The sequence below is a fragment of the Anolis sagrei genome, chromosome 4 (genome assembly GCF_037176765.1).
Source record: "Anolis sagrei isolate rAnoSag1 chromosome 4, rAnoSag1.mat, whole genome shotgun sequence".
Lineage (NCBI taxonomy): Eukaryota > Metazoa > Chordata > Lepidosauria > Squamata > Dactyloidae > Anolis > Anolis sagrei.
Window position 1 is genome coordinate 72,427,093 of NC_090024.1, and position 71,624 is coordinate 72,498,716.

A 71,624-nucleotide genomic window follows, 5' to 3' on the forward strand; every position below is an offset into this window, starting at 1 on the left:
GGGTCTACCTTCAATGGATGTGTGGGGAAAGGAATGTGGGCAAGGCTCGGGACCAATGGGTATTAATGATTTTAATCCTGCTAGCCCAGGTTTGACAATGAGCCCAGGCTGGAGAAATAATGGATGTAGGCATGATGAGTGGATGAGTTCTCAGGGAAAGACAAAGGCAGGGCATTGGGTGACCCCCTGACATTTCTGGATGCCCAGGGATTGGTTCATTGTTGGTGTGAGGCAGTGGTTCTCAACCTGTGGGTCCCCAGATGTTTTGGCCTTCAACTCCCAGAAATCCTAACAGTTACTAAACTGGCTGGGATTTCTGGGAGTTGTAGGCCAAAACACCTGGGAACCCACAGGTTAAGAACCACTGGTGTAAGGGCTTATTGTTGGATGGTAATGGGATTAGACCTGGGCTTCACACCATACCCCCAGTGTGTGTTTGTGCAACTAGATCTAGGACAATGGTCACCTTTGGATGTCAGCCAAATTGAGCTTCTAGGGAAAGTTGTCCTCTGGCATTAACTCTGACATTAACCTTTGAAACTCTTCATGGCATCTCCCTTGGTTTTGTGATCTCTTGTGGTCTCAGGATCTCAACAAAAATGAGGAAAAATAGACAAGGAGAGGCTGTATAAGTTTGGCTTTGCCTAGGACTACCAGGAAAGGTACAATTCCCCAAACTCCTATCCACCTGTGAAGCTGTCCCAGACCCTGAGAAGCAGAAGCTGGTGAAGTCTTCGTTACTGCCCTGAAGCTGCAAAATATATCTCATGATGATTTGCACATTGTAGTTGTGGGTTCAAGGATGAGTCCCACTTCACTTGAAATAGTACATGGACGAATATGTGTGAATGGAAGAGGTAGGCCACAATTTTTATTAGTTGGAGCTGCTGTAATCAATCATTTTATTTATAGGCCACCTATAAATAAAGCATGCCAAGATATGAATGCAGATAAAGTCTTTTCTTTTTCCAGTGCCACTCTGAAGATACAGATATGCCAGGACCCCAGCACACTTGGCATTCTGTTCCTTTAAATCCCCAGGATTTTAGAGATATTATTTTTTGTTTGTTTGTTTAGAGATGTCATCAGTTATACATGAAGTTCATCTTATTCTACTGATTCAAATTGAATGACTAAAATAATGGCCCTTATTTAGATTGAGGTTCTTAATTCCAAATTTTCTCGTATTCTGCATCCTACTCATGATTTATGGATTTCTTACCCTAAAGCTATCCTATATAAGATCCCATTGCTGAATGATTAACAATATGGCAATATATGGCTGAGATGTGTACAGAAAAGCTTCTGACAATTTTCATCTCTTTCCTTATAAATGTTTTGAAAGATGTGCCACATATTTGCCTTATATCATGTCACATTTATTCAATAATAGGTAACACCACTGAGTGAGATAAAAGCGGAGCTGTCAAATATGCAGCATGCATTCACACAAATCTTTTGAACAAACACAAAGTTTTCCTTCCTTCAGAAACTCCCTCCCCCCCCCCCCCCCCCAAGATCACAGGTGCTATTTCGGCACCAATGTGATATATATGGGAAAGATCATCAACAGGTAAAATGCCTAATATTGTCAAACAAGCAATTCACCAAGTAGGATACTAAGATCCTGAAAAATTTATGCCAGGGCAGACAGATCTGACAGACAGATCTGACAGGCAAATCATGCCCGTTCTGCATTGCTTTCTCTTAGGGTGCATCTACACTGTAGAATTAATGCGGTTTGACATTAGCTTCATTGCCATGGATCAATGCTATTGGATCCTGGGAGTTGTAGTTTGGTGAGGCACATCCGGCACTCTTTTTCAAAGATGGCTAGAATTACAACTTCCATGATTTCATAGCATCACAGCACGGCAGTTAAAATACTGTCAAATTCTTAGTATCTCTTAGTATCCTTGGTATACATTTCATATTCCTTTGTAGAATATTTGTTTTAATTCTTCTGAGTTATAAAATACATTTATTGACTTTTACGATTAGCTGAATGTGAATTTGAGATATCATTCGTTTTATTGATTTGTTCCTTCGTGCTTAAAACCATTCCACATTTTTGTTTGGTCCAACTTTTACATTTGTTATAAGTTTATCAGATAAAGTGGGACAGCATATAAATGTTCACAAATAAATGGGCTCCTGTGGTAGGCTATACTGCATGCTAATAAAATGTTTGGATCTCCAAATCTCAAAGGATATTTCTCTCTTAGCCTCAATTTCCTCACTGGACTAGCAAAATAATGCCCTGTGTCTTGTTCACCCTCTGCTGTAAAATAAATTATATAGAGGTGAAATAAAGTTTAAAATCTTTGCATTTTTTCACAAAGTGATAGAAAATAAAATTACAAATGTCAAAAATATAATTTGGGTGCAATCCACTTGCTGAGCAAGTGAGATTTACTGCTAGATAATAATTGTGTGGACCATATCCTCCAACCCAGGAGCCCTCCAAGATATATTAGGCTGGGATAATTGATGTTGCAATTAGACTCTTCTGAAGTGTTCTCAGGTTGAGAAAGAGGGACATAGCCCATAGCAAACATGTATTTGTCTTCACCCACATTTATCAATCCAGCTTACTCTTCTACAGCAATGTTAATAGGCTTTTCATGGGACTTCAGAAATGGCAATGGGCTTTAAATAAGATAGTAGAAACTGGGGAAGCCACATTTACCATAGTCTTATGTCTATTAGTGCAAAACAAAAAATTAAATGGATCTCTTATTGAATGAACTATAACAAAATAAAATTAAATGTTTCTTTTATTGAAAGAACCATAACAAAATAAAATTAACAGACCGATAGCATTCCTTAACAAAACATGAAATAAACACTGTACATACATTTCTTTTTTCGAGCCTCCAAGTTAAGATGTCATTCCAGTCTTACAATTTTAAACACATGTAGACATCACAAGAAGAAGCTTCTGAAGAAAAATAAAAGTTCATAGATGATTGAAATCCCACTGGGCTCATATATTGTTAGAAGGCAATGAATACATAGAGCCAGTTGGACAGAATTATGCTGATCACTATAAAACTCACATCAGTCTTTTTATGGAAATACATACAAAACCCTTTCCACTTTACTCTTTATCAGGCTGTTTATTGCCCACCTGGGGACACATTTTCATTATCTGTCAACCATGGTCAGAAACTCACTAACTGGCCATAAATCACTAGTCAGTATTTGTAAGAACTATAGATCTAATTCATATCTCAGCTGGTGGTTTCCAGTTATTTTTAACCCTAGAACAACAAATGGAATTAGCTCAATCCAGAGTCCATAAACCATGTCATCTGAAGAAAAAATGCATTTTTAATCATGTGCATCCAACAGAGAAGCATGAATGAGAAATATATGCTCATAACAGGGCTTCTCAGCATGCCAATGAGAAATGGGCTACATCAGAGAAGATAAATGAAGGTTAAATTGAGGCTTTTACAAAAATCATTTGCAATGTGTATAATATAATTGGCAAAGACAAGGAAGTTGGTTCAACCAGAATAGGTCTAATTGGTTTGGGTCCCACAAATCCCAGTTGGGTCCTAGAGCCAGTGTGGTACAATGGTTGAGGATAGCACTGGGATGGGATATTCGCTTCCAGGTCTCTGATGAGCCACAAAACTCTTTGGACAACTAATTCCAATGACCTGCCAGTATGGTGCTGTTTCCTTTCTCTCTTCCCTACAATCCTCCATGCCTCCCAAAATCGAGTTTTAGAAAGATTTGTCAGCCCACTGTTTGTTTTGAAAGCATTGAAAGGATTGCAGAGGAAAGGAGACTATCAACATCATAGGAATTAACACTGATGGAAATAACATTTTTGACAGCATTGCAAGTATCATAAAGAAAAAGAGATCATCAATACCATAAGAGTTAACGTCAATGGAAAAAAACACCACCAGCAGAATAACTTCATTGTATGCCAATTATTGATATGTGAAGAGCTGCAACTTCTACCTTATCCCAATCTGTATATTTGAACTGATGGCATGTTTTGGTAACAGTGAGGGAATAATGAGCTAAATCTAACATCATGTAAGTTTAGACAGTCCGTTGCATTCACTAGGGTTAGGTTACAGGATCCCCATAAAAATGAAAAACAGTGAATAAAGAAATTTCTTTTTTAATCTGAGAGAACACAAAGAAATTTCTAGGTCTTCCACCATGATTCTACGCTCACCTTAAGCTGGAAGCTGGCCATAAAATCACTATTTCTAGTCAGACCTAGAGATTTCTAGAGAGGCGTTCTTGCTAGAAATATTTAGATCCCCCAGCATAACAGAGTTGCACTGGACAACCTAGAGTTACTAAGAGAGAACATTAAATCAAACCTATGAAGAATCAAATCCATCCACTAATGTGGACGGATGACTTTAGAATTGTGTTTGTACCTCTGACTTCCCGTGCTTAATTGCTTTCGTTGTCACACATTTTCAACAAAACTGCTCTGGTGAAAGTCTCAGCTTGCTAGAGACCACTTCACATGTCCTAAAATTGGTGGTGGTGACACTATTTTGCGCTTTTGCCACGGAGCCCAATGGCTCCCATCACACACTGGAAAAGTACTTCTGGCATGGCTCCATGGCAAAAGTGCCAAAAGGCCAGCTTACTGAGGTTTTCCCCATGTGATGAGGGAAGCCAGGACAGTGTGGAGTGTGGGGCAGCAGGTCCCCAAGCCCTTTGGACGGATACCATTGATATCTCTGCAAACCACAGTAATACTTTACTATTCCAGCAATGCATGTGAAGAGGTCTTAGGACAAAGTTGCAGGAATTTGATCCAGAGGACATTGGTGGATAAAACCAGTACCAACTTTCTACTGCTACTATGTCCCTTCCCAATGTCTGACTCCAAATTAGCATGAAAGCGCTCAGTGTGCAATAGAGCTTTGAAGAGCAGGAATTCCAAAAGAAAAGTGATTTAATCCTACTCTTGAATTCTTCACCTTGGCCATTTTCCAAAAGCAGTATGTCAAGCTAGCACTATGTAAGAGTGGGAAGTAATCTGAATAAAGATGAATGGATGGATGTCAGCAAGAAGCTAGGCAAATTCATTTATGGCTTCATAAGTGAGAATAATTTAATTTTTTTCAGGAGAATTACATGTGATGGTTGGAATATAAAATTCAATTTCTTCTCCTCAGCTGCAGAGCAACAACTCATATTTTAAACCACATGCATTTTGGGCAAATCATTATATAATTCAACGAAAGTATCTATATGCTTTATTGTTCTGACTAGGCATTTAATTTCATTTTATATATGAATGTCTTTGATAGTTGGAAAGTCTCTGCTCCAGTTAAAAAGGCCATTACCTACACTGTAAAATAAGAACAAAAGCCCATTTATTCCACCAGAATAAACAGATTCCTTTACTAACCTTGAGAAATTTCTCAGTAGAAATAGTCTTGCTAACTTGAAAATAAATGTCTTTACACAGTTGTGATCCCTCCTCACTTGTTTAAGTACTTAGGTTCTTAATTGTGTTTTGATCATCCTTTTAATTAATATGTTATCCAGCCTTAATCCAATACTGACTGTGAAAACTAGGGTATACATATTCTTCTTTACTTTATAGGTACAATACAGGGTGTTGAAAAAAGATGGAGCTGATTTAAAAACTCTATATCTCTGCAGCTACAAACTGCCCATGAATGAAACTCTTACCAGTTGAAAGGGTGAGGCATAGAGTTTCAGATGATTCAGATGCCTTTCTCAATGCACAACTAGCCCCTAGTCTCAGTCATTCACAAGATGGCCTCCGGTGCTCTTACAGCAACACCAGAGGCACTCCAAGTGGCCAGCTATTGGTCAAAGGACATTTAGTATAATATCAAGTGTTTAAACTCTTGTTTTTTAAAAATACATTGCAACTGTACCCTCAGTTTGCTTCTGATATGATAAATAAATACAAGACGTTGACCCCACAACATAAAACATTTGTGTTCTGCCATTCTGCAAGACTGAATCCATAATAGGACTACATTTCAATAGTGTTTTGGCATTTCTTCACCAATGCAAAAAAAAAAAATTAATTGTTGATACTGACAATTTGAGGAAACAAGCTGTTTATGTATGGGTATCACCCCTTCATTTTAAAATAACCTGTATTGTCATTTTATAATATTACTTGAAAATATTAACACTCACAAACCTGACTCGTTTTGAATTTTTGGTTTGGAGTAAAGTTTGCAATTATTTTGGAAAATGACCATTGCATTAATAGTGGTTTTTAACTCTAGGGCGATTTGTCACTAATGCGTTTTTTACAAAGGAAAAGCTATACAAAGTGCAAAATGGTTTTTAAAAAACCAATCAAAATCACCTTTGCAGAAAATAACATCTCATAAATGAGAAGTTAGGCAATTGATCTGTCCCAACATATGATACATTCATGTTAATGCTGTAAATATGATAGAAACCCATGTTGTTGCCTGTTGTTATTCCCAAAAGTAATGCTTTACAGATAATATTATGACCTGTAAGGCTCATCGTACACTTGACACCTGAATCCCATTATTAGTACGTTTACCTTGAGTGAAAGCTGGAAATATCTCCTGCACCTTTAGTTTTGTGCAAAGGAGAGAATTCCAACAGGCACTGCTTGTTACCTGGCCTTTCAGACTTTCTCCAGACCTCTGTTCTAATGACTGGGCAGATCTCTCCCCGTTCTAGGCAGAAAGTGCACCCATTTAGATCATTATGCTGGCCTCCTGTCTTCTCCCGGATCTGATACAAGCCAATTTGTCCTTCCTTATGAAGCCCACCATTAGCTTGTAGACTCTGCCCACCACAGACACATACACAATCTTCTTCTTTCCATTTCCATATATCTCTGTCCACAACAAATGGAAAAAAGATGGCTGTTTATTTCTAAATGATGCAGAAGTTAAGTGGAGTTCGTCATTCAATGATGCTCACTAGTCACAATTGTTTTCCTGCGCAATTTTTAATATAGTGGTAAGCCCATTCTCTTTAGCCCCAGCAACTAGAAGAAAAATTGAAAGCGATCACAGGCTTTCTGAAGTGCTCTGCATTACACTCAAAGCTCACCATTAGGATGCTTCTTTAATCCATTCCCTATCTTATCATCTGACAAAGCAAAAGCCAGGTTGGAAAATATATAACTTTCCTAATCCTAATTTAACTGAGTAACACTTTTTTAATTATAGGATTAGTATTCTGATCACAGAACTATGAGAAATCACAGATCCAGAAAGCAGCATCTCCGTGTCATGGTTAAAACTGCTAATGGTATTCCTAAAATGCAGGATATTCCAGGAACTTTAATGGAATTGCTTGGTTGCTTATACACGTATTTGTTTGATCGGTATATTAGTCACATTGTTTTAAGATCTGTGGTCACAAAAAGGAAGCTGGAAAAAATCAATGCCTTCTATTAAAATAAGCTAAAGGTACATTTCCTCAAAGAGCAATCATATCAAATTTCACTCAATTAATACGCCCCCAAAACTGAATTTAACATATTGCCAGCCCCTCGGTTAACTACCTCTCTAATGAAAGTATCCATAAAAAATGGCCTAAGTGCTCAGGAATAATGAGAGATGAGAATGGCCAGCATAGATGTGCAATATTTCCTATCCTGGCAAATCTCTGTTGAATAATTCAGCATGATTCATGCGCGCACACTCTCTCTCTTCCTTTCCCATAATTTACTGCATGGAGCCTGCATATATTTTGACCTTTCACTGCTTATACATATGCATGCCTTTTTAAGTTCTTTCAGGAATGAGATTAGAATGAACCAGTAAAACGACTTTTTTTTTTTGCACCTGTACAATTATCTGTGGCGTATATTTAATTGATCAGTAAACATGTTTTACAAGCTTCCCTTCCTCAGTATCACTTTAACCACCTTGCTGCTACAGTAGAAATCACAAATTTCCCAGAGAGGAAAGAAATCATTTTGTTGCCTTTCTTGCCCTCCACCCTGAAATCCTGTTTTTATGCTTGTTCTCATTTCTTGATATGTTGTAGGGTATAGAATAATAAAAATTATATCAGGGCATTTCTAGATGTGGTTCTATTTCCACAAACTCTTATATAATGTTCAGATTCTAGCCTAGAACCAATGAGATTCTTTGTGCAGCAGTCCCAAAGAACTGAGGAAATGGCTCTTCTGACATAGAACCTTCTAACCTAGATCCTTCTGGTCTTGAACACTCTAACCTAGAGTATCATGACTTAGAACATCCTAACTTATATCATTATAACCTAGAGCAAAAAAAGATTCTTTGTGTAACAGTCCAAAAGGAAGAGGTGGAGAAAGGATTCTTCTAGATTGGAACCTTCTAATCTAAAGTCTTCTGGTCTAGAACACACTAACTTAGAGCACCCCAACCTAAAACCACTTAACACTAAATTTTGTTCAAATTGTTTTATATAATAATTGCCTATTGATGTGTCAGTTGTGTTGTGTAAATTTTGTGATTGTTTTAATTTTGATATGTTACTTAGAATCATAAAGTTGGAAGAGACCTCGTGGCCCAACCAGTCTAACCCCCACCAAGAAGCAGGAAAATCACATTCAAAGAACCCCCAACAGATGGCCATCCAGCCTCTGTTTAAAAGCCCCCAAATAAGAACCCTCCACTACGCTCCAGGGCAGAGAGTTCCACTGCTGAGCAGCTCTCACAGTCAGGAAGTTCTTCCTAATGTTCAGGTGGGATCTCCTTTTCTGTAGTTTGAAGCCATTGTTCCGTGTCCTACTCTCCAGGGAAGCAGAAAACAAGCCTGCTTCCTCTTCTCTATGACTTCCCCTCTTGTATTTATACATGGCCATCATGTCTCCTCTCAGCCTTTGCTTCTGTAGGCTAAACATTCCCAGCTCTTTAAGCTGTTCTTCATAGGGCTTGTTCTCCAGACTCTTGATCATTCTAGTTGCCCTCCTCTGGATACATTCCAGCTTGTCAACATCTCCCTTCAATTGTGGTGCCCAGAACTGGACACAGTATTCCAGGTGTGGTCTGACCTTGGAAGAATAGAGGGGTAGCATGACTTCCCTGGATCTAGATACTATACTCCTATTGATGCAGCCCAAAATCCAATTGGCATTTTTGCTGCCACATAACATTTTTGGCTCGTGTTCAACTTGTCCACGAGGACCCCAAGATCTTTTTTACACATACTGCTGTCGAGCCAGGCATCCCGCTTTCTGTATCTTTGCATTTCATTTTTTCTGGCTAAGTGGACTATCTTGAATTTGTCCATGCTGAACTTCATTTTGTTAGTTTTGATTTATCTCTCTAATCTGTTAAGATCATTTTGAATTCTGCTTCAGTCTTTTGGGGGATTAGCTATGCCTCCCAATTTGTTTTATGTTATCTATTTAGTTTTTATCACTGTAAGCCACTCCGAGTCCCTTGTTGGGAGATGGGGCAGGGTATAAATTATTATTATTATTATTATTATTATTATTACTATTACTATTATTACTATTATTATTTTACACAAAAATGGGTATGGTTTGATGAGCTGGTATTCTCCCCATATAAACCCAAACGTTGCCATTATCATTATTCAGAGCATGACTGAAGGCCTTGCCATTTTTCAAGCACCTTTCCTTTGGCAAGGTATCATTAGAACAGCTGAGTTTGCCACTGATGGCAGGAAGTGCGAGGTGTTTAATCACACACACCGTACTTTCTTCTCAGCTCCTGCTGCGGTGATCACAGAGGGCTTGCTGAGAATCTAAAAAGGAGGTCAAGAGATAGGTGATATTTCTTCCTCCTGCCACCTCAGAGCTCTCACCTCTTCTCTGCAAGCAAAAACCTCGCTGTTGGCTCTTCATCAGCCTGCTCTGAAGTCCTGCTGGAGCAATTGTAAACGTAGAATCGCCCAACTGTGCCTGGGCCAGTTTTGCTCACAGCATTTAATTCTCTGGACAAATGATGACTTTGCCATGACACTGCAGCAGCTCAGTTTCAACGAAAGGCTTTAAAACCCTGTGCGAGCATTACGTGTGGTGAGATATTGCACTTGCTCTGACGGCAGCTGGACAGAACAAATTGTGCCAACAGCCAGCAGTGCTGCAGGATTGGAAAACTGAGGGCAGAGTTTGATCCTGGACAACAAAATACATCTTTTGTTTGCAATGGAGTCACTTTCTTTAGAGGTTTCAACCAGCCTCAGATCTTATGGCTCATGTAGCTGAGCTCGATATTACAGAGGGTTCGGAACATTCAGCTCATAGTGTGCTGCTTCCCCCCCCCCCCTTCTTTTTCTTTCCTTTCTTTTTTTCCCCTGGAGCACAGCACTAACACAATTTTTGCCTATGTTCTGTTGATAAGATGACTTGCTAATTTTAAGTGGTGATGTTAACCTTTAATGCTTTTATAATTAGTCCATTTGAAGGGCAGTCTGGATGTGTATGAGCCTTCCTACTCTTTTAAGACTGGCCTGTGACATTTCACTTACAAGCTGACCATCCTAAACAGGTTTGGCCAAACCCAAGCCCAGGGGTCAGATGCAGCCCCTTGGGCTCTTTTCTCAGACCCTCCTCTCTCTCACCATCCCATTCTTCCTACCTTCTCTCTTTCTTTCCTCCTTCCCTCCCTCCATCCTTCCCTTCTACACTTTTGTCCTTCCTTCCTTCTCTCTTTCCTTCCTCCCTCTGCTTCCTTCCTCCATTCCCTTCCTTCCATGCTTCTCTTCTTTCCCTTCCCCTTCCTTCCTTCCTTCCCTCCGCCCTCCCTCCCTTTCCTTTTTCCTTCCTCCTTTCCTCCTAGGTGATGTTTAGCTGGGAGAAGAGAAGTACAGAAGGAACATGAGAGCCATGTTTCAGGATTTAAAAGGGTGTCCCATTGAGAAGGAGAAGGAGAAGGAGGAAAGAGAAAATTTACTTTTTGCTGCTCTAGAGACAAGAGAGCAATGGTTTCAAATGACAGGGAAAGAGGTTTGACTGAAAAGATTAGGAAGAACTTCCTGAGAATAAGAGCTGTTGGAGAGTAGCATAGGCTGTCTCAATGTGGTGGAGTCCCCTTCTCTGGAGCCTTTTCTGCAAAGGCTGTCTATCTGGAGTGCTTGGATTGTGCTTTCTGGCATGGCAGGAGGTTGGACTGGATGGCCCTTGGGGGTCTCTTCCAGCTCTAGGATTCTCTAATTCTGTATCAAGAGTAAAGTCCACAGCAGAGGCTAGAAATGGAAATGGAGATAGTTTGGGATGATACAAATCAGACATTTGTTATTGTTATTGTTATCATGTCACTGTTACTATAATTTCAGAAAGCCAGTATATGGAATAAGTTTTAATGTTTATATTGAAAGGTGCTTTTTGTACTTTTAAAGGTTCTATATTATTTGATGTCATGCCCTATGGCTGGTATAATAAACCATTCATTCATTCATATCAGGAATAGGCAATACGGGGTCTAATGGATAAACTTTTCTCTCCCGTCCACCATCTCATCTTGACCAAGGCCAACTCTTTTGGGACCCCCTGTTTTTTCTTCACTTTCTGCCTTCAAAAGAGAAGAAGAAGGGGAGGAAATAGCAGGGAGGGGACTTGGGGAGAGCCCCTTTCCTCCTGGCCTGCCCACTCTGCTCCAGCTCACCTTGCAGTCCCCAAGTTAGAAAGTTTGCCCATGCTTGACCTAAAACAACAAAACCGCTGACCACAAAAAGCAGAACCTTTTCAGTACTGGTCCTATTTCCCTCCCATGAGATATATGCAGCTCTTTCCCACCCAGACTAACCCAACCCAATGCATAATTTAAAAAAATACTTCTAAAAGGCACCTTTTCAGTCAGATTGCTTTTAGGAGCCCATTTTCATCTCAAAATGTGGTTCACTTCCCTTCAAAACAACCAGTAGCTTCTTGCTATCGAAGATGTCATTGCTGTAGCTCATGCAGGGTCTAAGGGTCCTGAAAACGATCCCCAACTATCAAAAGTGCCCAACTCATTCCAGAGCCAGCTTTTTCTTAAGTAAGTTTATGTCAACCTCTGGAAATTTTGTCCCAACAGAATCCTTAATTTATTTATTCCCAGTGACTGTTTCAGTGGGTCTATTGTAGCCAATTGGAAAGGATTTGTGTTTTTGCCTTGTAGTTTTAATATTCATAGGCTTTGAATGACATGTTTCAATTTTCTGTGCATGTCTTTCCTAGGAGGCTTTTTGTCTGGAAAGGCAGCCTAGAAACACTGGCAATAAATAACAGCAGGCATTTCTACAAAGGCAGAAACCTCTGACAGAATGGATCACCAAATTCATTCAGAAACGTGTCCTCCACGATTGAAATGGATAACACAGGGGTGGCTTTAAGGAGGGAAAAGGTACACACAAATATAATGAGGCACTCTGCAAAGTCAGAGTCAATCCTTTGAACTTCAGGGAATCATAATCTATCAATCTGGCTTCCAAAAGATGGATCATCATTTGTTTGGCAAGCATTCAACAGTCAGTTACACGAGTGCTTTGGGAATTGTAGTTCAAATGTCCTTTCAAGTTACTCATAACAATATCTCAAAGTGACTTTCCCTACTTCCAAACACACTGTACTTTTCATTCGAAACTACTGTATTAAAACAAGCTAGGCAAGGGCCATAGAAAATATTTAGAAACTTAACTAAGCCATCATATTTTACAGATTTATTTTGAATGTGTAAATCAAGGAATTTAAATGTGTGGATACTATTCTAACGAATGCAAGAGTCATGTAATTATACCAAGATATACATATTCATATATAAGGGGGCCGCAGTAGCACAGTGGGTTAAACAGCTAAGCTACAGAACTTGCTGATTGGAAGGTTGGTGGTTCAAATACACGAGGTGGGGTGAGCTCCCATTGTTAGCCCCAGCTTCTGCCAACCTAGCAGTTCGAAAACATGCAAATGTGAGTAGATCAGTAGGTACCGCTTCAATGGTAACGGTGCTCCATGCAGTCATTCTAGCCACATGAACTAGGAGGTGTCTATGAACAACGCCAACTCTTTGGCTTAGAAATGGAGATGAGCTCCATTTCCTCCAGAGTCGGTCATGACTAGACAATTTGAACTTTACTAATGTACATATTCCAAGCAGATTTGTTGATCCAGTAAGGAAAAAAAACAATCTACTTTAAAAAAAACCCAACATTTTCAGTTATATCTATCTAAGTTTGGGTCAGTGTTCATCAGGACACATTAAATAAAAATATGTTTTTTAAATCTTTTATTTTTACTTTGACTTTCTGTTTTAGAGACATGATTGTGAGGATACTGCTGTTCACACTATGATCAGGAATTTATGGTTCAGTGAGCGCTATAGAAGAGCATACAAAAGTGCCATCATAATCCATTCTTACTGACTTTCTAGACATTAGAGGAGTGTTTATGATGCTATGTATAAAGTCAGAGAATAGTAAGAGATTCTGACATACAGGGGTGCAGCTGTGGAAAAGGGATAAATGATGATGTTGTCCACCCCATAAACATTCTTCTCCCCCAATAAAATGTTCCTTCACTCTCCACTTTCTATCATTTAGCAACTTAAAACGGTAGGTGAGTGTTCAGAAAAATAGCTTAAGTATTCTAGGAAAAGGTGCAGGGAAAGATTCCAAGGGAATATGAGCGCAGGAAGTATAAGATTTTTAGATATGAATGATTTTCAATGTCCTACTCTGACCACTGAAGGAAAATGTAATTTGGGAAGCAGAATTCTTATACTGAGCTGTAACCTGCTCATACCACTCTCCTGCCATTGCCACATTTCTGTTCTCAAACTCCATATTTTAATTTCTTCCCTTTGAAGAGAAAGCAAAAACTGCACAATACCATGAGGCCTGAAGGAATAGTCAAGAACTGTGTAGACACCTGCATCTGGCTGCTCAAAATCACTATGTGCCCTAAGGGGGAGACAAAAGAGTCAGAAAAGAATAGAAATTTATGCCATCAACTAAGGTCCCAAATGTCTTGGAACAAGCTATTGAATGGCTTAGTCTTGTGACATTTTTGTAGCATTTTTGTTTGTATATCACATTGAAAGCCTTCACAGAAAAAAGAGAAGCATTGCATGCAAACAATAACTTGTCATTCAGATGCTCTCATGGAAAACAATGGCTGTTTGCACAATGGAAATAGCAAAATATCAAATCAGTTTATGTTGCAGTCCTTCTATCCATCTCTGGGGCATTTTCCACTTTTGCCAAATGGCAAGCGCTTTCATTGCTGCCGAATATACTAATGTATAAGTCAACCTCATTGTGCTGTCGCACGCTGGGCCTGTGCATATGACTGTAGACAGGACATAAATTCTGTGTGCCCAACGGGACGCCGGGGCTGCCTCAGATTAAAGGCCCTTGGACCTCCCCAAAACAAAGTTCTGTAGAGGCTTAAAGTAAGTCCAACAAAGTTCTTTATTGATGAAAAACAAACAGGTACTTTAAAGCTTTCTTAACAGTCTATAGGCTCTTGCAATCTTGTTCACTGGGAACAGGCACTATCTTCATAACTATATAATAACTAATGGGGAAATCCTTAACTTCCAATCTGGGCAGTCTGTACTTGCCTCTGTTGGCGTGGACCCCCTGCACCCGGTACCAACTACATCTGGCTTCCACGAGCGACCCTTACCAAGCAGAGCTTTGTAGACTTCCAGGGAAAAAGAAGGAGTTCGGGTTTCAGTGATGGCCGGCTGAAGTCTCTCAGCAAAGGAGCTGTAAGGCTGCAAAATCCTCAGCCAAGCTATGGGCTGTATATCTCCCCGGCCAAGCCGTAGAAGACGAAGCTTTCTACAGGCGCTCTTGGTTTCATGTCCTGTATGGAAAGCTGCTCTGTGTGGACTGACTCAAAAAGGCTCCTATTCCCTCCAAAACTCAAAAAGGGGCGGGACCAGGGAACCTAACGATAATTGACTGGTGGCTTGCCCTATGATTGCAGCCAAAAGAAGCGACCTATCTGCTGAGTCCCTGAAACTTAGGACTACAACGAACATTAAATGCAAAGCAAACAAAATTGGAGCTCCTGGTACAGTTGTACCAGCACACTCATATATAAATCAAGGGCAGGTTTTGGAGTCAAAATTGTGGCTTTTGACCTGACCTGTTGATAAGTTAGAGAAATGGGGAAATTAACATAGAAAAATATACTCCAGCGCTGCCAGAGGTGGCCGGCTGCCCCTGGTTGCCACCACCATTATTTTTCACCCAGATATTTTGAAATGTTAGAAGTGGTACAATGGCAGAGGGAATAGAGGTGCTTCCTTTAGGTTCTCCCAGGACAAAGTAATCTCTTGCCTTTACAAGTGCACACCTCTCTACTCAGAGAGAGTTAAGTTACTTACATTGACACATGGATAGATTAAACCAGGTTTTGGGGGACGATTTTGAATTTAAAGTTGTAAAATTATACATGTGTATATACAGTATATTTCTAGGGCAATTAACATAAATATACACTTCCGTGTGGTTTTCTTTTTAAAAGGAAGTTAGTTGTGGCTACAGAGAAGAGAGGAAAAGGTTCTCTGCTTATGTGCAAAAACATTTCCTTCATTATTACTTCAGACCTGTAAGAACTTAACACCATCAGGCAACTCAAATTACATTTATGTGACGCCCCCATGTCTGCTCTGCTGTTCTGCGTGCTTAAAACTGGGGTTTTTCCCAGTGTGGAACTATGCTTGTTTGCAAAGGATCCATCCACTATTGTTTAAAATTCTTTGTTATCTTATGAAATATTCAGTTCCCGGCCTGGGGAAAAGATCAAACATGATCTGAGACATTGTGTGGGCTATGTCCATTTCCCTCCTGCTGATAAAATGAAGGAGAAAAATGCACCAAGACACAAGAAAAGAAATCTGGCCGATCTGTCAAGTACAGAGCAGATGAAAAAGATGCTGATACCTCATTTCAATGGCTCCTTGAATTCAAATGCCCTTATCTTCTACTGAAACTAAGTTTCAAGTGCACACAATGGCACACATTTTCCCATTCACTCCATCTTTCTTTTAGCACTCTTTTTTCTCTACTACTGTCAAAATATAGCAATCATCCATTCCTGGCAGCAGGAACTTGTCTTTTGTGTATAATAATCCATAATATATACTCTCGCAAAGGGGCAGGCTTGGGAGAAGGGGCTGGGCATAATTTAAAAATATGCAAAGCAGGGGAAAAGACTAACATTAAAAACCAGTGACATATTTAGTGTAAAGGGTAGTCCATACTAGAGGAAACATAGATTCACCTGTAAGAAAGATGCTCTCATCTGCATTTGCACAACTGTGACCCTCAAAATATGTTAGATCTCCAGTAAACATTTTACATGAATAAAATAACATAATGGAAAATCAAACACAGTGGGCAGGCCAAATGCATGACATAAAATGATAAAACTCTGGATGAGATAGCAATGAAAAAGGTATATTTGTGGGGGGGGGGGCTCATAGGGGATGGAACAGTGGAATTAGACTTTCAAAAAGGGTGGGGAGGGATGTGCAATATGAAGAACTGAACAGTTTCCCTATAATCATAGAGTCATCAAGTTGGGAGAGGACACATGGGCCATCAGGTGCAACCCTCTGCCATGCAGGAACACACAGTCCAAGCACTCCTGACAGATGGCCATCCAGCCTGATTAATAACCTCCAGGGAAAGAAATCCCATCACGATCCTAGGCAGCACATTCAACTGCTGAACAGCTCTTACCATCAGGAAGTTCTTCCTAATGTTTAGGTGGAATCCTTTTTCCTGCAAGTTGAATCTATTGCCATCCTGGAGTGAAATGAAACATATTCCATATTCTTCCTCACCAATGAGTTATTTTATTCAGGAACAACACCCCACAGCCTCTTTTAATTTTAGAATTTCTGTCAGATCAAAATTTGATGATGGAACAAGAGAAGCCACATTTTTGCTAACTAAAAAGTAGATGTATGCTTCTAGAACCACAATTTGCATCTAAAACGAATTGTGCCTGTTCTTCCACACCTTGTTCTGAGAGGGGAAAAACAAGAAAAAAATGGGGCAGCAATTTGACTTGGAGAATCACAAATAAGACCAGAACACATGATCCACATATTGCTAATGCTTACCCAACTTGGAACACCTTAACTCAGTTCCCAAACTCTAGTCCTCCAGGGGTTTTGGATTTCTACTCCCAGAAATCCAAGCCAAATTGGTCAGCAGCCAGCAATTTTGAAAGGTGGTATTTAAAACATCTGGAAAATCAACATTTGGGAACCACAATTTTAACTACGTAGCATTCTCTTTCTTAAAAATGCATGGCCTTTGGGAAGTGGGTTGTCTATTCAGCCATCTCATTAAATTAAGTTTTAACAACACACTTCAAATCATGCCTTCCAGTTTTTGGTTTGCAGATCACCATCTATGCTTGATAGTCAATATTTTACGTCTATTTCAAGTTAAACTTACTGAAGTAGATGTTGGGCTCATGGTTAAATTAAGCTATTGCCTCTGCTGACCTAAACAGAAAGCATCCTCTTCCCTTCTTTGTGTTGTTGATGTTTAGAATACACACTCATTTCCAATTATTTACTGAGCCAAGTTATTGAAAATACGGAAGTTTCTCGATGCCTTCATTGTCTAGAGTTGTGTAAATAATATGGGGTCTTTTTTTTTTTTTTTTTTTTTTTTTTTTTGGCTTTCTTAATGTTCAGCCATAAACCTGCCTTTTGAACTTGCTTGGCATTTTTAGTAAATGTTCCAAGCTTTTGCTATTTTCTGCCAATAGTATGGCATCATCTGCATATCTGAAATTGTTAGTGCTCCTTCCTCCAATTTCACCTTGTTATAGCATATCGTTTTCTTTAGAGCAATCCATAAATATACAATCAAAAGGGTTTGTTTTTTTTTTATAAAGCACAGGCACAACTAAAGCCTCTTGCTTTCCTTGAGCATCTGGCAATTCTCACTCCATGTACAGTATTATTTGTTGTAAATTTTTTAGTATTACCTTCCTTTATTTTAGCAGTTTTATACTTATTTATGCAATGCTTTTGACACAAAATGTATATATAGTATTACCTTGCTTGCATGGGAAATTACTGCAGTGGTCCTGTGGCTAATGAAATCCCTGGTTTCTCCTTTTTGAAGTCCTTTATCTATTGTGTCTTATGCTGGAACTAGAACAGCATGGTTTAAATTCAGCCTCAGTATTTTAAATCAGTGATCTAAAGCAGTTTAACTCAAGGAGGGGTTTTAATCAGTCAGTTTCAATTACTGACTCAAATCACATTGGTATTGATGCTGCTTTGTAGATTCCTTCAAAAATGAGGGAAGTCTGATTAATGTACCATATTCATTAACTACTAATGCAGTATTACTTGCATTGTTTACCCTTGCACTGCAGACTGTTTTCTGAAAAAATCTTTGAATAGTATACTGATTTTCTTATGGGTAACATCTAGGCAATTTGCAAGGTTAAGTATAGGCATGAATAAATATGCAAACCTAACAAGCTGGTGTTGATCTTTTTACCCAGCTGAACAGCATAAAAAGGAGGTACACAGAAATGAGTGATTAGAAAAAGAAGTGGTCATTATTGGGCAGACTAGAACAATTAAATGCCTTTGCTTGGCCAGTAAATATTCATATTTGATAAATTTTCCTCCCATATCAGAGAGCAGCAGCCAACAAATCTGCAACTTCAGGGCCCGTGCTGTGGCTCTGTCTTACTCACACCCCTTGTTTCTCTCCTTTCTTAGTGGCCTCATGGAAGAATCCAATTCAAGGCCAAATTAATGCTGCAAATTAGATGTTGTCATTTTGTCGTGTCAGGAGCGACTTGAAAAACTGCATGTTGTCATAAGGTTGTTTTAAGATAATGCCAATTAATGTACTAATTGAGGTAACCATCTTGGTTTTAAAGGGTTCATTTATTTGCAATCATAGAAAGTAGGTTTATGTACCAAACTATGTGCAACGGTGCTTCATGCAGTCATGCTGGCCACATGACCTTCGAGGTATCTACGGACAATGCTGGCTCTTCAGCTTAGAAATGGAGATGAGCCCCCCCCCCCCCCCCCAGTCAGATACAACTAGACTTAATATCAGGGAAAACCTTTAACTTTTCCTTTACGTGCAAACCACTGTGAGTCCCACTCGGGGTGAGAAAAGCAGTATACAAATACTGTAAATAAATAATAAATAAATAAACACTAACTAACATAATTGCTTTCTAACAGAATTTGTACAGATTCTCTTCTATTGCCCGGGGGGGGGGGGGGGGTGTGAAACCTCTACAGAACTTCAATTTTTCAAAATAAACAAACCCTCGAATATCTAATAACCCGTGGGATAAATGCCAAGGCTAATATAAACCTGCTGTCCAGCGTTCATCACAACTGGTTAAACACTGTGGCTCCAAATTCATTGAAACCATTCACGTCAATACATTGAAACTATGGTAAATCCCACTGTTAATCCCATCTAGAATGAACCTTTCAAATTAATGGAAATTGGGCAAGTTAGATGTGTAAGATCTTCATATTCAGATAAAGTTCTGTAAGCTCAAGCAAACAGTTTCCCATCACCACTGCCATATATACAGCCTTAAAAACTTGGGAGAAAAAAAATCTCTGAACCTGTATAAATTTTGCTCATGTTCTATTGTGTTGTGCATTTCAGCTAAACCTTATGTTGTTTTTGGTGTCTGGATTTCAATGCCCTCTCTTCCAATCCATTTTTTAGGAGCCTCCTGAATTCAGACGAGCAAAATTCCAGTTTTCAATCCAGTAGCCGAAAGATCTGTTTTTGCTCCAGGAAGATTTGGCCCATTTGTGGCACTGGGGAACTTCCCAGCCTCCCCTTTCTGTCATTTTAGGGGATCAGTCTTAAGAAATCATTTTTTCTGGCATCATTTCTCTGCAGATCCTTCAATAAGACCTGGGTTTAAGGCATCAGACTCAAGAAACCACCTTTTCTGAGATCCTTTCTCCTCAACACCCTTTCAATGAACCTGAGTTTAGGCAGCCTTTCTAAACACTCATTTCAATGAGAGCCACTTATTCATTTTATGGCAGTTTTAGAAATGGCAATATGCCTCTACCCCACATTTGAAACTTGTATTGAGTGAAGAGCACCATCGGTGTTAGTTTCTTAAGTGCGTGGAAAGTAAATGTTTATTTGAGTCAAAAATCAAGGCAAGTGATGCAGAGCTGCAAGCGACACTGAGAATTTAGATCACCAGCAGATTGGAGCACGATCTTTCTCAGAAGCCTGCTTGCAACAGAAAAATGGAGGCCCAGCTTGGCTAAAGACACATCATGGCTTTCTTCTGTTCTGATTAGCTCAACAGGCAAGGCTCACAGGAAAACCCCATGTGAGTGCATGGCTGCCTCTCCACGCTTCACGTGTAGCTGAATGAAACTAAACATAGCCGTGGTTGGCAGCAACATGGTCTGTTATGTCAGAAAAAATGGTGGTGGCACCCGTCCCATTACGGCTGGCCGAAAGGGCTGAACCAGCCGGAGCCCATTTTGAAAAACGGATCTGTACACAACTCTAATGTTTTATTAAAGTACTGAATTTATGCACTAACACATGTAGTCCAGAGATTCAAAACTATTTCCTTTACTTTTTTATTACACCAAAAATCAAATCAAAACAACACAAAGTCTTTTCTTCTTAGTTCAAAGAACTTTTGTAAATTGCAAAGTACAAAACATGTTTTCAAAACAGTAAACTTACAAAAAAATAGTTTTAAGAAAACTATAAACAACGAAGAAAAAACATCAGTAATTTGTGCCAAACCAGCTATTAACTTTCTGTGTGCTAAAATAAAGGATAAGATTGACTACATAGTATTCACTTGTTTCTTTCATCCACACCAGCTCCATGTATACTTTCCCAGTGCAATCCACGTGAGTAACGTAATACTTGGGTCCCAAATATTGATACAAAGTGGATGGTTTGGGAGATAGAATCATGTTGACTGGAGCACTAATACACCAAAATGGTTTTTGTGAATCATCCAGAATGGTTGCATCCATAATAAAACAATTCTATATAGCAAAGAAAAAAGAACAAAGGGGAGGGGAGAATAAAAAAGAAGCTCAGTCTGCATACTTAATATTCTTCCACGGACCACATTCAGAATGAGTACTACTATAACTGGATGTCTAAAATGATCTCCATAAAACTACAGACACCATTAGAAATACAGAATGGGAGATAATATCAACTGTAAGGAAAGTCCCACTAACACAAGCACTACATTCTACACACACACACCGCCTTGTTACAAGTTTACTTGACAATTTATCATTCCTTTTTATCTGCACTTCTTGATGAAGGCTTTCTTAGTTGAATTCAGGCTCAAGAATGTTATGTCTATTTCTACTGTTGCTTTTCCACAACTGGGCAAAATAATTTTATTCATACAATGTATTGTCGAAGGCTTTCATGGCCGGAATCACTGGGTTGTTGTGTGTTTTCCGGGCTGTATGGCCATGTTCCAGAAGCATTCTCTCTTGACATTTCGCCTGCATCTATGGCATCATCCTCAGAGGTTGTGAGGCCTGCATACTTAATCTTCTTCCTGTTCTTAACTATGAGTCATTTGTATGTCTGATGTTTGTAAGGGACTATCTGTATTTTGAATGTAACAGATTCATTATACTTTACCTCAATGTTGCCTTCAAATGCATCTACCCTCCAAGCCAATCCAACATTTCCAACAAGAGGTAGATGTTGGTTTTGGTTTTTGTAGCTTATTACGGCAAGCCTCATATATCCATTTTTAATATAATCTGTAATAATAATAATAATAATAATAATAATAATAATAATAATAACAATAAAAATAATAATTATCATCATAATTTTATTTCTATGAAATACATATATTAAAATAAACAGATAAAAGATTAAAATATAGTGAACACAAGATTTGAGTTTAAATTCAGTGTTAAAACTGACTGGGTAGGTCTGCCGGCAGACACAGGTCTTCAGATGTGTTTTAAATTCCAACAGCTCATTTAGGGCCTCATCACTCTAGAAAAAAAATCCACTTAAAATCCAGTTTCTGCCCCCTGCAGAATTATGGGGTTGGTAGTTTTGGGATGAGCTTTTAACAGCCTCACTAAACTACAAACCCCAGAATTCTGCAGGACGCAGAAATCAGATTTTAAGTGGATTTTTTCTCTGTGATGAACAAAAAAACAAAGACAGTACTCCAGACACAATGGTGTCAAAACAATGTTTTTAACATTATTATTGCAACAAAAACAAAAGCCTTACTGGATCACATTGGCCCAATTGCCAGCATTTCCAACATGAAATGAACAATTCATTTGGAAATCTCTATCGGGCCTCTTTTGTGTGTACAGAGAAATTATTTGCAAATAGCATGCAAAACTGGGGTGAAAATTGCTGGAAGAAACATTAACAACCTCAGATATGCAGATGACACCACCCCGATGGCCGAAAGCGAGGAGGAGCTGAGGAGCCTTCTAATCAAGGTGAAAGAAGAAAGCGCAAAAGCCGGGTTGCAGCTAAACATAAAACTAAGATTATGGCAACAAGAATGATTGACAACTGGGAAATAGAGGGAGAAAATGTGGAGGCCGTGACAGACTTTGTATTTCTAGGTGCAAAGATTACTGCAGATGCAGACTGTGGCCAGGAAATCAGAAGACGCTTACTTCTTGGGAGGAGAGCAATGTCCAATCTCGATAAAATAGTAAAGAGCAGAGACATCACACTGGCAACAAAGATCCGCCTAGTCAAAGCCATGGTATTCCCTGTAGTAACCTACGGATGTGAGAGCTGGGTCATAGGGAAGGCTGAGCGAAGGAAGATAGATGCTTTTGAGCTGTGGTGTTGGAGGAAAGTTCTGAGAGTGCCTTGAACTGCGAGAAGATCCAACCAGTCCATCCTCCAGGAAATAAAGCCCGACTGCTCATTGGAGGGAAGGATACTAGAGACAAAGTTGAAGTACTTTGGCCACATCATGAGGAGACAACAAAGCCTAGAGAAGACAATTATGCTGGGGAAAGTAGAAGGTAAAAGGAAGAGGGGCCGACCAAGGGCAAGATGGATGGATGGCATCCTTGAAGTGACTGGACTGACCTTGAAGGAGCTGGGGGTGGTGACAGCCGACAGGGAGCTCTGGTGTGGGCTGGTCCATGAGGTCAGGAAGAGTCGGAGACGGAGACGACTGAACAACAACAAGCATGCAATGATGGTGCAATGATGGTCTCTAGGTCAGTGGTTCTCAACCTGTGAGTCCCCAGGTGTTTTGGCCTACAACTCTCAGAAATCCTAGCCAGTTTACCAGCTGTTAGGCTTTTTGGGAGTTGAAGGTCTAAAGGAGATTCCATCTGAACATTAGGAAGAACTTTTTGACTGTGAGAGCCGTTCAGCAGTGGAACTCTCTGCCCTGGGCTGTGGTGGAGGCTCCTTCTTTGTAAGCTTTTAAACAGAGGCTGGATGGCCATCTGTCAGGGGTGCTTTGAATACAATATTCCTGCTTCTTGGCAGGGGATTGGACTGGATGGCCCATGAGATCTCTTCCAACTCTATGTTTCTATGATCTGCAGACCCACAGGTTGAGAACCACTGATCTAGGTGAATTGATACTGTCTGAATTAATACAATTCCTTTAATTCATTCAGACTAGTTCCAATTCATTGATCATGAGTTTGTGGTACCTGAACAAGTTGAACAGAGCCATGTTTTGCCTGGTTCGAATCCGTGAATGGGGTGAGCTCTCATCTGTCACCAGGCAAGTAGCCGGGGGGGGGGGGGGGCTTGAGTGCCTTCAGCCCCTCCCCCCCCGAAATTTTCATGGTGGTTCGCGAAAAGGACTTACTCGTGCATTATTTAAACTGTCACGTTTAGTCATCTGATCACCATACTCAATATATCCCATATGCATGGGGGTATTGGGGCAATGATACAAAAGGTTTGCTAGGGTAGACCCTCTTTCGCTCAGACTCAGCCCCACCACCTCCCAATTGAAATCCTGGCTACGGGCCTGTCTGTCACCTCTAGCTTCCCACACGGGGACATGAGAGAAGCCTCCCAGAGGATGGCAAAATATCTGAGCATCCCCTGAGCAATGTCCTTGCAGACAGCCAATTCACTCACACCATAAGTGACTTACAGTTTCTCAAGTCACTTCTGACATGAAAAAAGCCCACTGAGACCTGCCTTCCGCTTCTCTTTACTGAAGACTGCACTAGTCCAAGGTTCTAAAAAATAAACTCTTGAAACTTGATTTATCATTTAATCCTACATCCTCTATAGAATTATCAAATTATTTTAAATGTTTACAATGTAATCCTGTGAACCCACAAAGTTCTTCCTTTTTTCCTCTACTCCTATTGCCTGGGTGTTTTGTATAAAGTAAGTTTGAAAACAAAGAAATGCAAACGTTTGTTATTAAAGAAGAGATACAATGAATTTTGATAAAATCATGAAATTGTCATCATACCTGGCATGAACTTTTTAAAAATTTGTTTTAAAAAATATTTTTAATTTTTTTTTATGGAACCCCTACAATACTTTCATGGAACCCTGGGGTTCTGCAGAATACTGTTTGGGAACTGCTGTCCTATATAACAGAGCTTTAAAAATTATTATTGTGAAGAATATGACCCCTAAAACAAAACAAATTGCACAACAAAGTGAAAAAATCATGTTGCTGAACCATGCTATGTCACTCCTGCTGTTCATTCAGGATACCAGGCCAAAGTTACATATCACAAAAGTTTCTAAATGATCACCTGCCAAAGCACAATGTGGAACATCTAGAATTCCTCATTCACACTGTAGCTTTCTACCGCCTTCTCCATACAAGCAATTTTGAGCATCTACGTCAGGCATGGGCAAACTTCGGCGCTCCTTGTGTTTTGGACTTCAGCTCCCACCATTCCTAACAGCCTCAGGCCCCTTTCTTTTGCCCCCTCAACCGCTTTAGCGGGGTAGAGGCTGTTAGGAATGGTGGGAATTGAAGTCCAAAACACCTGGAGGGCAGAAGTTTGCTCATGCCTGATCCAAGCTGTGCAGTCCAAAGACAAAAAACCAGTAAGAGAAAAGGATTAGTCGTAAAGTCATACTTTAAAAACATAGTACCTATACACTTTGTGGAGATTCAATCTTTAACTGTTTTAAAATGCAGACTGAGCATGACATTTTAAAATTTACTACAATTTCAATATGAAGATGCAGTGTAATTTTGACTCATGCTTACATACCTAGAAATAAAATATTAGAAGCAGAGCAAGAACTCTTTCAACTGAAATAGAAAGCCTTTAATTTGATACTTCTGTCGCAATTTCAAATTCAAAACAGATTGTAATTAATGGAACAATATTTAATGCACTGAACAAATTAATCTTTTAATAGAGTGACTAATTCTTAGTTGGCTGAGAGATTTTATTTCCAAATGCTATTGTTGTCTTATAAAAATGGTTTATATATGTTTATATTAAACATGACATATCAATTTTATTCACTGATGTTTTAATGTTACTGATAAAAAAAATCTACCAATTTCCCCTTAGATCAGCTAGCCAGAAAAAGGACTCCCAGCCACACAGAAATTGCCCAGCTTTGACTTAGAATTGTTGTAATCAGGGATATAGTTCAAGTAGTACCTCTTCTACAAAACAAACCACGGAAAGTGTAACACATGTAAGTATTTCCTCTGCTGTGTAATTCAATATGCAGTTGATAGCCATGCATGCCATATTCTGGATCAATGTCATCCAAGATAGCTTTATTTGGGACTTCAGTATGTCTCCTGAAATATCACATACATACATAATAAATAAAATAAATAAATAAATAAAATAAAAATAGGGAGGGTGCAAAACAAGCTGAGCAAACATCATGCTATATGGGGCAAAAGAGGGGCTAACAAATCACTTTTCCAAGCTGTTTTTGTACACCAAACCTTTTAACTTTCATTGTCTTATCATTATTTAGTGTATGGAGGTCCTTGGCTATTTTCAGCTATTTTTGAAACTTACTAATATAGATAAATCTTTCTCCCTTGAAAGAGCCATCCTTAAAAATAGTTTCAGGTACAAGAAATGACTCCTCTCTAGTCGTGCAAAAGTCAAATCCATTGATCAGATCTGACTCCATTATCTGGAGTGATATTTAGAAATGAGCAAAAATTAGACCCAGGCACTGAACCTCTCCTTAAGAACCAACACATCTGACTACACTCTGCCATCGACTGGAGTCAATCAATACTATTTCCTTTTATCTAGAAACTACATGACTACACTCTGGCATTAGGCCTACACACTAAATAATATAATCCAAACTATTACATCATTAAAAACCATAATCACCACTGCTGTGATTTGCAACCCAGTTCCCATAAATACTATCTAACGAAATTCACATTCATGTTTCAAAGGTCCAAAATCCTATGTTTTCCTTCTTTTATATTTTGATGAATAAACCCCAGTGAAACTTCATAAACCATGTACTTACATTGTAGCGCTGCCAAGGATGCTTCTTTCAATGAGCTGGTGGTAATGGAGGCTTGTCATAACAAAAGCAATGCCACCTTTCTTTTAAAAGAAAGGAAAAAACTGAATTATAGAGGCCAGACTTTTAGCCCAAGGTATTTATTTTTCCCAACGTTATTTAAAGAGAGCAGAAACGCATCCTTCTTTCTGCTCCAGAATCTATAATTCTGTTCCAAAGTCTATAATCCCCCCCCAAAAAAATAACACTGATTTAAACTGGACTTTAAGTTGTATCTCTTGAGTCACCTTGTGGATCAAGAGGTGTATCATTACACCTTGATATATAGCAAGTGTGGTAAACATCACTTGTACATCCCAGAAAACTGAAGCCTAACAACCAAGAGAGCATGTTGTCAAAGGCTTTCATGGCCAGAATCACTGGGTTGCTGTGCGTTTTCAGGGCTGTATGGCCATGTTCCAGAAGCATTCTTTCCTGATATTTTGCCTGCATCTGTGGCAAGGGAACCTCCAATGACACCCAGAAAACTAAAGGAAATTGTAGCAGAGGCATATCACCCGAAAACTTGGGCTGGTATGAGCATACTAGGGCTGAAGTTTCACACTAAAGTATGCTTTTACAATTAGACAAGGCTCGCCATCCGAAAAGATCCAGCCATCCATACTTCAGGAAATAAAGACCGACTGCTCATTGGAGCGAAGGATATTAGAGACAAAGTTGAAGTACTTTGGCCACATCATGAGGAGACAGGAAAGCTTAGAAAAGACAATGATGCTGGGGAAAATGGAAGGAAAAAGGAAGAGAGGCCGACCAAGGGCAAGATGGATGGATGGCATCCTTGAAGTGACTCGCTTGACTCTGAAGGAGCTGGGGGTGGTGATGGCTGACAGGTAGCTTTGGCGTGGGCTGGTCCATGAGGTCACAAAGAGTCGGAAACGACTGAACGAATGAACAACAAAGCCATCCATGTACAGAGCTTCAGATGCTCAAGTTATTATTTTTACTTTAAAGTACTGATATTACTTTCTTTAGGAACGTTTCTAACTTATATAACCCCACTGTGTATATGTGCCTTCAAAACACCTGAGAATGTATGGCAATCGTATGAATTTTACAGGGTTTTCCTAGGTAAGGAGTACTCAGAAGTGATTTTACAAGGTCCTTCAGAAACCAAAAAATAAATCTTAACTAAACATATACCATATTTCTTCAATGGTAAGACACCATCGATTGTGAGGTGCACCCTAACTTCAATTCCACTAACAACAACAAAATATACATAAGATACACCTGAGATTCTAAGATGCACCCCATTTTTAGAAATGTTTAGGTGCATCTTAGAATTGAAGAAATACAGAATTGTTAAAGGAAATATTTTAAACATATTCTTAAAAACCAAGATTTAAAAAATAGCATTAGCGGTCAGACTGAAAGATGGCATAAGAAACTTCAATGTAATTATATTATAATTAACTTTATTTTATTTTATTTGTAAAAAAGAAGGTGGACTATGAAGTAGAATATATATTTTACATTTACATATGAAGAAATACAACAAAAAAACCATTAAAATCCCATAAACATCCTATACAGAAAGTGAACTTACTTTCCACACTCCCAAAAGAAGTCCTTGGTCAAGACGGTAAAGAACAACAAGTGCATCAGAACCAATCACCTCTGCCTCTTCAGTCAAATTACCCAGCTCATATTCACAAATTAAGGAACGTCGCCAAGGTCTTTCAAAGGATATCAAATTAGTGGAACAAAGAATGAAAATTTAATAACTTTTCAGCTTCTCCATGACTTTATAATACAGTAAAGGAAAACTTTCGTCCTACTTAGATCAAATTATAGAAACAACACAGCAATTATTACAGATGGAGTGATCAATTTTACTTAACACAAAACATTCTTCTCTTCTACCTGCAATGCTAAAGTTACACAGCAGCAAATAATCAATGCCTGTGGTCTAATTTTCCTAAAGCACATACAGTGACTGAAGTGAGATGAAAACCACATAGGAGTAAATCAATACAATTTCCTTGTATCCAGGAACTTCCTGAGACCGTAGCTGCCAGCAACATGCTGTTGTAACCATAGGCAGCTGCAGACACACATTTCTTTGTGTTCCTTCTATCTTAACAATATAGTAGGCATCGTTCAAACAGGGAGAAAAACACTACACACAATGGCATTGCACTGGTTTGTTCTCCATTAATTAACCCTATTAAAACTAATAATTAATTTGATTTTAAACTTACCCATTCTTAAGATGAACTTTACTTTTACTCAGAAGCACTGGGGTCACGCCACATAACTGCAAACTTGACAATGTTTCTAAACAAGGCCAGTGTGCACAACACCAAGATAAAATAACGGAAGTCTCATTAAATGAAACGTCTGCCTGATCCATTACATACTCCTTCCCATGTCTATCTTTGAGAATGATCACCCATCTCAAACCAGAGACCCTGTCAAAAAAGAAAGGAAAGGGAAGTCAATTTTAGACTATCAATATGTGAACTGCAGTTCCTGGTGTATTTATAATTATAATGTGTGTATGTTCCTTGCATGTATGTATGTTTGTGTTGCATGTCTCAAATGGGGAAAGTTCATTTCTACCAAAACATCATCTCTAGGAGCAAGATCAAAGCCAGGAAACAAATGAGAAATATACAATTATAAAACTGAATTTTTTTCATAATTAAACATTAATCAAATGTCAGTAAATGTACATACACCTGAAATATTTCCTCATTTGTCCATAAAGAAAATATGTAGGCTCTTTAAAACAAAAAATATTTTATGGATGCTATATTTTTTAACATGGTTTACCTGACAGCTTGTTTTGTTTTAAGTGGAAGCCCAGTATAGGTATTTATTGGTTTCAGAAGTCGAATTATATCTGCTCTGCCAGCAGCTATTTTTTTCGCAATATATTCCTTCTTCCAATATCCTGACTCTCTGTTCTGGAACTCTGGAAGGTTTAGACAGGTTACTGGTTCCTCAGCAGTTGATTCATCAGCAGATTTGATTGTCCACTTTTTCCTTGTTGGTAGCAATGACTCAGAGTATATTTTGAACCAAATGGCACTAAAAGAAAGACAACCATCGCTTTTTCATTTATTTTTCCATTGTCAAATTCAGATGTATATAACACTGAAATCTTTCAAAACCGTTATTACATATAATTGCAAATCAATTTCTAGTCTAAAAGAATTGGAGAGCACTTTTTCCCCCTCAGGATGATTTTTGTCATGACCAAAAGACTACGAAAGACTTAAAGACTGCCAAGTTTTTATTTAAAGGGAAGGCAGAATCTATCTTCGTACAGTGCCAATGGCAATCTTTTCCTTGATATTAATGAATCTGGACAGCTACAAGTTCAGTTAATTAGCACTCACCACCCAATTTTATGTAACACTCTGTTATGCTGATGCATTAAATTTGATTGCTGGAGGAAAAAGCTTCCTTATTATTCATTCAGTCTTTCAATTTTGTGCCCCACCAACTTTTTTAAAAAAGCATAAAAATGACTAACATCAACGTAATATAATAAAACTAATTTTAAGAAAGCATAAAGAACTAGAAATCTATAACAAACGGGACCCAATATGATGTTACTTACAGAATATGGTATTTGCCTTTTGTGGTCTCAAATGACCACCTACAAACCAAATGAAACTAAAAACCTAAGCAATATCTGGAGAGTTTCTATGGAAAGCAAGTTCCATAATGTCAAACAATTAACCAACTGAAGTATAATATCAAAAGAAGCTAATACTCAGTGCAGACAGCATATATTTTGGCCCCCAGCTATGACCAAAAATCCAATCCCGGCACTTTACTACTAACCTCATGCCCAGAGATATAGTGTTCCACCTCATATTGCTCTTTATCCTCAATTTTTGTCATCTGGCACTTGCACTTTATCAGCCCTGTTCTCACAACTGATTTGTAATGCCTCCCCCCCATCCCCGGCCCAAGCCCAGAACTGTTTTGCTATTTCAGGCTACTGGTTGTCTGTTTGATGGTTGTTTTTATATTGTGTTATGCTGTTGTTTTATTTTATATTGCTGTTTTATTGATTTTAATGCGTTATATTTAAACTGTATTGATCGGGCTTGTCCCCATGTAAGCTGCCCCAAGTCCCTTAAGGGAGATGGAAGCGGGATACCAATATGAAGTTGTTGTTGTTGTTAATTATAGGCCCCTTCCACACAGCCGAATAAAATCCCACATTATCTGCTTTGAACTGGAATATATGGCAGTGTAGACTCAGATAACCCAGTTCAAAGCAGATATTGTAGGATTTTCTGCCTTGACATTCTGGGTTATATGACTGTGTGGAAGGGCCCTAAGATTGATACTTTAAGCACACAGAAAGTTTAGCACCTGTGCCTGAATTACTCTCAAATCAAAGAGATATGAATTACTAATTCCTGTTAAATCTGTGTCTCCCTCTTCTCTCCTCCAAGCAGCCATGAATTAAAACATTTTTGTTGATTCGCTTGCTAGAAATAAATGTCTGAAAAGCAACTAATTGAAATCTATAGTAAACAATGAATCTTTTAATTTACTGTTTCAATTAATGTTTTAACTGTGATTTTACTATTACTGTTTGTTTGGCATCTAATAATTGCCGGTTGTGAGCCGCCTAAGCCCCCCCCCCCCCCCCCGGGTAAGAAGGATGGGATATAAATGTTTTAAATAAATAATATAATATAATATATAAGAATAAACATGATGCTTATGTACTTCTATGCATCAGAATGATCATTCGTTCATTTTTCAGTCCTAATCGTACAGAAATGGTGGAAATGCATACACTGCAATGGGAAACCATATTAATATATTTATTTATAATTGCAGGTCATGTATCTCTCATCCAAAATGCTTAGAATGAGATGTTTTCATGGTTTCTTAAATTTTGGAATACCTATGTTTGCATATATGATTGAGTCCCATAATAAGAAATGGGACTCAATCCTAAACACCAAATTCATTTACATTTTATATATACCTCAAACACATAGCCTGAGGGTAAATTTTACAAACTAAATTGTAATGTATTTGGGAATGAAACAAGTTTATATACCTTGAATCATCAGAAAGCAAAGGTGTAACAAAAGCTCATGTGGACAATTTTGGATTTCCAGATAAGGAATTCTCAACCTCTTCCAGTTTTAAACCATAATGGTTCTCCAATCAGTACATGTAGTTGATTATCCCCTGCTGCAAATGTATGGGAATTGTGGGGCCCTCCACAATAAAGCAAGAAACAATGGAAATTCCCAACTTGACCTATGTTATCATACCTGCACTGTCTCTCATGCAGGGACTGCCTACACCCAAATGAATGCATGCAGTAACAGTGCTTCAGAACACTACCCAAACATGTTCTCTCTTATAAACTGCTACAATATGTACTGCATTCCTTCTACACAATAATCAGAAATGTAAATGCTCATTGAATTTAGATTATACTGCTGTCAAGTTAAAATCACTGCATCCCCATCTCTTACTTGTCATTGGACAGATGGTAAAACTCTTTCTTCACACAGCCAACACACAGCAAAGACTCAACATCCAGATAGGAGAATATCTTCAACAATATCTCTGGAGGCATTCTGGAGAATGAAGATGAGAAAGTGTTTCACTTATCTGAACAGAAAAAACAAGCAGCAGGATGGGAGAAAGAAGTTAATGCCACCCACAGAGAAAGTTAAAAGATGTGCCTTACAACTCTATAAATCCAGCCTGAGAAAAACTGCCTTTGTAAAAAAGTTAAGAAAGAATGCCCTCCCACACACACACACATACAATGAAGCTTTCCAACACAGCCCACAAACACAAAATAAAGAAGGAAATAGGTAATTTAACACATTTTATGCACTAGTAAGTCTCCTATGGTCCTAAAGAATGGATGGCTTTTTGGAATATATTTTATTTATTTATTTATTTATTTATTTGCGACATTTATATGCCGCCCTTCTGACTCTGGAGGGGACACAGAGTGGCTTACAAGTTATTTGTACAAGTTATTAGATTGGCTTACAAGTTATCAGATTGGTAGTATATAAAAATAAGTGCAAGGTGAAGGCACCCTCCCACTCCCAAAGTAGCCCAGACCCATAGACCAGTCTTCCTATGTTGTCATCAAAGATGGTGGGTGTTGAGGGAGCCACAATGGAGGATAGTTCCAAATGCACCCGGGGGCGATGGTACGGCCAAGAGGTAGGTGTAAAGTGCTTATAGGAAACCCAGCAGCAATGGTAGATGTCGATAAACCTCCAAAAGAATCAGTCTCCGCACACCACGATGGCGATTCAGAAGAGTGGCAAGAGGGTATCTGAGCAATCAGGCACTGGGACGATGGAGCAGACAGGAGTAATAGCAACCAAGAGCAGGAACAGCAATAGCAGACGGCAGCCATGTTAGCTGAGGCATGCGAGAGGCCTCCAGTAATAATGAAGCCTCTCATATCAGCCTGGAGTCACTGATGCCAATGTCAGGGTGCTGGCGAGTTTTTCATAAAGCCTTATCAGTGTAATTTCAATAACAATGGCTACACAATGGCTCCTGACCCATGACCTATTACCCCTTAGGTCTTATAATCATTGGGTTAAATAAGATAAAAACATCCCTCAGATTGTCAAAAATTAAGCCCCGAACCAGCCAAACATGTACAGTCCCCTGGGGCAGACAGCAATGTTGGTAAATGCTGGCTAATTTATCAGAATGATGAATAGTGGCCACAGTGTTGGCGGCAAATGGGAGCAGGTCCCAGCATCGCTAACAGCAAAAGCCAACTATTGGCCCTGGGGGAGCAGAAGTAGCCACTGTGATGGTGGTTGATGGCAGCTCAAGATTCTGAGGCTATTGGGCTGTGAGAAAGGGGCCTCAGGCAGCTGCGGCAATAACAGTAATAGCCAACTGACAAGCAATGACCGGCCCCAAAGATATTCGAAGGCAGAGAAAGGCAGTTAAGAAGAAGACATGGGCCCTCTTAGACTGATCATCAACGATGGTAAGGTTGGTGACTGGCAAAGGCACTGATGGAGCACCATCTAGCCGTGATGTAATGGCGGCTATGGCAGCGCTCTACCTCTTTTCTCTCCTCTTTTCCTCTTTTCTCACCAAGATCACGCTGAATTCAGCCCCTCAAGGTCTCCTCTAAGACCCCGGTTGACTGAATAAACCATTCAGGCTGAAAAGATAGTTCTAGATGGGAAGATTAGCTCGGATTGATGGTTTCTTCTCAAGCTGTGGTAAGAGCCCTGTTACTTCTCCACCATCTTGGTTCTTCCTATCTAACATATCTAGCAGATCAAAGAATGTTAAGGATTAGCCCATTTTCTTATGTCAGCAGGTTATTCTTACCTATGGCTGCTTCCACCTTTTCAAGATGAGAGGAGAAGAATGGAGGTTTATGCCTCTCTCTCCCCCTTGGCAAAGAGGACAGGAGTCTCAGAGAAGCACCCATTTAGGAAGTTGTTTGCCATATGAATGAAACTCTCAAGGGGGTGTTCATCTTTTGATATTCTGATATCAAATACACATTTAAATGAACTGATAAAATGTTAAGCATATTCAAGCTGTTTTGGTGCCAGAATGCAGAAACCATCTAGGCACTTTCTCAAGGACTCTCTACAGATTTGATGAGACCTGGGAAAACAAAGGTTTCTACCTTATAAAAATGCAAAACTGTGTAATAATCCAAAACTAGTGAAAGTAAAAGAACTTTCTGTTCTAGTGGACTGTAATCTTGAATTCTTTTTCCAGATTCACTTCCTGCAACATATACAGGAAGCTTGCAGAGGGATCAGTATTAGTATGTAATTATTAAACCATAATTTCAAAATTACTGAATTTCACCTTATCTATGACATCATCAATTCTACATATTATGCAACCCCCATTTTGAAGCTTAAATTTTGGAAAAAATAATTTTCTGAGAATATTGCATCATGAATGTTCTCTGCATGCACAATACCTTGTTTTAGTTCAACACAGAAGTCAGCTTCTCTGCAGAAATCCATTTTTCCAAAGTCTATGGGCCTGTTGAGGAGGAGGGGCTGATCTCAGCCACACTTACAAGCAGTTGGCTGGCTAAGCTGATGACAAAATAGTAGGGGCTGGCAGAGCTGTTGGAGCTGGAGGCCTTCTGCCTCCTCTCTCTTGGAGACAACCCAGCTTTAAAAACAAATCAAAACCTCTAAGATAACTTCATCTTTTTTTCCTTTTTAGGGTCCCAAACCATCAACACAGCCCATTTTTTTGAAGCCCTAAAATGGGAAAAAGTGTGTCTTAGATCTGGTGAAATAAGGTAATTTAGCATTTAAGTTCGTTTTTGATGAACAAACCTCAAAAGAATTCACTCTGACCTTCAGATTCATGTAAAGTAAGGGTAAACCAAATGCAGACCATGGGCCAGCTCAGGGCTGCTTTTGTGCCTCTCTAGATTTCTCATTTCCCCTGCCCCCAACTTTTTTGTGGGAAATGGTTTGTAACATTTCTTAACAACTGGTCCACATTAGGGTTGTGAGCGGATCCCATTTCTTTCGGTACCTGCGGCACCTTCGGAAGCAGGTAACAGGAAGGGGGCCCCCGGCACAAAAACTGGCTCAACGGGAAAGCAAGCAGGAGCTGAACACCAGCTCCTCCTCTGCTTTCATGAACACGTGGAGCTCCATGCCTCCTTGCCTTGAAAAGAGTGTGTGTGTGGCGGGCAGGCCCAACGTGTTCGCCTGCCTGCAGTCAAGTGCTTCCTCTAGAGTAAGAAAGTCAGAACTTGCTTCCTTGCCTTGGAAAGAAAGAGAGATTGTGTGGTATGCAGGCCCAGCATACACGCCTATCTACAGCTGAGCACTTCTCCTCTAGAGGTAAGAAGCCCCTTTAAACTGCTCACCTGTCTGCAGCTGAACACCTGTCCTCTACATTAAAACAGCTTAAATACCTAAAATGACAGGAAGGGGATCCTGGGAAGCCCGCCCCCCATAATGGGCCAATAGAAAACAAATCTTTCAACACTCCAGAGCGAAAACAGGTATCTGCCCTCCCAATCTTGGGAGGCTCCCAAAAAATGATCAGGACCCTCACCGAAAGATGATACATGAAACAGGTCAGGTTTACTCTGAATGCACAAGCCAAGTCCACATATTCTGGGGTTAGGATCCCCACATACCTTTTTTTAGCCTTGTTGAGGCCTCCTTTTACCTATAAGTCCTTATTTCACAATAGAAAGTGAATTGAAGCTTTTCTGTCTTGAAATCAAGCCTGCTTGAGGGAAACATTTGAATCCTGTGACATTATGGTCAATACTAAATCTCCACTACTGCTACTGGCCATTTAAGCTACATAAAATGTTGGGCATCACCACAATATTTTTGAGAGGTAATAGGAGTCTCAAAAGAAATAGATACATCACAAAACCCATGACAACCCACCCCACCCCAAGTATGCCTGCATATTGCTGGGATTCAACCCCACACTGTCCAAGGCTCAAGTGCTCAGTGAGGGACAGTTTAGTTAGGTTAGTATAGACAAAGGGTTTCCCTTCCCTCATGTCTCATGAAAGACAGTTGGGAATGTATCTTTTTCTTCTCTTTCTCTCTTTCTGCTCTCATTCTGATTAGTTGTTTAAAATGGATATTTTTCTACTACAAGTTTTTTGAATCTGACTTCTGCCTTCTTACACCTTAGTATGGAGAGTATGTGCTGTGTGCCTTGAGATCTCTCTCTGCTTGTGTGTCAGATATGTAGTGATTGAGTTTTTCCCTCTCTTGAAACCTTGTAAGAGATGGATATTAGAGTAGCTCAGACCCAGTTCTTTACCATGGAGCAATGTAGTTAGTCCTTTATTATTGTAAACAAACCTTTTGCGATTTTTAAAAGATTGGACTCTGCTTCCTAAGCTCTGAATTCATTACAGCCACATCACATGGCACTTCACGCTTTGCTCGCTAATGAGCTGATGCTCAACTTTTGTATCCTGTTTGTTTTTGGATGCTCTGCTATATTTTAACATAGTTTTCCCTAATACATTTTACATATGCACAGCTACAAAATACTTGAAATAATATAAGCCCATCCAAGTAATTTTAAACAGGAGGTCTTACCAATCCACTTCTTTCACATAACTTTAAGACTATGATGCTAAGTTTCTCCATAGGAGACCAAGAAATATTGAGCTCAATGAGAGTGAGACACATGAATAATCACACATCATATTTTAATGTAAAGCAACATGTACTTTACCTATCAAAGTTGACTACTGAACTTGACTTGCTACCTTGTCCTCGAATGTGCATCCTTTTGATTCTAGAGAGTTGTACAGCCAAAGCAGCAGACTGTTTTGATGAAGCACTATGGGGGCAAAAAAAAAAATAGTAACAGAAAACTGTTGGGCGTATTGATTATTGCAATAGCTTATTTAAATCTTTTCCGGCCAACTAGAATTGACATCCCAATATTATTGTTTAGTTGCCAATTTTCCTCCTGTGTCTCTCTAAAAACAATTAAGAAATATTTTTCCTTGCAAATATGTGGCAGACAAATCTTCAGCTGCTACTTCTACATGTAATGTATTGAAAAGAGAGTGTGGGCAGAAAAGAAGATGATACTCCTAACTCATTGGAGGCTGTTGCTTATTATACAGATCGGGCTACAAAACCCATGGGATGCTTGTTTTTACTCATAATGAGAATCAATAGATCTTCTGACATCAAAATCACACATTCATAACTCATAACGATGTTGCTTTGCCAGTAAAATACAGAATTTTTCACTAAAAAAGGCCAATGTTTTGCTTAAATAAATGAAATAAAATTCTAATGGCGATAGCTTATCAAAAGTTTGGATGTACAACATTTTTCCTACATAAACTGTATTCAGAAAAAGGCAGTAGCATACATCTTATTCTGCCAGGCCATCAAATGCTAATCATGGTGGTCAGTTGAAACATTCACACCTAGCTCCAACAGACAAGAGTTCTTTGTTCCATCCTGGTCATTCCACAGATATATAAACCCAATTTTCCTAGTTCCAACAGACCTCACTATCTCTGAGGATGCTTGCCATAGATGCAGGCAAAACGTCAAGAGAGAATGCCTCTAGAACATGGCCATATAGCCCATATAGCCACATATCTGCATTGAATTGGATTATATGGCAGTGTAGATTCATATAATCCAGTTCAAAGCCGATAATGTGGGCTATCGGTTTTGATAATCTGGATTCTATGGCAATGTAGAAAGGGCCACAGTAAACTCCCAGTTAACCAGAACACAAACAACTGGAACTCTTGAGTAACTAACAAAAAAAAAACCCTAAAGAAATAATACTGTAAATTTTAAAAGCTTTTAATAATAACATTGCATTTTATTATGATGTTGCATTACATTTGTATTTGACTTCATTTGCTTTTAATCTTTCAATTTCAAGTCAATACAGAATTTATGGTATAGTAGAGTGTGGGGGTATAGGCCTATTTTTAACATGAACTCTCAAGCAACCAGAAACTACAGTTATCCAGCATCTAACAATCCCCCTGTGTATTGTTTAACTTGTATACTACTATATAATGCAATTTGAAGCTGCATTATATAGCCAGTGTAGACACGTATCATGCAGTTTCTCTCTCTCCCACCACCTGCACAAGCGTGTTTTGTGGACTATGAGAGAGGGCCTTTTTGGTGGCTGCTTCCAGACTTTGGAACTCCCTCCTAATAGAGACCAGGATGGCCCCATCCCTGGTTTTCCTTTCACTGGCAAGTCAAGCCATTGCTTTGCCATCAGATCTCTTGAGGATGAGATTTGGGGTGGGAATTTGTAGGGGACAGTTTATTGTATTTTAACTTTAGATCCACTCACAGATATTTAATGTTTTTTTATTTAAAAATACATTTGTTTTATTTTACATTTTATTAGATTGTGTTATACAGGCAGTCCCTGAGTTAAAAACATCTGACTAACAAACAACTCATAGTTAAGAACGGGGGTGAGGCAACAAAAAGTTAGAGAAATCTACTCCTTGGAAAGGGAATTCTCTCCTGAAAGAGTCATCATGAGGGAAAGCCATCTCCGATAAAGCGTTATCACCAATCCTTGTTTCCACAACAAGCCAAATTTGTTGGCCAAAGAGGTAAGTACGGAGCCCTCACTGTTGTCATTTTGGAAGCAAGTAAAAACCTTCCTTTGGATGCAGGCCTTCCCAAAGAAGGCCAGTAGACTGACAGTCATTGTAATGTGGAATATGTGAACTACTATATATAGCAGACCTTCGGCAATTGGTTTGTTTCACGGAATAAAGGAATAGGACATTACATGAGTTTTAACTAGTATGTTTTTAATTTATCTTGCTATGCTAGTTGAGCTTTTGGAGAGTGATCAGATAATTTCTTTTGTTGCTCCTCCCATGATGTTTGCCCCCATATTGCAACTCCCCCCCCCTCCACCTGTTTGAAGGCCTGTCTCCACTACTCCTTCTCCTATGAGCGTCTCCCATACAAACATTTTTTTCTTTAATTCCTATCTCATCCTGAATTTTATCATTTTGTCTCGCACATGTGGCCGCCCTTTGAGATTGATTTTCCATTGTATTATTTTGCATTGTTTTATTGCAGTCTTATGTTTTTTTATTTATTTAATTGTGATGTTTATTTTGTTGTTTTGGTTTTATTTTGTTGTAATGTACTGTTGGGCTTGGCCTCATGTAAGCCGCCCCGAGTCCCCTTTGGGGAGATGATGGCAGGGTATAATAATAATAATAATCATCATCATCATCATCATACTTTATTTATATCCCACTACCATCTCCCCAAGGGACTTGGTGTGGCTTACATGAGGCCAAGTCCTCGGTACATCAATAAACAAAAACAATAACAAAAACAATCAATACAAAAAAAATTAATATAAATCACATAAACAAAAAATAAACAATAACAGTAACAAATAAGCATTTAAAAACCTATGGCCGGGCCAAATGCAGTAATTTAAAATTTAAAAAATAATGCTGGGCATGAACAAGGTAGGATATAACTGGGATAGATAACCCAGTTCAAAGCCAGTATTGTGGGATTTCTGGCCTTGATATTCTGGGTTATATGGCTGTGCGGAAGGGCCGTTTGACAAGACTTATAATTCAGGCCCCCGATGGTGCAGTGGGTTAAGGCACTGAGCTGCTCAGCTTGTTGACTGAAAGATCGTAGGTTCGAATCTGGGGAGCGGCGTGAGCTTCCGCTGTCAGCCCCAGCTTCTGCCAACCTAGCACTTCGAAAACATGCAAATGTGAATAGATCAATAGGTACCGCTCCAGCGGGAAGTTAACGGTGCTCCATGCAGTCATGCCTGCCACATGACCTTGGAGGTGTCTACGGATAATGCCGACTCTTCAGCTTAGAAATGGAGATGAGCACCACACCCCAGAGTCAGACAGGACTGGACTTCATGTCAGGGGAAAACCTTTCCCTATAATTCAGGCATCCTCAACTTGTGGCCCTCCTGCTGTGTGGGCCTCCAACTCCCAGAAGCCCTAGCCACTCTATTCAATGGTCTGGAATTCTGGAAGTTGGAGGCCCAAATAGCTGGAAAGCCTCAGGTTGAAGATGCCTGCTCAATAGGGCCAAGAAGACAGTGTATAAGCCGCAATCCCCCCTGACAGGAACCAGGGGAGAAAAGCAGCAAGAGATACCTGTCTGGAGCCAAGGTGTCCCCCATAGCAGGACCCCTCGCAACGCGAGGCACAGCCTGGGGGTTTCCTGGAGGCCCAAGGCGGTGTTGCCTCAAAATCCAGCCGCGTCCCGTCGCCATGACGACGCCTCAGGGAATGGCTTCCCGGCCCGCTGAGAAGGCCTCCCTCCCTCTCTCTCTCCCTCTCTCTCTCTCTCTTCCTTCTCCTTCCCACTCAACGCTGAGGGGCGGGGCGAGGGGAGACACAAACAAACAGGAAGGGGGTTAATAGACCTGAAGGCTCTTCCACACAAACATATAGCCCAGAAAATCAAGGCAGAAAAGCCCACAATAGCTGCTTTGAACTGGGTTATCTGAGCCCACCCTGACATATAATCCAAAGCAGATAATGTGGGATTTTATTCAGCTGTGTGGAAGGGGCCTGGGTTTCCTGTTGTGTGCCTTCTGGTTTCTGACCTATGTCAACACTGTCACAAAGTTGTCTTCGGCAAAAGTGAATCAGAAAAGTTCATTATTTATTTACGACATTTATATGCCGCCCTTCTCGCCCCAAAGGGGACTCAGTGCGGCTTACAAGGTATATATACATAAAATATATTATATTATTAGCATAGTACAATATTATTAAATATTACTATACTAGCTGTCCCCTGCCACGTGTTGCTGTGGCCCAGTCTGTTGATCTGGAAAATAAAGGGAATGAGAAAGTGTTGGTTTCTAATCTATGTAATTTCTTTATGCTTGTGGGTAAACAATATTTCTTGTTTCTTTCTCAGTGTTGATGTGGAGATGGTCTGGTTTGCCTACTCTGGAACATGGAACATATTATTGTCCTTCTTTAAGGATCCCTTTCAAATCTATGATACTATATCTGTGTGTGTGTGAATCATATGAATCTATATCTATGGTTGGGTGGCTCTTTGTCAGGAGGACTTTGTTTACGTTTTCTTGCCCTGATGAAGGGAGTTGGATTGGATAGTCTTAAGTAATTTCTGTCGGTCATGGGGGTTCTGTGTAGGAAGTTTGCCCTGATTCTGTCGTTCATGGGGTTCAGAATGCCCTTTGATTGTAGGTGAACTGTGAATCCCAGTGACTACAACTCCCAAATGTCAAGATCTATTTTCCCCCAAACTCCATCTGTGTTTATATTTGGGTCATATTGAGTGCTTGTGCCAAGTTTGGTCCAGATCCATCATTGTTTGAGTCCACAGTGCTCTCTGGATGTAAGTGAACTACAACTCCCAAACTCAAGGTCAATGCCCACCAAACCCTTCCAGTATTTTCTGTTGCTCATGGGAGTTCTGTGTGCCAAGTTTGGTTCAATTCCATCGTTGATGGAGTTGAACTATAAATCCCAGAAACTACAACTCACAAATGACAAAATTATATATATTTTTGAGTGATGTCTCACAACACTTCTTGTGTTGTGAGACATTTTGTTGCCAAATTTGGTGTGATTTCGTTCATTGGTTCTTTTGTTTTTAAGGAACTCATTATGCACAGAGCATTTATATATATATATAGAGAGAGAGAGAAAGAGATTGTACTATACCATTAGATTGTAATATTATTAGTAATATTATATGTAATATAAATATATAATTATTATATCATATTAGTAGTAGTATAAACCATCAAGCACTTTAAGGTCTTCCGGAGAGGCCCTGCTCTCGGTCCCACCACCATCGCAGTCGCACTTGGTGGAGATGAGAGACAGGGCCTTCTCTGTGGTGGCCCCCCGGCTATGGAACTCTCTCCCCAGCGAGATTAGGTCTGCCCCCTCCCCAGTGAGTTTGCCTCTGAGGCTGAGAGAATGTGACTTGCAATGCTTTTCCATGGCTGAGTGGGATTCGAATCTGGATCTTCAGAGTCTTTGGGAGCATCAATGCTACAGAAGGAATTCAGTTTGACATCACTTTACATTGCCATGGCTCAATGTTATGATTCTCAATGTTATGGAATGGTGGTATACAGGTCTTTAGGCTTCTACGCCAAAGAGTGCTCAGGCCTTGTCAAACTACAAGTTCCCATGTTTTCACAGCATTGAGTCATGGAGGTCAAAGTAGCGTCAAACTGCACTCATTCTGTGGTGTAGATCAGGCATGGGCAAACTTTGGCCCTCCTGGTGCTTTGGGCCCCTTCCACATAGCTGAATAAAATCCCACATTTTCTGCATTGAACTGGATTATATGGCAGTGTGGACTCAGATAACCCAATTCAAAGCAGTTATTGTGGGATTTTCTGCCTTGATATTCTGCGTTATATGGCTGTGTTGAAGGACCCTTGGACTCCACCCACCCCCCCCCCCCCACACACACACTTCCTAACAGCTGGTTTGTGTCCTATCACACTAATAAACAGGGTCAGTGAGCATGAGGCAGGACCTTCTCTGTTGTGGCACCTTCATAATGGAACTATAGTCAGACCTCCTCATTTGCAGGCTTGACTTTTGTGGATTTTATTATTCACAGGTTTGAGTAAGGCCATATAAAATCTAGATTATCTGCTTTGGACTGGATTATATGGCAGTGCAGACACACAATCCAAAGCATATAATGTGGATTATCTGCGTGGATAATCAGGACTGTAAGGTTTGCCTAAGTCCTCCAGTGTGATTCTATGGTCAACTTCTGCCAGAAATTGAATGTAGTGGATTATCTCCATCTCAACACTGACAAAGGGAGTGTGTCCCAGGTGGTGCTTCTAGACCTCTCAGCGGTCTTCGATACGATCAACCATGGTATCCCTTCTGGAACGCCTGGCGGGAATGGGAATCAGTGATACTGTGTTGCACTGGTTCTGGTCGTACCTCTCAGGCAGGTTCCGGATGATGGTGCTTGGGGATAGCTGCTCCCCAAAAAAGGACAATTGAAACCACCCAATGAACATGGGTAAATCTGAAGTCACATACTCTCAGCATCAAAAGAAGGCAAAAGCAAATTCCCTCTGAACAAATCTGGATAATACAACCGCATGATACATTCACCTAGGGGTTATAGTGAGTCAGAAATGACATGACAGCACACCACAACATGTTGAGTGGCCATCTCAAGCAGCAATCTGGTGTTGCAAAAAGGTAGTGAGTGAATTACGAAGATTTTTAATTTGTTGTTTTATATTTTTACTGCCAGGGATGATTAAAAAAGTACGTGAAGATTTTTTTATTGCATGAGCCAGAATAACCTGGCATCATTTATCACTTTGCCTCTAGCAGCAACATGTGTTTGACCAGCCCTGATGGGCAAAAAAGCACATAAGATAGATGTTAAACATTCTGGATCACACTTCATGGGAGATATGTGGTACACATTTTAAATATATATCTGTACTTAACATTTATTAAGCAAATTGACTTCTAGTGTTAGGACCTTATAAATTTAATGATAGCTGCTAGGGTTGTCAGTGCTAAATGTTTCAAAGACTACGTGTTTATACATAATTAAATTTGCTTAAGGGTAATTCCAGCTGCATCCTCAGATGCACGATGCGACATTCAAACTTCAAATATATATGTAGTTACATAGTTGTGGGAGTGGGATATAAGTGCAATGGGATACAACAACTGTATTAGGAACATAAATCATAAACCTTCCAAGGGCTTTAAACTGGTTTAGCACAAATATCTCAGCATCTGTTATTAGTGCACAATATGGTTGGCAAGTAACTAGCGTCAAAGCATTTTCTTTCCAGAAGTTTTTTTTTTTTGCTTAATGCATAATCTTATTTTAAAGAACAGGCTATACACACAGCCATAGTCAAAATTAACTATAAATGTAATGTAAGAAACAATCTTCAGACCTTTTGTATATAAAATGAGATTTGTTAAAGTCTCCCAATTTTTTTCAGATCTTCCCTCCAGATTCATTTGCTACACAATAATATCAAAATCTCTGACAAAACTGCAAAGTGTTCTAAAGTTGGTTTTTGTATGTATGTATGTATGTATGTATGTATGAATTGTATGTATGTATTTAGAATATATATATTCCACCTTTCTCACCCCAAAGGGGACTCAGAGTGGATCACAGAATATATGTAAGGCAAACATTCAATGCAGTTTATACAATGTCAAGACAGACAACTGTACATTTGTTGCTGTCCGTTCAGTCACTTCCAACTCTTTCTGAGCTCATGGACCAGCCCAAGTCAGAGCTCCCTGTCAGCTGTTGCCATCCCCAGCTCCTTCAAGGACAAACCAGTCACTTCAAGGATACCATCTTGCCCTTGGTCTGCCCCTCTTCATTTTTTCCTTCCATTTTCCCCAGCATCATTATTTTCTCCAAGCTTTCCTGTCTTCTCATTATGTGGCCAACGTACTTCATCTTTACCTTTAATATCCTTCCCTCCAGTGAGCACTCAGGTATTATTTCCTGGGGTATGGACTGGTTTGATCTTCTTGTGGTCCAAGGCACTCTCAGAATTTTCCTGCAACAACACAGTTCAAAAACAACTGCACATAGATAGAGGTATATATAGAATTTCCCATCTTTGGCATCTCGAAGGTTGTGCTCAGTTCTGGCCACGAGGGGTGCTGTCGCTCCATCATCCCTACTGAAAAGCTTTTGTTCATAAACTTCCTCCTTGATTGAATTGCCAGGATTTTTCTAGCATTTACTTACATATACCTAAATACCTCCATGCTTTTAAAGCAGCATCTATTTATCTACTCTCAATTGCTGCTTACAATCTGCTAGGTTGGTAGGAGCTGGGCTGAAGGCCAGGAGCTCACCCTGAACCAGGCATTGAACTGCCAACCTTCTGAATAGCCAGATTTACTGCAGCTGGTGGTAAAGTTGCTGGGCTAATATGTTTAGGATGGAGAAGAGAAGCCCAAAGATGCATCAACACTGTAGAAATAATGCAGTTTGACACTATACATTAACTGCAATGGCTTAGTGCTATGAAACGCTGGAACCTGTACTTTAGTGAACTATTAATACTCTGGAAGAGAAGTCTAGAGACCTTATAAAACTAAAGTTCCTGAGTCCATGGCACTGAACCACGGCAATTAAAGTGGTATCAGACTGAATTATTCTACAGCATGGAAGTGACCAATCTTTAATATCTTACAGTTGGGATTTTATTATTTTAGATGCACTATGATTCTATGATGTTAGGTATTTATTTATTTATTGTGTCATCATGATGTTAGGTGTGTCAAGATGATTTTCTTCAATAGGATGTGTCTTACTTTCCCTACATGTGATGAAGTATTTGTATTTCCTGTTCCTACTCCCACAATATGCCACTGCGTGTATGTCTGGATATTGTACCACCTCTTGAAGAAACAGACTGCAGCCCACAAAAGTACACCATAAAATAAACCAAATAATCTTATGAGTGTCACAAGTTCTCTCTTTCTCTCTGTGATTATGGGTTGGGTATCTTTTATTTGCTATTCCAAAATATGAAACATTCCTGATTCTGAAAACATCCACATAGTATCAACTTTGCTTTCTAGTGGTTCAATGTATAAAAACTTTGTTTCATGCAGTTATTAAAAATATTGTGTATAATGTTTCCGGCTATATGTATATGGTATATATGAAACTATACATTATGTATTTAGACTTGGATCCTATCTCCATGATATCTCATTATGTGTGTACATATAAATACAGATGTTCGCAATTCAGGGGGGGGGGGGGGGGATATGAAAGCTCCAACATTTGTGAGTCCCTTCAGGGAGAGAGGGCAGGTTAAAAATAAACTATTATTATTATTATTATTATTATTATTATTGCCCTAAACATTCCAAATAAATAATATTTAACCTGTATTGTGACAAACTAATAGCTCTTTGAAAATACAGCAATGTCTGTTGGCCTTTGTTCCCTTTTCTTGTTATTGCCTTAATAATAATAATAATAATAATTTATTTATACCCCGCCACCATCTCCCCAAGGGGACTCGAGGCAGCTTACATGAGGCCACGCCCAACAATACAGTAAAACAATATAACACAAGAACACAACAACAACAAAAAGAAAAGAAAATTGCATAAGATACAAAACCAATATAAATAAACAGAATAGCAATATAAAATCCGAGCATTAAAACACAGAATATTGATCACGGTGGGCATCGCCTTGTTATTGCTGGACTCCTTGTGTGAAGTACACCAATGCTGTAAACATCCAATGTACAATTGCCACATGCTAGTGAAATGTTCAATAAGTAATCTATATAAATAAAAATGTAATGTTCGTTGGTGGGACTAACATAACTCAAAAACCACTGGGCAAATTGACACCAAACTTGGACACAATACACCTATCAGGCCAATGAGTAACCATTACTCATAAAAACAATGAAAACTAGACTTTAAAAGCCAAAAAATACACTACAATGCATGCACATAACCACATTGTTCCCCTGACATTAAGTCCAGTTGTGTCCGACTCGGGGGGGGGGGGGGTGGTGGTGCTCATCTCTATTTCTAAGCCCAAGAGCTGGCATTGTCCATAGACGATGTGGCTGGCATGACTAAATGGAGCACCATTACCTTCCTGCCGGAGAGGTACCTATTGATCTACTCACATTTGCATGTTTTCGAATTGCTATGTTGGCAGAAGCTGGGGCTAACAGCGGGAGCTCATGCCGCTCCCTGGATTTGAACCTCCGACCTTTCGGTTACCAAGTTTAACAGCTCAGCAGTTTTACCCACTGCACCACTGGGAGATTCAGCGTAACCACATGTGTATTTATGCATAACCACATAAATACACATATACACAAATATATACACACACAAAACACATATACACAGACTGGGCCACAGCAACGCGTGGCAAGGGACGGCTAGTAAAGATATAAAATGGCAAAAGCGGGGGGGGGGGCAGAGATGTCTGTCTATTCAGCGGGCAGGCTATAATAAAAGTCTAAATAAATTTTACAAAGCCTAAAGTGCAAGTAATGATCTCATATAAGCAGCACAGCATGAGAACCTTCCTTTTTCCTCAGTATTAAACACAAGAGTTATGTTGTGTATATCCTTAGGCTTAAAAAGAAGTGTTTTTTTCCTGCAGAAGGCGCACTCTCTGCTTAGACTTCCTTCCTGGAGGAAAGGATTAGCCAGGGAGAGACTGAAAGAAAAATCCTTGCAATGCTTTTGAAGAGCCGATGGCCCTTTGCATCATGGTAGTTGTAGTTCCCTTTAAGAGGCTACCCAATCAACAAATCGGTGTGTCCAGCAAACTACATGTCCCAGAAACGCTTGCAAAGAAACACAATGGCGGGGTAGATTGCAAAAGCTGCTTTTACTTTTGATCAAAGTGCAGCAGGAAATATAACCCCTCTTTCTCTCGTTAAGTCCGGGACAATGTTTTCAATCTTTGGCATCGGAGGGGAGAGGAGTTTGGGTGTCATCTAAGGGTAATATTTATTCAAGGCAGCCATGCCCCCCTTCGCAGTCTTTTCCTCCTTTCTGCGGGGAATGCACTGCAATGACAAGGTGCTGGGGAAGTGGTTGCACTTGCAGCATAGGAAAGCGCGTGAAAGGACTTTGGGGTGCTTCAGGCTCGGGGCAAGCCCAGGGGAGTATATTTTGCACCCTAGAGTAGCCTCTGGGGGGCTACCACGAAAGGTGTGGACGCCAGCAGGGGCCTTGAGGGCTGGGAAAGGCCAAAACAGCTCCCAGGTCCCTGTGCAAAGAAGCCAGAAAGGAGGGACCTCTCTCTCAGCTGCTCAGAAAGGTAAGAGATGCCTATGGCTGTCAACCAAAGTTAGGCAATGAAGGCTGAAATGCTTCTGTCCTCTTACCTGGAAATAAACCTGAGTATTGCTTTCAGTTGATATGAATGGGGTGCATCGTGCCATAACTTTGGTGCATCCCCTTCCAAGGAGTGCATCTGCACTGCAGAATTAATGCACTTTAGTGCCACTTTAACTGCCAGGGCTCAATGCTATGGAATCTAGGGAGTTGCAGTATGGTGACACACCATGCTTTGGCAGAAAAGGCTAGGGCCTTATCAAACTTTTGTTGTTCATTCAGTCGTTTCCGACTCTTCGTGACCTCATGGACCAACCCACGCCAGAGCTCCCTGTCGGCCGTTACCACCCCCAGCTCCTTCAAGGTCAAGCCAGTCACTTCAAGGATCCCACCCATACATCTTGCCCTTGTTCAGCCCCTCTTCCTTTTTCCTTCCATATTCCCCAGCATAATTGAATTCTCTAAGCTTTCCTTTCTTCTCATGATGTGGCCAAAATACTTCATCTTTACCTCTACTATCAAACTTATCTACTTATCAAACTACGAGTCCCCAAATTCCATAGATTAAGCCATGGTACTTAATGTGGTGCCAAACCGCATTAATTCTATAGTACAGGTGCACCTTTGCTGTCAATTGAGCTGTGGTATCCTGCAAGATGTAGTTTTGCAAGGACTTTTGCCTTCTCTCCCCCAAGCATGCTGGATCCTCATCAAACTACAATTATTATACCATTGTATCGAGCCACAGCAATTAAAGTGGTACCAAAACGGCATTAATTCCACAGTGGAAGGAGGTGAATTTACAGATATGCTGTCCAAAGTTATGGTCTGAATGCCTGTCAGCCAAAATAGGTTTTTAATGTGGTACACAAAGAAAGCATATAAAGTATGACCTCCATACAACTGACATCAAAAAGCCGCACAACTGCACTTTGTACAGTTTAAAACTACTTGACAGAGTGCAAAAATATTCTGACACTTAGAGTCCTTCCACACAGTCATATAACACAGAATATCAAGGCAGATAATCCACAATATCTGCCTTGAACTGGATTAGCTGAGTCCACACTACCATATAATCCAGTTCAATGTGGATTTTATACAGCTGTGTGGAAGGGGCCTTAGTCTGTCTTTACACACTATAGAATTAATGCACTTCACTGTAGCATTAATGCAGTTTGAGCCCACTTTAAGTGCCATAGCTCAATGGGAAGTTATAGTTTGATGAGGCATTAACACTCTTGGACAGAGAAGGTGAAAGATCTAGTTGCCATGATTCCATAGCATTAAGCCATGACAGTTAAAGTGATGCCATTCTGCATTGATTCGACAGTGTAGATGTACCCTTAGGGACCATCCAGACACGCTCTATATCCCAGGATCTGATCCCAGGTTTTCTGTTTATCCCAGATTATTTGGCAGTGTGGACTCATATAATCCAGTTTAAAAGAGAAATCCTGGGATCAAATCTTGGTATATAGTGCCTGTATGGAAGGGCCCCAGATTATATGAGTCCCAACTGCTAGATAATCTGGGATAAACAGAAAACCTTGGATCAGATACTGGGGTATATTACCTATCTGGAAGGGCCTCAGATGAGAAGGAATAGGCCAACTTCACACTTTTTGAGGTTGCTGAGACATGTAAAGTAATTTCCATTGTTTTTGAAACAAAAGCTGCTACTTTCATATCTTTACCAAATTAGAGGAAACCACTAGGAGCATGCTGTGTTACCTGATATTGTATAACTTTTCTTTTTTTTCTTCTAGTGAAAGAAGCTGGAAGAGATTTCACCTACTTGATAGTGGTGGTAGTCGGGATTGGTGTCACAGGTTGTTGAAACTGGATGAAAACATTTTCCCAACTTACAAATGTTTTAAGTTTTGGCCATTTAAGTACACAAATTCTTGTGTCATTTACATTTTATTTCCCCTCTGTTTCAGGTGGTTTATTCTATGTGATTTTTAAAGAGTTGTTCTCTTCTTCCAGTCCTAGTAAAATCTATGGAGATGCCTTGGAGAAATGCAGAGCTCACCCTGAGGTTGGTTTGCCTGTTTTTATGAAGGAGTGTTTCTCTCTGAAAGAGTGCCCCTTTATGTGAAAGGAAGCTTTGCCTTCTAGAACTCTTTAAATGTGGGAATGAGTGGCTAAAGGTCTGTTTTTTGTTCTGCCAAAACAGGAGAACTAAATCTGGATTTTCTTAGCAATTTTTAAAATGTTATCACTACTGGAACCTGTCCTAGTAGTTAGGGAAAGTAGTTGCTTTGCAAAACAGCTACTAAAAGGAGACATATAGAAGGATCAATTTATACTATCTGAAACTGGAATTTTACATTTCACAGTATATTCCCTTTGCTAGGTAAAGCTACTTAATTAAGCTTTTATTTACTTAAAAAAACATAATCTATGCTATATAATTCATCAGACCTTATTTTCCATTGATAAAGGAGTCTGAATTTCACATAAGGTGCTGGAATTTATATTTTTGGAAAATGGAGAATCAGGTTCCTGCTTTTTTTCCCCTCCCTCCCTAGCCCCTCCTACACTACCATATAAAATCCAGATTATCTGCTTTAAACAGGATTATATGGCAGTGTAGACTCAGGGGCCTTCTACACTGCCATATAATCCATATTATCAAAGCAGATAATCCACATTATATGCTTTCTATTGGACTATATGAGTCTACACTTCCATAGAGCCCCGGTGGCGCAGCGGATTAAACCACTGAGCTGCTGAACTTGCTGACCAAAAGGTTGGCAGTTCAAATCCAGGGAGCGAAGTGAGCTCCTGCTGTTAGCCCCAGCTTCTGCCAACCTAGCAGTTCGAAAACATGCAAATGTGAGTAGATCAATAGGTACCGCTTCTGCAGGAAGGTAACGGCGCTCCATGTAGTCATGCCAGCCACAGGTGTCTACGGACAATGCCGGCTCTTCGGCTTAGAAATTGATAAGAACACCACCCTCCAGAGTCGAACACAAGTAGACTTAATGTCTGGGGAAAACCTTTACCTTTACCTACACTGAGTATAACCCAGTTCAAAGCAGATAATCTGGATTTTATAAGGGAGTGTAGAAGGTGCCTCATATAATCCAGCTCAAAGCAGATAATGTGAATCAACTGCTTTGATAGTCTGGATAGCAGTATAGAAGGGGCCCCCAAATCCCTGGGATTATTCTAGATCAAATTTAAGACCATCACATCACTCACTATAGTCTCATTTCAATACCTGCAGACTCCTCTTCCACCGCAAATAATCATGTAAATACATTTCTTCAACATCAAATCTCTTCTTTTATCTCTCTCTCTCTCTATTTTCAAATATATCTTCTTGTCTGATTAAGTGATCGGCAAATCTCAGAAGCTTTTGCATGTTTGTGGTTAGCATTACACTAATAGGGATTATAGAATTACACTAATAGGATATTATGTTAATAGGGATTTTAGAATTTTCTTTATTCGTTCTGTTGTCATGGATATTCCCAGAGATACTTGGCAGTATCCTTGATGAAAGAACAAGAGGCAAGACAGAAGTAGCATCAAAATACTGGGCAGGGAAGATCAGTTTACCCTGATTATCTAGCTTTAGTAATTTTTCAAGTGTGCTGTATTAATGGGAAAATCTTCCCATATCACCCCAGATGCCAAATAATCTCCTGCCTCAGACTCCGTGTTCAAATACATGTTAGGATGTACGTGTTAGTCTGGGTACCCATTCTTCACAGGACACCTGTTAGCCCCGATGGATGGTGGTTGCTCTGCACTATTGGACATTTTATGACCTATTGGAATTAAGTGCACCATAACCTTATTGAAAAGGTAAAAATGATGTCACATTCGTTTGGCAAATGTGAATCTCCGTGAACATAGAGACCACCTTTTGAAAACCACTAGTCAAGTAAAGCATGACCTTGTTAGAAGTCAGCCCTATGCAGAAGTAATATTCATAAACATTAATGTAATGGCACACAGGTAACTCGGCTGTTTAACTGAAGAACCATGTCTTTAAACTGTCAAGGATAAAGACATGCCACTATAAAAATATATTTGGTTAGCAGAGAATGGTTGTTTCTTTGAAGTAGAATTGCCCTTGAAACCTCTTAGTTAAAATATGCACTCAGAGATAAAAACAAAGAAATCGTCTTTTAAAACAACATCTCAAGTTTACTAACAAGCTTCTTGTTATGTTCAGCATACTAGTCCATAGGCCAGTGTCTTTAAGCATATAGATATAGTTCAAACTGTATAACCGTACTCACTGAAGTCTGAAAGGAGACAAACTGCATTGACCTCCATTGAAGTCTAAAGGCATATTGTACTAAAGTCCAAAGAGCAACATGCATGCACCTCCATTGAGGTCTGATGCAAACTGAATACAAAATGGAGTCCTGTGTCTGAAGCCTCTCCCACACCAAAAAGGTACAGTCAAACTGGCAAACCAAAATGTACACACAATATAGGTTAACAGTTACACATATTTACAAACAGTTAGTAAAGGATTTGGAAGGTTGCTATTTCCAACTTGCACAAACTGAGAATGGACCCTATAACATATTTAGAATATTTTGGAAAATATGACTCTGGACAAGTTGTTTGGGAAGTTTCTATTGGGATAAATGGATCACAACCTATTGGGGATTATGGTTTATGACCTGTTGGGATCATAACCTATGGGGTAGCAGAGTCATGGAGGTGTTCCTTCAGTTTATTGAGTAATGGATGATCGCTGGGCTCGTAAATATCTTGTTTCTATTCAATGCTCTCAGCAGACAAAAATTCAAGTAGACTTCTTTTAAAATAACAGATTTTTTTACTTCATGTATTTAAATGTACAGGCACATTTCTTGTCAGGTTAAACTTTAAAACATTTCAGTTTTATCTTTAAGTTATTTAACTTATTGTCTTTAACAATCTCTTCAAAACTATATTGTACAGTTCTCTTTCATAAGAGTCTACTTTCAAAGAATTCAAATTTCAACAGTTTTCTAACTCCCTACACTGACATTTGACTGAAAAACAGACTTCTGTACTCAAGCTGACTCAAGGCTTAACTGGTTTCTAACTTCTAACACTGGCTTCTGTATTTTAACAGTCTCAAGCCTCATCTGTCATTCCTCAACTGTCATTGTGTTTAAAAAGTATTCTAAACAGTTACATGATCTACAGCCCCTCCCACTGCTTTAAGTACATAGAGCTAAGGAAACTGCAAACCAAAGAAGACATACACATCAGGAAACAAAACAACACATTATAAACAGATAAAACATCAAATAGAGGAGGCTTGAGAAGGTTCCAACAGTTTTTGTAGCTTTACTTGTGGTTACGGAGAAAGCTTTTCACTTAAGACTCACTAGGAGATGAACGATTAAACCTGTTGTTATGTCTCTACTGATTAGGTAATCGGTGTTTTTGGTGAACCCATAAAAGGTTATGGAGAAGCAACGCGCCGTGGGAGAAGACAACTGGTCAGGTACTTATTAATGCATCTCTGTTAGAAACACCAGTTCCCTTCTATGAACAAGTTGCTTGTTTCATTCATCTTATTTGACTTTTGTCATACTGAATTGATTTACCATCCCGTAAAGCAGAAGGAGATGAAAAAGGAAATAATCTTGAAGCCTCAACTGGTAGTTTGATTTGAAGCTTGAGGCCCAACTCTGTTCTTTGTTAAAGGATATGTTTGCCAAGCTTACTAAATCCATTTACAGTAGATTTTAGGGAGGCTGAAGGGCGTCCTGCCCCATCTCCCCTTTGGATAGTGATTCATGTGTGTCTTCTGCACAAACTGTGGAAGAGGCACATGCAACAGTTGAGAACCTTGTTGCAGCTATTACATTCCTAGAAAGGAGGGGGAGGTACAGCTCCATATTTGCTGCAATATTGCTGCACATAAAAGCAACCAAGAAGAGTATGCATCATCTAACTTGGCATATAAGTGTATCATTGACTTAAGTGTAAAAAGCTGATCTATGGATAGACTCAGCCAGGGAAGCCAAGCATGAATCTGCAAGACCTGAGCAGGGCTTTTGAGAATATGGTAACTTTGAGGTCTTTCATTCATATGGTTCCCATAAGTCAGAGTCAGCTTGAAGGAAGTTAATAGCAATAACAATTTTCTTAGCAACTTGTTATTGCAAGTTTTAGCACATAGACACACAAGAAGGTATTTTCCTGGAAAAAGGACAGAAATCATTTCTTTACTTCCAGCATAGAAATATATGTTTACACTTTCCTTAGAATCTCCTTTTTTTACATTGAGGCGATCATTTCAATGTAAACTTTGTCCCTATGGTTCAAAACAACACGGAGAGTGCAGAATGTTTTCTGTGTCTGAAAGTAGTTTCACTCATGGAGTGACTGTGCTTGTTTGTAGCTACAGTGGTGGTGGGGATATAAAAACAAATTACCTCTGGTTTTGAGAGCACTGTGGGTGTCATTGTCAAGATGAATATCTGGAAAACTGCCATTGTGGGACCTTTTTCTAGCAGAAGGGTAATCTCGAGTCAGTTAGCCTTTCCAACTGCTATGGAAACAGGGCCCAGTAATGTTGATCATTTGAAACCCTTTTCTTCGAATGGCAGCTCCATTCCATTTCCCAGACCTGTCTGCTTGTGTACACAAGTATTTTTGTAGATCTTTGTGGACTGGTTTTATATTTCACCTGTCGAGATTTTTGTTGAGCCTTTGACTCTGTCTGGTGATATTAATTTCAAGGTGTACTCTGCTGCTAGAAAGAAAGCTCAACTTTATCACTAAACATGTCTAAGGAGTTTGTAGATTGGAGGAACATGTGTCCATATCCATAACCCCCGGGAAATACGTCTATCCACGTTAGTGGGAACATTTCCCCACAAAATTCTGCTCTGGCAGAGACCTGTTCGGTGGCAGGAGCTGCTCTGTACAGTTAAACTGAATTCAATAGTATTTCTGTTTGAAGGCTTTCATGGCCGGAATCACTGGGTTGTTGTGTGTTGTTTTGGGCTGTATGGCCATGTTCCAGTAGCATTTTCTCCTGCCGCAGATGCAGATGAAACATCAAGAGAAAATACTTCTGGAACAGTATTTATATTTTGCCCTTTTCTCCCCGAAGGGGTCTCAGGGCAGATTACAAAGCATATACACGGCAAACATTCAATGTCATTTTTGACATACAAGACATACAGACAGATAGAGGTCATTCAGCAGTTTTTCCACTTCCACTTTGGATCCTGGAGGATGCTCGATTCCAACCACAGAGGGATCTGCCACTTCATCCACTGTGACGACGAGCCTTTTGATCCAGTATTTCCTCCTTGCTCTCCGGCATTTTTATGGTGTCATAAATTAACCTCGCTGCTTTACGTGGTCCATAATTTTTCTACTCACAGCACAGCTGTTTTTGAACTGTTTAGGTGAACAGTACGCTGGGTTATTTAACAATCAGGGTCTCAACCCTGATTCGGGCTTCGAACTTGCCACCTTTTAGTTGGCAGTGATTTATTGCTGCTAGCGATTAACCAGCTGTGCTACCAGCCCGGCCCTCCATTTTTCCACTTCAGTGATTGAGGGTAGAATCATAGAACTAGAAGAGATTACAAGAATCATCCAGTTCAACTCCCTGCCATGTTGGAACATACAATCAATGCACTATTTCACTTCAAGAATTTCACAATCAGCTTCAGCAAATTGCCCTGTAAGAGGTGTGGACACTGGGGAAGTAACAGTATTAGATTCCCTAGCTTGTGTTATGAGAGTAGGGAGCTGGCAGTGATGTGCTGTCCTCCAGCTACTTCTGGCAGGAGAAACATGCATTATCTTTTTCATTCACTGAGGAGGCAACAATTCCTTTGTATTTGATGTATGCCATTAGCCACCATTTCATTTATTTAAAAAGATATGAAAGTATCTCTTCTCTGGCATCAGCTGAAAGGGCAACCATACCCATGAGCGCTAAATTCAGGGATACTTGTGTAAGCTTAAAAGTGTCAGCATTCCTTGGAAGAGTTTAATTCTTCTCCCAACCCAAGTTACCATGAAATCCTAATATTAATGTCAAATGTTTTCATGATTGTTTTTATAGCTGGGAGACCACTGTTTCAGAAAAAACAAATTGATTTAAGCACCCTTTTAATTGTGAGGAAAATGTTTCAGTGTTTCCTTTACCATCTGATAAGGAGGATGTCTCATATTGATGAGAGATCTCTAGTCAGACTACATCAAATTCATTTATTTTCTGAAGTTATCTACCCTGCTGCTTAAAACAAAATCGGTGTTGGAGACTCTAAGTATCTCTACTTCTGATTGCCATGTCAAGGACTGAACCATTGCTTGGTATTTTTCTGTATCCTATCATGGAGAAACAATTAATTTTTAACACAGACAAATCTAGTGTGGTCCAGATGAACTATTTTTAGTTATTTTGACTGATATCATGAAGGAATCACACACACCTGCCCACACACAAACACACAAGCTGCTTCTGGCATTTAATTGTACCAAACTGAAGATGATATATCTGTTACCTGAGGACAAAAGAGTGATTTTTATTGCATAATTCTCATGAGGCTTCTGCTTTTGCCAGCAGAGCTTTTGCTGTTATTTCATTTCCTTGAACATCTGTTCATTGAACTAAAGCAGTTGTAGGCAACAGCAGCAGTTCTCTGGACCAATTTTCTTCCCCTGTGACCCTCTGTTGTTAAAGCATTCATAAATCCATGCTTCACACCCTAGGAAAAGTTTTTAAAGCATTTATTTCTTAGAAAACTAATTTTAGTTTCTACACTGTCAAATAGAAACATCTCAGAATGAATGCAGTTTCATTGAGAGGTAATCTGTGTGTGTTCATTGACCCTTCAGCTTCAGCCAGGATTTGTGCTGAAGGTTGATATCTTGTTTTTTCACAGTCAAGTATCAATCTGCCACTTTTGTCTGAGTGAAAGTGAAAATGGCACATGCTGGATATTCAATGGGAAGTAGTAATTTATTGAAGACAGATCATTCAGCCTACTGGATTTTCTTGTTTGTTTTCTTTCTAGTCATCAGAAGACAGATTTCTACTTTTACACTATCTCTGGTTGAGAGCATACATTGCCCTTCACTGGGAGCTATACCCTGGTCCTTTGCCTCACCTGTCGCAAGGCATCAAAATGGATCTGTATGGACCAGCCAAAGGTTCCCTTTGTTTAATGGCCTTACACGGGGTTTCAGATTCTTTTATTCCAGCAAGCATTTCTAGTGAAGGAATGCTTGTCACTGCTTTCTTACAACCTATTTTCCTGCTACTGAAAAAGGAAAAATTGACTTTTCAATAGAGATCTGGAAGGTAGTATACTCCATCCATGTGATTTTGCGTGGAGAGGGTGATAGCCACCCTATTTTTGATTAGTTCTTTCCACCTTTGATTTATATTTCTTCATTTTATTCAGCAATCTTGTTAATTTTTTATGTAGTATATTTAGCCTTGGAGGCCCCGGTGGCGCAGTGGGTTAAACCACTGAGCTGCTGAACTTCCTGACCGAAAGGTCGCAGGTTCAAATCAGCGGGCGGCGTGAGCTCCCGCTGTTAGCCCCAGCTTCTGCCAACCTAGTAGTTGGAAAACATGTGAGTAGAACAATAGGTACCACTCCAGTGGGAAGGTAACAGCGCTGCATGCAAACATGCCGGCCACATGACCTTGTATGTGTCTACAGACAACGTCAGCTCTTCGGCTCAGAAATGGAGATGAGCACCTACAAAATGAAAGGCTTTCAAGTCGTTGACGTTCATTGACCCTGTTTCGGCAACCAACCCATTCTAGACTAGGTTTCTTAAACTTTTTCCATTTGTGATCCCTTTCTGCCCAATAAATTTTTACATTTGAGGTTTATAAAGTATATAATTTTTTACTTTATACGTACATAAAGTAGGAATGCAAATCAAACATTTCCAACGTATTTATGGCAAAATGTAATGCCTCACATACATATGAAACTTAACATAAAACAACAATAGCATATACCATCAATTCGATCATAAACATGCAACAACTTTTGGACATTAAAAGGTGGACTTAAAACATATTAATATAAACATTAAAATCACATAATCCAAAAATCGTAGTCCAGGCCATTCCAAATATCAATTGCACACAATCTCTGAGCATTCTTTGGATTGCTTTCTGCTCAAAGGCTTGGTCCCATGGCCAAGTTTTTTATTTTTTTTTCTGAAAGCCAGGGGGGAGAGCACTGATCTAATTTCATTGGGGTGGGAGTTCCGTAATCAAGGAGTCACCATTGAGAAGGCTCTGTCTCTCTTCCCCACCAGTTGCGCCTGCAAAGGAGGCAGGACCAAGACAGAACCTCCCCAAACAATCTTAACCTCCAAGATATTTCATAGAGGGATTTGTCAATTTTGCTCTCTGTGACAAAAAACATGATGCCATCATTCACACATAGAAAATCACAACGTCATCTAAACTGGAGGTTCGAACCTTGACCACCAGATGTTTAGGGCTTCATTTCCCTGAATTGCTGACCATTGGCCATGCAAACTTCTGAGAGTTGAAACCAAAACATCTGGAGCACTAAAGGTTGAGAAACACTGCTATAAATAAACTCAGTGGGATTCAATTCTTGGTAAGCATGTGTAGAATAAGATGTAAAGCGATTTAGTCCTAAATATTGAATCTGAGAATTGAGTGAACAAATATTTCCAAATAATATAAGTTAGGAATAAGTATGACTGTGTAAGTTTTAAACAAGTTCAGACGCTAAGTCAGTTATCTTCCTATCAAACATGTATAAAGGTCATATAGAAAGTAAGATCCACATCTATTAGGACTTTCTCAATTATAAAGGCAGTCCCCATGTTACAAACATCCAGCATACAAACAACTCAGTTAAGAACGGGGGTGAGACAACTGGAAGTGAGAGAAATCTACCTCTCGAAAAGGAAATTCTCTCCTGAAATATTTATGATGGGGAAAAGGTATCTCAGCTGAAGCTTTATTACCGATCTTTGTTTCCACAGCAAGCCATTTTTTTTTTCAAAATCCAATAATCAGAGGGACAGAAAGTGAGGTGGAATCTTCTGAACAGGCAGCAAAACAAACACCATAGGGGTTTAACCCTTCCCTATGCTATCCAAAGCATATATATTGGACTGGAGTTATGCTTTAAAAAAGTACCTGTTCCGACTTACATACAAACCTACAAAACCTATCTTGTTGGTAACTTGGGGACTGCCTGTATATGTAGTTTGTATCTTAGGAAGATAGTGTATTGTTATTTTGGTTTTTTTTATTGTAACATTCAAAACTTGCAAAACTTCCTTAACTTCCTTCTGGTTTTGGTTTTTCATAGCCATATTGAGTATGAAAAAGATGGGCTGAAATACATGCGCTTAAAGTTCTACATTGAGGGCTCAGAAAAAGGAAAACAAGGGACTGTCCATCTAGAAGTGAAAGAGGTACAGCACCTTCTGTGGCCTATGTATACAATGTTTAATATTTAATGTTTAAATTGTTGCTTGCCAGAAAATTGATTCTGTCATCCTTTTTTAACAGAATCCTGAAAATGGAAAATATGAATATCGCTATATATTTGTGGATATTGATGTCTATCCGAGAAGAACCATAATAATTGAGGACAACAGATATTTAAATGCCTAAAAGAATATTTCATTCTTGTGATTCTTTTTCATGGTACTGCATTTCATAGAAATAGGAGAACTGGGGCAAATGTTGGCTGCAAGGTTGTACTATAACCTGATGAAATATTCATGTAATGCCAGTGGAATCAGTGATCTCATGTATAATTCTGTGGGATAAATACAGAGAGTAGAGAATCGTGGATTTAATAGAAAATGCAAACAGTGTTGACGCACGTAATAAAAATTGGCAGCAGCCTATGACAGCAGCAAAGATATGATTCATCCAAGATAGTTAACAGTGAATCACAATTTTATACTCACACACACATTACTCGACTTTATAGAATTTCAAGATCAATTTCTCTGTTTGAATTTAGACTTCATACTGGTGCTTCAATAAAGAAAACATAAGAAACATACAAAATATCCTTGCTGTCCTTTTGTGCACAGAATTTATGTTCATATTAAGCTACGCCATTTCTGTTTATATTACTTGTTATAAGAGCACTACAAAGGCACAATATCATTCAGGTGGCAAACTGTTTTATGGGTTCTACTGCTACAGTAAGTGCTTTCTCATTCTAATATTTTGAGCTGAATAGACAGTTTGGGGAAGTTAAAATACTTCCCCAAAGTACATACTCTCGTTTATGAAAATAGTTTCCTTTTTCTATGGCTTTGCTGCTATTTTCTCCTCCCCATCTTCCTTTGCTTCATGACCGATCTCATAGAATTGAGTCTCACCTAATTCAGATTGGGGAATATCTGATGCTCCAAATCAGGGGTTTCAAATTTATTTTCATCAAGGGTCACATCAGCCTTATCATTGCTTTCAAAGGGCCAATGAATCAATGGATGGAGAATCCATGGATACAGAGGACCAACTATATATATGAGTGTGTGTGTGGTCCAAGTGCTCTTTAGTTTTTATCAAAGTTGAGTCCCCAGAAGGTATTGAATGACAACTCCCATCATGTTTGGTTATCTACCATTTGGACTGGGAATAATTGGAATTGTAAACCAACAGCCCTTGTGGCTCTGAGGTTGAGGGAAGGTTAAAGGAAATTTTAAAGTCAGATATTATATCCACAAGCCATTTATTTAAATAGGAGCCCCTGGTGGCGCAATGGGTTAAACCCCTGTGCTGGCAGAACTGAAGACCGACAGGTCGCAGGTTCAAATCCAGGGAGAGGCGGATGAGCTCCCTCTATCAGCTCCAGCTCCTCATGTTTTCAAGCTGCTTGATTGGCAGAAGCTGGGCCTAGCAGCAGGACCTCACCCCACTCCCCGGATTCGAACCGCCAGCCTTTCAGTCAGCAAGTTCAGCAGCTCAGTGGTTTAACCCGCTGCACCACTGGAGGCTCGATAATCCACATTTCTGCTTTGAGCTGGATTATCTGAATCTACTCTGTTATATAATCCAGTTCGAAACAGATAATCTGGGTTTTATATATCTTTGTAGAAGGGGCCTGACAGACCTCAAACTGGCTCTCAGTTTGGGGAGCCCTGAACTATAAGATGTGATTCAGTCCTTTCAATAGCTCATCTGTATAGACAAGTGAAAGCAACATAGCTGTTTACTAGACTTCAGTGTCCTTGGAGTGAAAACCTCGAAAGCAGGCGTTCTCAAACTGTGCTCCATGGAGCCCTTGGGTGCGGGTGATACTGAGGGGCTCTATGGGCCATTCTCCTTCCCGCTTCCTCCTTTTTCCTCCTCCTAAGAAATGCAGAGAAATTAAAGTTTTTTTGCTGCTATAGCAGAAGTGGTGTCTTTCTGGGACACAGACCCTTTCTCCCACATCCCCTTTTTCTTAGTTTCCAAAATCCTCTTTCCCTCCCACAGCTCAGGGGTAATTTAATTGTGCTTTTCCTGCATAGCAGAAAGGGGGTTGGACTGGATGGTCCTGGGGTCTTCCACTGAAATACCTTTAAGTTTATGTAAATTAAAATTGTTCTTCATTTTAAATATTGTATTGTTTTTTAAAAATCCAGGTGAGGCTTCCTTAATACAATGCTGAAAATGTCAGTAAGGAAGAGTGCAGACATCACCCCATCCCCAAGAAGTACTTTTGTCCTGTTTGAAAGCTGAGGAAAAGTTAAGAATAGCCAGTAATGTTACATGATTCCTCTTAAGGTAAAGAATACTACCATCTAGTGGTACATAGGGCAAACTGTATTGCTCATCTTGATGCATTGCTTTATTTTACCAAAGACATTATATGGTTTAAGAGTATTCCTTGAATATTCATTTTCACATGTATTTAACTTCACAAAAATGAGACAAATTGTTTATTAATCAACTAATGTTTATAATGAGTCGCCTAAGGGCTGAGAAGAGCGGTATATAAATAAATAAATAATAACAAGGTTTCCATAGAAAGGGCTCTTTTTATGAACTGCTGAGGGGAAGAAGTGGGAAAGGGTGCATATGATTTTCTGTACAATGTCCCAGAATACTTGTTAGATGTCAGAACAAACACAAAGCAATCTATGTAAGGAGAAAGTAAAATATCCAAAGAGCATATAGTTATAATTTTATCAAAATTCCCAGTATACAGCTCAATACAGTGGCATAAAGCAATCTGAAAAGGAGCAACTCTTTGAATATTACGCTTTCTCCTTACATAGATTGCTTTGTGTTTGTTCTGCATATGATTTTCCCCACTTCCTCTTGTCCTTCCCAATACCACCTGCCTTTCCTTTCCAAATATCACCCTTTCAAAGTAGGTTGTTTTTTTTGTTTTTGTTTTTTTTTTTTTGCAGTGAGAGGATATGTCAAAATTTATTTATTTACTTACTTTATTTATTTTCTCCCCCTCAGGAGACTCAAGGCAGCTTACAACTCCGGTACAATTCAATACCAGTAAAATCAACAGTAAAAACAATAACATACCACCTCCATTAAAACGATTAATAATTAGGCAATAAACACATTAAAATAGTAAACAGATTAAACCATATAAAGTGCATAGTTCCATTCATCCAAGATCCTTGTTTATAATTTATATTCAAACCATATTTAAGCCCGTAGTCACTTACTCTTCAAACGCTTGTGTACAAAGCCATGTCTTTAACTTTTTTCTAAAAACTAGAAGGGATGAGGCCTGCCTGATGTCACTGGGGAGGGAGTTCCACAGCCGAGGGGCCACCACTGAGAAGGGTCTGTCTCTCATCCCCTCCAATCGTGCTTGCGAAGAGGGTGGGACTGAGAGCAGAGCCTTAAAGTTGTGGTAGGCTCATGCGAGGAGATATATTCAGCTTCCTCCTCTTTCCTTCTAAGAAATGCAGGGAAACCACTCCTGCTGTAGGAGTGTAAAGTAGATTTATTCTTTAAATACAAGAGTGCAACATATACCAGTTAGAACCAAAAGTATTATGGCTTATAAGGCCCGTCTGCAGTATATTTATTATTTATTTATTTGATGCACTTATTAACCGCCATTCTCAGCCCATAAGGGCGACTCATCTAGAGGACTGGCCATATTTATTTCCCCCTATCTTCAGTATTTATGTCTGCCCTCTCTGTGGTGCCAAGAAGTTGGCTATATTTAAATATTTCAGAGTTTGTTGAATACTGGGAAAGGTTAAAGTTTAGAGTACATTTGTAGAAAGAATAGAAGCCCTTCCAGCTGTGCCCTCCCATTTTGTCCTATAAACTATACAAGTCTTCGTGAATTTGCTGGTGTTCAATGGAATCAAAGCAATTTACAAAATTTTGACTTACCGTAACTCAGCAGTTGATTCAACATATCATTAAATTGGGAGTAACAACGGAACTTAAACTATACTTTTTCCTAATTCAGTTAATGGTTTTCATCTGATAGAGTACCTAAGATACCAAAAGAGTAACTAAGGCTTTGATCTGCTCATATTTGTAGTGATAAATGACCAGGAATGCAGCTGGCACAAATCATCTGTTCCAAATTGGCTGAGAATCTGGTTTAAAACTAGTATAATTATGCACTTCCAAGATTAATTGGGGACACCACCTAAAGAAGTTAGGTGACTTGTTGTATAATGAGGTCTATTATATATTTATAGAGAGCAGTAACTACTTTGTATCTTTTAAATGAATAAGAAATATCAGGAATAGTAAGGCTTATTACAGATGCACCTCTTTTTGCAATATGTCAAAAATCAGAGCATTCTGGTCCCCGATAGAACCATTCAGTAGCTTCACAGTCCATGAATAAGAATAGGCTAGCCAACGCAACCTCTGAGGATGCTTGCCGTAGATGCAGGCGAAACGTCAGGAGAGACTACTTCTAGAACATGGCCATACAGCCCTAAAAACCTACAACAACCCAATTAGTAAATTGGGTTGCTGTGAGTTTTCTAGGCTGTATGGCCATCTTCCAGAAGCATTCTTTCCTGACATTTCACCTGCATCTATGGCAGGCATCCGCAGATCTCACAATCTCTGAGATGCCATCTATGTGGGAGAAACGTCAGGAAAGAATGCTTTGGGAACATGGCAATATAGCCCGGAAAACTCACAGCAACCTAGTGATTCTGGCCATGAAAGCCTTCAGGGATCAGTAAATTGCTGATAATGTATACTAAAATCTTTGAAAACCAGTTTTATTTATTTATCGTATCAGGAGCAACCAGACAGTTGTATTACATTTTTAACAAAACAAACAAACAGACAGACAGACAAAACATAAAGTTTGCAAGCTTGGTAGTTGATTAAATGTCCTTTGACCAGCAGCTGGCCACTTGGAGTGCCTCTGGTGTTGCTGCAAGAAGGTCCTCCATTGTGCATGTGGCGGAGCTCAGGTTGCATTGCAGTAGGTGGTCAGTGGTTTGCTCTTCTCCACACTCGCATGTCATGGATTCCACTTTGTAGCCCCATTTCTTAAGATTGGCTCTGCATCTCGTGGTGCCAGAGCGCAGTCTGTTCAGCGCCTTCCAAGTCGCCCAGTCTTCTGAGTGCCCAAGGGGGAGTCTCTCATTTGGTATCAGTGAAAACCAGTGAATGACACAAAGTGGACTGGGGGTTGGAGAGAGAAAGCACAACATTATTTCTTGCTTTGGTCGGATGGTAATGCTGGATATAGAATAGATAGACGTATGTAGACAGGTTAAGAAGGTAGTTTACATTACCAGACGTAACATATAAAGAAACAGTTGTGCTGTATTAACCATGTCTGAGTGGCCTAGAACAAGTTGTGTTCTCTCAATCTAAGAGAAAGGCAATGGCAAATCTCCCCTGAATAAATCTTGACAAGAAAACCTTGGAGATTATTGCCATAACTCAGAGTTAACAAGAGACTGTGGAGAAGTTAGTATAGGCTGAGCATTCCTTATTTGGAATTCTTAAATCTGAAATACTCCATAATCATCCACTGGGATAATGATATCTTTGCTTTCTGACTGTTTAATGCACAGAAATTTTGTTTCATGCACAAAAATATTTTTAAAATATTGTATATAAAATTACTTACAGGCTATGTATGTAAAGTATATGTCATGTATATGAAATATTATTGAATTTTGAGTGTAGACTTAGGTCCCCTTTCCATGATTATGAATAAACAGGTGTTCTAACATTTGAAATGCAGAACATTTCTGGTCTCATACATTTCGAATAAGGGATCCTCAACCTGTAGTCACCGGTATTTGTTTCCTCCATCCACCACCTCCATTTTCTCAGATTGGTACTTTGGAGACATGTCACTTATCTTGATTTTTCCACACTAGAAAAACGCTTGATCTGCGGCATGATAAGCATTCCAAGATAAAATACTGGGTAGAACATTTTAAATCAGCAGAGCTATAAAGATGCCTTATTTATCGATTTTAAAAATGGATAGTTTAAAAACATAATATGAATGGGAAAAGCAGCGAGGAAGGAGTTGATTGAAGCTAGAATTTAAATTATTTTCAATTTAGATCTGATCCTTGAAAATAAGTAGAACTACACTACAAATATAATAGAACTGTGAATATACGGGGCTTGTTTGATTTAGTTTCATTTTGTGTGTTTGTGTGAAATGAAAAGCAAGACTTTGCTTATAGAATTACAGGAATGATGGGAATGCAATCTGTCTCACTAACTTTTTCAAAGAGCAAAATAATAAAATGGCAATAAATAGAATTGTTTCATTTTATGCCAAATGTTCCTTAGCAGAAATATAACACCAGGAAGAATTTTGTGATGATTAATTGTGAGACTGAAGCAAGGCTAGATTGGTGGTTTCAGAAAAGCTGAAAGGTAGTAAATTATTAATGTATTAAGATCTGAAAAAATGCATCTGCAACATAGTTATTATTTCCAGATATGAGGCTGCTTCTGATATTACCTTAGAAAATGATAGAAAACTATGGTTTCTTCCTGTAAAAAAATGATGGGCTTCTCTTGCACTATGATCCTGCATACCTGGGAGCTTGCCCAGGAATGATTACTATGATTACCAGCTAAGGACTATCCAGGTCCTAAGGTTTCCAGGCCCAAACCTTAGACTAGGTACACCCACTAATACAGTGGTTCTCAACTTGTGGGTACCCAGGTGTTTTGGCCTACAGCTCCCAGAAATCCCAGCCAGCTTCCCAGCTGTTAGGATTTCTGGGAGTTGAAGGCCAAAACATCTGGTGATCCACAGGTTGAGAACCATTGCCCTAATATGACATTTAGATAATGCCATGCTTATTCAGGTTTTGCCTTTGAAACAGAAAGCACGAGAGTGAGAGAATGAATTGATATGTTTTCAGGTTTGGAAACTAAGACATAAATTTTGTGTAAGAGGGTGCTTTGCTTGGAAGATGAAACGAGGAGATTATTCCTTCTCAGGCCCCATCTACACTGCCATAAAAATACAGATTATCTGATTTGAACTGGATTATATGGCAATGCAGACTCATATAATCCAGCTCAAAGCATCTGCTTTGAAAATCTCTATTATATATATGGCAGTGTAGAAGGGGCCTCCATAACTTGAATGCATCGGTGCTTATATACTATTTCCTTGGCTTTACATACACACTGATCATCTTTGCATGCTTCCTTAATGTAGATTAATGTTCCAGTCTTAATTACTCCTGAAAATGACCTTTAAAATAACTTTGAGAATTATCTAGAAGCTGTTGCTTATTGCACATACAGTAAAAAAAAAAAAAAAGGCTGGAGTTGTTTCCATTCATGTTCTTTTTAAAATACAATGTTATTATCATCTTTATTAGCCACCAAAATCATCTTGTTTCAGTTAACATTTTTTTTAATTGTAATTTCTTACTCCCAAGTGGTTTCTATAACACTTCTGCTACATGTGAAGTGATCTTCAGAGCAGTTGTGGACCAGATTGTTTGAATCTACTCTTTTTGTTCCATGTTAGGCTCTTTACAACTGAGAATCCAATAGCATTTTTGAGCTTGGTTTGAATTGGAAGCAATTCTTCCATCCCCATCTACAGAGCCAGATGGAGGCCACTTTGGTTATTCTGTAACGCCAAGGTACAATAATGAAGCTCAGTTCCAAAGGACTACTTCCAGTATGGCTTTATTCATTCATAAACTGAATCCTAGCTTGTATTATTTGCTGTAGAAATATATATGATTTGATAAAATAATTGAAATATACAACTTTATTGCCAATTCAGCTGCTAGGAAACCCATCACAATATGCCTTCCTAGCACAACAGTAACCTAGCATAACAGTTCCAGCTTTTTGCCATCTGTTTTATATATTTTTTTATGTATTTGATCTTTTTCTTTTTTAAAAGCAGCAACTTTTCTTTATTTACAAAGAATAGATATTAGGTTAGTAAGAGAGATGGCGCCAGTTCAGATCCGCATTTTGACAAGATGACTGCACTAATGTCCATTGAACAACATAATTTTAAACAATCATATGAGAAGAATAATGCCTGAGAAACTGCAAGTCGCTTCTGGTGTGAGAGAATTGGCCGTCTGCAAGGACGTTGCCCAGGGGACGCCCGGATGATTTTGATGTTTTTATCATCCTTGTGGGAGGCTTCTCTCATGTCCCCACATTAGGAACTGAAGCTTATAGAGAGAGCTCATCCGCCTCTCCCCGGATTCGAACCTGTGACCTGTCAGTCTTCAGTCCTGTCGGCACAAGAGTTTAACCCACTGTGCCACCGGGGGCTCCAATTCCTATCTGAAAACTATGCAAATCCTGACATTTCTCACTTGGATAATATCATAGAACCATAGAGTTGGAAGAGACCTCATGGGCCATCCAATTCCGTCTTCCACTTAAATATTTTCTTAGTGGATTATGAATAGCCAAGTCAATCAATTTAGCTAACTCAGTGGTTTTCCATAGTATTTTAGAATATGATTCAGTGTAGAATCAGTGCTCCAAGTTATTATCCAGTTTGACTTAATGACCACAAACTCTCATATCAAATTTTATTTTCAAATGTATAGCATGCCTTTCATTCAAAGAAGGAATTAAGCAATATGTAACTGTGCTTTTATTAGTCAACACTTGAAAATGGGAATTGCTGCTGAATTTGAACTGCATCCAAAACTATAGATTTCTTCCATCCATTTCCTGCACTCTGCATCCTCACCCATGGCATCCTTTCGTTTCATTCCCCAGACCATTATTAGACTATTCCTCTCATTCTCTATCAAGATTCATGCTGGCTGCCAGCATGCTGAGGAAAAAAAGAAAATAAATCTTAACCAGTAACAAAAAAGCCATGGTACTGACCACATTCCCCTCATTTGATTGATAGAAGTCATTTAGGCAAAGAAACATATTTCACAACTTCTACCAGAGAGTTTATAGCACCCTTCTGTTACCAGAAGGACAATGCTGATGGACTGTCAGATCTCCTGATAAGGAAAGTCCATCACATATATCTCAGGTGTCCAATTTAGGATAAATTTCAATAGTTCCTTCTGGACACTCTTTCACCAGAGGATTTATCATAACAAATTCTTCCAGCACACTATGCTCCTGAGTTAATTCTATTTCCTATTTAGACCAACATGTTGTGAGAAAACCTATCTTGATAGAGCCATTAATCTCTGGAGCAGTTTAGTTCAGATTTCATTCTTCTGTTAGTCAACTATTCTTCACAGCTATCCAACTACCTACAATGTTTCCTGCAACTACTTTACAAGGATTATGCACCCATTTCTGCATGTCATGTACAAGCTATTGAGCAGTAGGCTTGGGAAAGCACAGAGAGGATAACTACATACACATAACTTCAGAAGTAAGTGTGAAGCTGTCATTCTGAGTCTTTGTTCAAGGGTGGATTAAGATTTCTTAATCATAATTCAGTGTCATTCCTGTTAACTTGACTATGAATGACAAAAATCTTGAGAGTGGACTGCCAATCACTGAGATTCACTAAAAGTTGGTAGCTTCCATATCAGTAGTGTTTTAAATCTAGAACTGTAAAGGAGCTGTCCCAGGTGATGAAACCCATTTCTGTTCAGTTTATAACCTGGAATTCACTTGTTACCCAACCGTCATGAAAGCTACTTGCCACCATTTGATAGGGTTCAAAATATCATCCACTCTGCTGCCAGGTGGTGATCTATTCATGTTATATTGGCTTAGACATTTTGCACATACTATCTCAACCTGTTGAAACAATTCCAGCAGTTTTTTATGGAACTGACTTCAACACAAATGGTGCTATCCCCTAAGAAAAATATACCTTAATCACTTAACGTGTAAGCTTTTTTGTATTTGCTCAAAACAGTTTATGACTTCAATTAGAATTACTTTCAGCTTATGTGTATAGGATTACAGTCATACTTTACTCTACAAAGCAAGTGGAATTGTATAAACACAATCTCACAACCTCATAGACCTCTTTGGGACTTGCCAGGGGTTCCCAAAAGGTCATGATTTATAACAAATCCCAAATTCTGAACATGATTATACCCAAATCACACATGCACACACACACACAACACAGATCTCACAGATGCAGCCATACCCACTGTACTGGGAGATCTGGAATTTGCAGGATTTGTTAAGTATTATGCCATTGGGGCTTCCAAATAGACAGCTGGGTCACCAGGGGCAAAGGCATCAACAGAGGTGACATCAACGTCATACCCTCCCAAATTTCACAGATGAGAACCAGACTGCATGCATACAAACAATATCAGAGTGTTGCCAAGACAGTAAATGTAGTTGAAGAGAATTAAATGATGCAACATTTTGATTTTGCCTGAGTCTACTGGGAAGTCTAAGATTTCACTCATTTCTCTCCCTGCTGAGTTAAATCCAAACTATTATTGCACTTTCAACTCAGTTTCTCGCAATTGAAGTAATCTGAGGACACAGAGGAAGAAAAGGAGCTGAAAAAATGAGATGACAGATTCATTGGGACGGTCTCTGCCAAATCAGGACAAATGGAGGGTATGCATCTAGTATCTAGGAAACACACTTCCTTGCAAATTCTTTGTACCACTTTGGGAGCAGAGTGCTCTATCTCCCTAGACAGAAGGAGGACTCCTGTGGATGATGCCACCCAGAGAGTCATGTTTGAAAGTCAAATTTCATTTTAATTACAGTTGATTTTAAGTTGAGAAATCAGTTTAAACATTTCATAATAAAATAAGGAAATCTCATAATTTTCATTATTTTCAGATTAAAACTTCACAGGGATTCTCAGCACTTTAATCTGTATTGACTGTACGTGTTGTAAACATTATGTATTTTCATAAACATTTAATGAGGACTAACTGTGAGAGAGGTAAAACCATTTTCTCTTTATATTTTATGTGTAGCAATTCTAATACACCATATGGTAACACAAATGCTTACATAACTTGCTAACTTAATTGGAAAGGATTTAGAAAACAATTTAGAACGCAGGCCAGCTGCCTGATGGAAGAAGATTGCAAAACCCAGCAGCTGACACTAACTCTGACACAAATATCAAAGCTGTTTCAGTTAAAGGTGTCACTTTTGCTGTCCCCATCCTCGAAGGCTAACAAGTAATACAAGGAGAGAAGCTAAACTTGGAAAAGACTTGAAGCACTAAGGAAGAATGGTAAACCCAAACTGTCAAGCTAATGTGGATCTTAGAAGACAAACCAAATGAAGATTTTCTAAAGCAGTGTTTCTCAACCTGAGGGTCAGGACCCCTGTGGGGATCGCGAGGGGGTGTCAGAAGGGTTGCCAAAGACCATAAGTATTTTCTGTTGGTTCTGGGGTTCTATGTGGGAAGCTTGGCCCAATTCTATTGTTGGTGGGGTTCAGAATGCTCTGATTGTAGGTGATCTATAAATCCCAGCAACTACAACTCCCAAATGTCCCTGACATTAAGTCCAGTCATGTCCAATTCTGGGGGTTGGCGCCGGCGATGTCCATAGACACCTCCAAGGTCATGCGACTGGCATGACTGCATAGAGCGCCAAGCATAGTTTTAGCTATAAATGCAGTCCCCGTTGTTTTTTAGCTGTGTTCTTAAGTTGAATCCGTATGTAAATTGGAACAGGTACATTTTAAGTGTAAATGTAGCCTATTTTGGAAACAAGGATTGGTGATAAAGCTTCAGTGGAGACACCTTTTCCCCATGATAATTCTTCCAAAAGTTAATTTCCCTTCCCAGGGTAGATTTCTCTCACTTCCTCTTGTCTAACCCGTTCTTAACTGTATGTCATTTGTAAGTCGGATGTTTGTAATTTAAGGACTGCCTCTATAGATAATGATATGCCTTCAAGTCACCTGTTTAACTCAGCTAAATGCATATTTAGTCAGGAGGGGGCGCTCAATGCTATGTTTATATTGAAATTGCTTTTAAAACAAAGAGCATCTGTATCATTGTTACAAAGCCATACTATTCCCACATATAGACAATTCCAGTCTCAAGAGACATAAAGCTCTGCTGGATATTTTAGAAGCTTCTGTTGTTTTAGGACTTTAAAAACCAACACACTCCTTGTTTTGGGCAGGGAGGTCATTTAAATCAATATGAAGCAAAGTTTTAAAAATGTTTTGGACTACATCTCCCAGAATCCTCGGAGTAGCACGTGTTTTCTCATGTCAGGGTGCCATCAGGAATCAGAAAAGCTTTGAATCCTTCAAAACCAGCATAGTTTCAGAGAACACAGAGAGAAATCCAGGTTGTACTCTAAGCCACTGGCTCAGTTCCATGGGTTATGGACTGAACTGTAAATGTAACTGGTGCTTTTTAAGGAAGATTGGGAGATATTGTTGAGTAGCTGTGAGTTTTCTGGGTTGTATGGC

The 71,624-nt window shown here is 39.4% G+C and overlaps 2 protein-coding genes across 2 annotated transcripts; one reads left to right on the forward strand and one right to left on the reverse strand.

Moving 5' to 3' along the window:
• Window positions 1-20,556: 20,556 nt before the first annotated feature.
• Window positions 20,557-40,305, reverse strand: FBXO15 (F-box protein 15). Its single transcript, XM_060774985.2, has 10 exons — window positions 40,118-40,305; window positions 36,685-36,792; window positions 31,950-32,054; window positions 29,260-29,517; window positions 28,686-28,895; window positions 28,031-28,160; window positions 26,428-26,507; window positions 25,578-25,723; window positions 21,601-21,725; window positions 20,557-20,978 (listed from the first exon to the last, which is right to left on the reverse strand). The coding sequence occupies exons 1-10, from the start codon at window positions 40,234-40,236 to the stop codon at window positions 20,709-20,711; spliced, it is 1,551 nt and encodes a 516-aa protein (XP_060630968.2). The 5' UTR covers window positions 40,237-40,305; the 3' UTR covers window positions 20,557-20,708.
• Window positions 40,306-47,302: 6,997 nt separating this feature from the next.
• TIMM21 (translocase of inner mitochondrial membrane 21) lies at window positions 47,303-59,858 on the forward strand. Its single transcript, XM_060774984.2, has 6 exons — window positions 47,303-47,810; window positions 49,597-49,659; window positions 49,771-49,868; window positions 53,224-53,297; window positions 59,146-59,251; window positions 59,349-59,858. The coding sequence occupies exons 1-6, from the start codon at window positions 47,513-47,515 to the stop codon at window positions 59,451-59,453; spliced, it is 744 nt and encodes a 247-aa protein (XP_060630967.2). The 5' UTR covers window positions 47,303-47,512; the 3' UTR covers window positions 59,454-59,858.
• The last annotated feature ends 11,766 nt before the right edge of the window (window positions 59,859-71,624 follow it).

What these genes read in the sequence shown, in the direction of transcription:
- FBXO15 (XM_060774985.2), bottom strand. Translation starts at nt 40,236, where the DNA reads ATGGCGACGGGACGCGGCTGGATTTTGAGGCAACACCGCCTTGGGCCT. An exon ending in GACACCTTGGCTCCAGACAG is followed by an intron (nt 36,793 to 40,117) that starts GTATCTCTTGCT and finishes TTGCCCCCATAG; the next exon opens with TGCTTCATCAAAACAGTCTG. An exon ending in CATTTGAAGGCAACATTGAG is followed by an intron (nt 20,979 to 21,600) that starts GTAAAGTATAAT and finishes TTTGCTATATAG; the next exon opens with AATTGTTTTATTATGGATGC.
- TIMM21 (XM_060774984.2), top strand. Translation starts at nt 47,513, where the DNA reads ATGCCCCCCTTCGCAGTCTTTTCCTCCTTTCTGCGGGGAATGCACTGC. An exon ending in AGTCGGGATTGGTGTCACAG is followed by an intron (nt 49,660 to 49,770) that starts GTTGTTGAAACT and finishes CCTCTGTTTCAG; the next exon opens with GTGGTTTATTCTATGTGATT. An exon ending in TCCATCTAGAAGTGAAAGAG is followed by an intron (nt 59,252 to 59,348) that starts GTACAGCACCTT and finishes CTTTTTTAACAG; the next exon opens with AATCCTGAAAATGGAAAATA.